The sequence below is a fragment of the Cajanus cajan genome, chromosome 3 (assembly GCF_000230855.2).
Source record: "Cajanus cajan strain Asha chromosome 3, NIPB_CcT2T_4, whole genome shotgun sequence".
Taxonomy (NCBI): Eukaryota; Viridiplantae; Streptophyta; class Magnoliopsida; order Fabales; family Fabaceae; genus Cajanus; species Cajanus cajan.
In genome coordinates, this window is record NC_138519.1 from 17257119 (window position 1) to 17329207 (window position 72089).

General features: G+C 38.2%; 2 protein-coding genes across 2 annotated transcripts; both read right to left on the minus strand.

Annotated features, from left to right (window-relative positions):
• Positions 1-15076: 15076 nt before the first annotated feature.
• On the minus strand, positions 15077-18242 carry LOC145956109 (uncharacterized). The gene is made up of 2 exons (XM_083071669.1): positions 17708-18242; positions 15077-15090 (listed from the first exon to the last, which is right to left on the minus strand). Exons 1-2 carry the CDS (start codon positions 18240-18242, stop codon positions 15077-15079), a joined length of 549 nt encoding a protein of 182 aa, XP_082927795.1.
• Positions 18243-33049: 14807 nt separating this feature from the next.
• LOC109794290 (uncharacterized) lies at positions 33050-34135 on the minus strand. The gene is made up of 2 exons (XM_020353747.2): positions 33693-34135; positions 33050-33521 (listed from the first exon to the last, which is right to left on the minus strand). Exons 1-2 carry the CDS (start codon positions 34133-34135, stop codon positions 33050-33052), a joined length of 915 nt encoding a protein of 304 aa, XP_020209336.2.
• Positions 34136-72089: the final 37954 nt, after the last annotated feature.

Below are 72089 nucleotides of genomic sequence, written 5' to 3' on the forward strand. Positions count from 1 at the left end.
TAAAATTGTCCGGGTCGGAAATAAAGCTTGAAGACTCTTGAGGACTGAAGGAAAGTCAGCCAGAAGGACTCATGGAAGGCCCTAGGAGGATTCTCTGTAGGTCTAGAGGTCTTGTAATAGCTCAAAATATGGAAGTGGAGGGAATGAAGCCCAATACGGCCTCCCAAAAGTTCAGTACGGCCGTATTGAACATTTTGAACTACAATACGGCCGCACTGAACTCAATACGGCCGGATTGAAGTTCACTACGGCCGCACTGAACTCAATACGGCCGTATTGAGGTTTTTTGAACTTCAATACGGCCGTACTGAATTCAATACGGCCGTATTGTAGTTCAAAACTTCAATACGGGCCGTATTGACTCCAGGGCCCGTATTGCGCCTGTTCCCTATAAATAAGACGTCATTTGGACGTCATTCTACACTTTTACACTGAGTTTTAACCCTCTTCTTGAGTATTCTGGGTTTTTTTGAGCAGTGCTCTGCCTAGAAATCACTCGGAGAGTTGATCCGACAAAGTTCTCGAGTTCTGAGCTTTTTGCTTGAGTCTCGAACTGAGTCGAAGGGAAATCCTCCGGATTTCCATAGTTAAAATTTTCTAGGAGGGAGCGAGCGGGCTTGTAGAGCGAGGGAACGCCAAAAAGCTTCCCAGTTTTACTTGAATATAAAAGCACGCTTCAAAGGTTTCTTCTTAAGACCTTCCTTTTACTGCTTTCTGTGTGTATATTTAACTGTCATCATGTAGATAGTTAAGTTATAATTGTTTAGAATAAATAGGGGTAATTTAGTAATTTCGCACTATTATTTTTAGAAATAATCTGTCATAGGGAACCCGAAAGGGGCGCTGTGGGGTGCTAACACCTTCCCCACGCGTAACCGACTCCCTTACCCGACTCTGGTTGTCATGGCCGAAGTCGATTTTTGAATCGATTGCCTTAAACTTCTTTTTCCAATGTTTTGAGTAAAACATTGGTGGCGACTCAATGAACCCTTCCTTTTTATGAAAACCGCTAATCCATGGAGGGTCCCGCTTGGGATTAACATGGATTGGTGAGCCTTTTAATAAAATTGCTCGTTTGACAAGGTCTCAGTTTGAGAATAAGTCATTCTAGCAATCCATATTTTTAAACAAATAAAAGAGTCCAACCATCCATCGCGAATGCCGAAAACCCGTTTCGGGCCGGTGGCGACAGATGGCGACTCCGCTGGGGAAGCTGATAGACCATGGGCCAAGGGCCCAGTGACCAGAGCTATGGCTAGGAGGATACAGGAAGAGCTGGATCTTGAGAAGACTAATGGGCTTGTTAGGCCCAAGATAATCTTCACTTGGAATGCTCTATCATGAAGAGAAGGCCTAGTTCTATTTGTTCATATTGTACAGTTTATACATAGTCTATTGTATAGGTTATTTTTGCCTTTGTATTTGAGAGGCACTTTATTTGCTTTTTCCTATTATGTGTATATTGTTTTTAAGGTAGGTTACTTGGAGAGTTTAGCTCCATTTAACCTCCCTAGATGATACATTCATTTTATATTTTTTCAGTAGGGAAAAGGGGGTGACATTTAGCAATGCTTGAGGGTGTGCTTAGAAATTGGGCCTGAATTGGGCCTAGGCAAAATTTTGCATATTGGACTCATTTTGCTCCTAATTTTTCATAGATTTGATTTAGCTAGGTCTCATCATCATATGATGAACCTAACTAAACCAAATCAAAGTTTTTCAAATTAAATCATGGAGCCATTTTTGTCCAAAGCCGCCTGGCTGATATGCTTCTCATTTGGCCGAATTTCTCAAGCTTCACCTCTTGGTTTTGAAGCTTGTCTTGCAAGCTTCTAAACCAAGGGAGGTTAAGCTTACCTTACCATGGTTCTTAAGTGAACCATGGTCAAGGTTAGCTTCTCCTAGAAGCTAGCTAAACTGTGGGAGTTTAAGTTAATCCTACCATGGTTCCTAGTGAACCATGGTTAAGGTTAGCTTCTCCTACAAGCTACCTCTCCCTATATATTTGATTTCTACACTTTGTAAGACACTTTTGAACATAAATGAGATTAAATCTTCAGATTTCTCTCAACTCAAGAGTCCTAAAAATCGTGAGGATTTTCTACTCTAAGAAATCCTCCAAAGTTCTTCAAACCTTAGCTTAGGTTCTTCAAGCTTCTCCATCCAAGAGAAGTAACCGAACCTTCTTCCGAGGCTTCACCTCCATTGAAGACTTCTTCATGGAGATTTCAAGATTCTTCTAAGGTCAACCTCAAGAGATTCGGTCCTAAGCATGGAGAAGTTGAAGTTCACCAATCTTCTTCAACTTAGCTCCATCATTTTTGGTATCAGAGCCTAGTGCTCTTGAGGTTTTTGTCTCTAATTTTTTCTAATAGAATCCGTGTTGTATCTTCCTCATATTACATGTCTTGTTGTGTTTTCTGTATGGATCTAGGTTTTCTAAAATTTTTGATGGATCCTATATGTCAAGTTTGAAGTAAATGATTCATGTTTGCTTGTTCCTATTCCTTTGAATCATTTTCGGTTTGTGCTATTAGGTTCATGTACTTGTGCTTTTAATTTTTGCTTGAGTCTTCTCCATTCCTATAACATGAGTCCGTGATTGGACATTGATAATGTTTAGTGTATATTTTGTTTTTGAATCATATGTTTTGTCTAGAGTCATGTGTAGTCCTTTGAATGTCATTGATTCCTAGACTAACTTGTTTTGACCTAGTTTTTGTGTTGTGTTGATTGAGTCCGAAATTTGTTGTTTATTTTCTTATTAAATCTGAACCTTCCTATATGTGCTTTTGCTTTACATGTTTGAGTTCTTAATTTGCTATTAGTTCTAGCAAATTTCCTAGAGTAGGTTTCTATTATGTCATATTAAAAGTTTTGTCAAATTAAATTGTTAAACACTCTCCTATTAGGTTTCCTTGTGTCTTGTGTTGTGGCCGAAACTTATTGAAACTTTTTGGACCTTAAAACAGAACCAAAACAGAGGTGTGAGTGTCCTAATTGCTTGAGAAAAACAAAGAAACAAAGTGCTTAAAATTTGACCTAAAAAAAAAATACTACAAAATAGTGAAGCACTAGTGAAAAACATACTTGTGAACACCTCTTGTTTTGTGTCATAATTTTTGCTGCAGTTTTTCTTCCTTGAAACCGAGATTCCTAAGTGTTCAAAAGGCATTAAAAACTCCTGAACATCAAAAGAAAAATAAGTGAAAAATATTTTGCTAAAAAGAAAAGAAAGAAAAAGCAAAAGAAAAAGCCAAATAGGAGTGAAAACTTGTTTGTATTGCTCTCGGTTTTGGTATAGTTTTTACATGTAATTCTTTGTGACCAGCCACATTATTGAGTCTTATTTTGTTTTCTAATCTTAGTTTTTGATTTGGTAATCCATTCTAGTGCCATTCATAGGTTATTCTTTTGTGTGCTAGCTTCCAAGTTTGCCTTAATTTTTGCTTGTCAATTTGTGGAACTCTTTCTAGTTTTGTCTCATTTTCTTCTACCACTTGGTGTAGCCATTCTAAATTGTTCATTTTCAGTTTTAGCACTAATATTCAGTCTTGAAGGTGGTTGAGTGCTTCTTGAAAGGTGTAGGAGGCCAAGGCAAAGGACATCCACTTGAAGGCTTTGGTGGTTGCTTAGGGAGTTTGTTCTCTCTTGGTGGCTAGGCTCTTGGAAACACCTAGAAGTGACTAACACCAAGGTTACTTCTAAGAAGAGTGAAACACCTTGTGAGGCTGCAGTTTGGAGGCTGAATTGGAGCAAGGAAGAACAAAGCAAATTGTGAAAATTTTTGTGAAAATTAGAGATTAATTTAGTGATGGAATTTTTTGGTCTCTAAAATAGTTTTTCCTTACAAATCCGTGACTAAATTTGTCTCTAAATTAGTGGCTGATTTGTTTTCTTGAAATTAATTGCAGCCACTAACTTCAATTGAATGTGAATTTACATTTCATTTGAAGTGTGAATTTGCATTTCATTTGAGGAAAATTTGAATTTCATTTGTCTTGTAATTTTTAATTTCCAACCTTTTGTACAAGGCCTTTATTAAGGAGTGTCTTGGAGTACCTTTGGTGTAACTCCATCTCTCCTTAAGAGTTTCCATAGTAAAATCACGTGTAGTGCTTGTGAGAGTGGTCCTTGAAGGTCTTTGGTACCTCTCAAGCTCTCACTTAGGTTTTATTGCTTTAAACGTCTAGTTTAAGTTTTCTTGTCTTTAAGTTTTCAAGCACTTTATGTTTTAAGCAATTTATGTTTTCAGTCATTTAAGTTTTCAAGCAATTTATGTTTTCATGCTCTTTATGTTTTCAAGCATCTTATAAATTGTACACATAGGCACTTGCTTGTTATTTTCTTTAGAAAAGTTCTTTGTGAAAATTGTTTTGTGCAAGACAAAAGTACAAGGGGGTTTAGAGATTTTTACTTGAAGAGGCTTGGTTATTAAGTGGCTCTTTAGTAGCTCACCTCCCTCCAAAGTTCAATTTGTACTCTTAGACCTCTAAGTGCCAAGTCTAAAGCACTCCAAAACCTTATTTTCATAAAAACTATTTTTGTGTGAAAAATATCTCTTGAATTAAAATGTCTCAAGATTCCTCCCATAGTGAAAGTGATGGCTCTCCAAAAAGTCTTTCTTACATTACTAAAGAGCTCAAATCACTTAAACTATGGAAAAAGCAAGAGTCCATTCAAAGAGAGAAGGAAAGAATTGAAAGAGAAGGACAACTTGCTTACCTTGAGGAAGAGTTGAGAATTTTAAGACAAGAGGAGGAAAAACTAAAAGAAGATATGAAGAAACATAAGAAAAAGAGTAGGAGCTCACATTCCCAATACACATCCCCTAATGAAAGCATGAATCAAGGGGATCACTACCAACATACTCCTAGGAGAACTACTAGGCCAAGGGAAGTCAAGGTTGACCTCCCACAATTCTTTGGCAAAGATGATGTGGAGTCTTATTTAGATTGGGAAATGAAGGTTGAGCAACTCTTTGCTTGCCATAGGGTAAGTGAAGAGAGGAAAGTACCTTTGGCTGCCCTTAGCTTCCAAGGGCATGCCATGTATTGGTGGACAGCCCTAGAGAGAGAGAGACGCCTCCACAATGATCCTCCAATTCAATATTGGAATGATCTTAAAAGTGCAATGAGGAGGAGGCACATTCCCACCTACTATGGGAGAGAGCTTATGAATAAGCTCCAAAGGCTCCAACAAAGAGACATGTCTGTAGAACAGTACAGGCAACAAATGGAGCTATTAATGATGAGGGCTTGTATTAGGGAAGAGGAAGCTACTACTGTAGCTAGATTTTTGAGTGGTCTTAATTTAGAAATAAGAGACCAAGTGGAGCTACTACCCTACAGGGACCTAAATGACTTGGTCCAACTTTGTGTAAGGGTAGAACAACAAAGAATGAGGAAATCTTACAAAAATAGCTCCAACTCTTCATTTCTAAAGAAATATTCCAAGAAGGAGGTAAAAACTTTTGAAAAGAAGAAAACTTTTGAATCCTCCAAAAATCTAGCCACAGAAAAAGATAAGGGAAAGGGAAAGGACACTACACACACTAGTTCTAGGACTAGTGATATTAAGTGCTTTAAATGTTTAGGGAGAGGCCACATTGCCTCCCAATGCCCCACAAAGAAGTTAATGATCATGAGGGGGCATGACATTTATAGTAGCCAAGATGAGGTTACTACTTCCTCTAGTAATAGTGAGGAAGAAGCAAGTGATCAAGAGAAAGGTGTAGAGTCTACTTTTCCTTATGAAGGGGAGCTCTTAATGATTAGGAGACTCCTCAACAACCAACCTAGTGATACTCTATCACAAAGAGAGAACATATTTCATACTCGATGCAAAGTTTCAAACAGTGCATGTTCTCTCATTGTTGATAGTGGCTCATGGTGTAATTGTTGTAGCACTAGGCTGGTTGAGAAGTTGGGTTTAACTACTAATTCCCATCCTAAACCTTATCAACTCCATTGGATTAATGAGGATGGTGATTTAGCAGTTGACCAACAAGTAAAGGTCAAAATTTCCATTGGGAACTATGAAGATGAGGTGCTATGTGATGTAGTACCAATGGAAGCTTGTCACATCTTATTAGGAAGGCCATGGCAATTTGATAAGAAAACCATGCACAATGGCCTTACTAACGAGATTACCTTTACTCATAAGGAAAGAAAGTTTGTGCTTCATCCTCTTTCTCCTCAACAGGTGGCTGAGGATCAAGCACAAATGAAACTCAAAAGAGATAGTGAAAAGAGATTTATAAAAAAAGAAGAAAAGAGAGAAAAAAAAAAGTCTGTGAAACTTAAGGATAGAGAGGAATCTAGGGAGAAAGGAGTTCCCTCCCTAGAGGTTGTTAATCAAGAGAATAAAATTTCCAAACAAACCCTCTTGATTCAACAACCCTCTTATTTCCTTCTCTGTAAAGGAACTCTTTCTTGCACTGCCACATCTAGTGGACATGAGACTTTACCTAAGGGGGTAAAAACACTTTTAAAAGAATTTGATGATCTATTTCCTCCCGAGGGTCCAATGGGCCTTCCTCCTTCTAGAGGAATAGAACATCAAATTGATTTGGTGCCTGGAGCTAGCCTACCTAATAGGCCTGCCTATAGGACCAACCCCCAAGAAACTAAAGAAATTGAGTCTCAGGTCCAAGATTTGTTGGAGAAGGGCTGGGTTCGAAAGAGCTTAAGTCCTTGTGCTGTTCCAGTGTTGTTGGTTCCAAAAAAAGATGGCAAGTGGAGAATGTGTTGTGATAGTAGAGCCATCAACAACATCACTGTGAAATATAGACACCCCATCCCTAGGCTTGATGACATGTTAGATGAGCTTCATGGAGCCATCATATTTTCTAAAGTTGATCTTAAAAGCGGATACAATCAAATTAGAATCAAAGAAGGAGATGAATGGAAAACCGCTTTCAAGACCAAGTTTGGATTATATGAATGGTTAGTGATGCCTTTTGGGCTCACCAATGCTCCTAGTACATTCATGCGTCTCATGAATCATGTCCTTAGGGATTGTATAGGTAGATTTGTAGTAGTTTATTTTGATGATATTCTCATATACAGTAGGAGTCTAAGTGATCATATAGGACACTTAAGGCAAGTTTTTGATATTCTTAGGAAAAATCAACTTTTTGGAAATTTAGAAAAATGTACCTTTTGTGTAGATAGTGTAGTTTTTCTAGGGTTTATAATTAGTAAAAAAGGGGTTCATGTGGACCCCGAGAAAATCAAGGCCATCCAAGAATGGCCCACTCCTAAAAGTGTTGGAGATATTAGGAGCTTCCATGGTTTGGCAAGCTTCTATAGGAGGTTTGTTCCTAATTTCTCCACACTTGCCTCCCCATTAAATGATTTAGTCAAGAAAAATGTGGAATTTATATGGGGAGAGAAACAAGAAAATGCCTTTATAACTTTAAAGCATAAGCTTACTCATGCACCACTTCTAGCTCTACCAGATTTTTCAAAAACTTTTGAGTTAGAATGTGATGCTTCTGGAGTTGGCATAGGTGCGGTTTTGTTACAGGGTGGGCACCCTATTGCATATTTCAGTGAAAAACTCAAAGGTGCCTCTCTTAACTACCCTACCTATGACAAGGAGCTTTATGCTTTAGTTAGGGCCCTTCAAACTTGGTAACACTACCTTATTCCCAAAGAATTTGTCATTCATAGTGACCATGAGTCACTTAAATATTTGAGGGGCCAAGGCAAGCTAAACAAAAGGCATGCTAAGTGGGTAGAGTTCTTAGAACAATTTCCATATGTGATTAAATACAAGAAAGGGAAAAATAATGTTGTGGCTGATGCCCTTTCTAGGAGACACACTTTGTTAATCTCCCTTGGATCTCAAATCTTGGGATTTAATCACATTAAGGAATTGTATACTAATGATCTCGAATTCAAAGAAAATTATACCCAATGCTTAGCAAAGCCTCAAGGAGGTTTCTATATTTCTGAGGGGTACTTATATAAAGAGGGAAGAATTTGTATACCCCAAGGATCTATAAGAAAACTCCTTGTTCAAGAAAGTCATGAGGGTGGTCTCATGGGGCACTTTGGAGTTGAAAAGACTCTAAGTTTTCTAAAAGAAAAATTCTTTTGGCCCCATATGAGAAGGGATGTTGAGAGGTTTTGCTCTAGATGTATAGCTTGTTTACAAGCAAAGTCTAAAGTAATGCCTCATGGCATCTATACACCCTTGCCTGTTGCTAACTCTCCATGGGTTGATATCAGTATGGATTTTATTTTGGGCTTGCCCAAGACCCAGAGAGGCATGGATTCTATTTTTGTGGTAGTGGACAGATTTAGTAAAATGGCCCACTTTATACCCTGCCACAAAATAGATGATGCAAGCAACATAGCAAGACTCTTCTTCAAGGAAGTGGTTAGACTTCATAGTCTACCCAAAACTATTGTCTCAGATAGGGATACTAAGTTCCTTAGTCATTTCTGGAAAACTCTTTGGAGTAGGCTAGGAACTAAATTACTTTTCTCTACTACTTGTCACCCACAAACTGATGGGCAAACGGAAGTAGTTAATAGATCCCTATCTACAATGTTAAGGGCAGTCCTTAAGGGTAACCATAAATCTTGGGATGAGTACTTGCCCCACATTGAATTTGCTTACAACAGGGTAGTCCATAAGACTACCAAAATCTCACCTTTTGAGGTTGTATATGGTTTTAACCCTCTTACTCCTTTAGACCTAATACCCCTACCAGATTCTTCTCATTATTTTCATAAAGAAGGGGTATCGAGGGCTGAATTTGTTAAGAAATTGCATGAGAAGGTTAAAACTCAAATACAACAACAAAATGAGAGAACTGCTTTAGATAGAAGCAAGGGAAAGAAAGCCCTCATTTTTGAGGAAGGGGATTGGGTTTGGCTTCACTTGAGAAAGGAAAGGTTTCCTTCTCAAAGAAAGTCAAAACTCAACCCAAGAGGAGATGGTCCCTTCCAAGTCCTCCAAAGAATTAATGATAATGCTTACAGGTTAGATCTTCCTAGTGATTATGGAGTAAGTAACACTTTTAATATAAGTGATCTTATTCCCTTTGCAGGTTATGATGAGGAAGAAGAACCTACAGATTTGAGGACAAATCCTTCTCAAGAAGGAGGGGATGATAGACCATGGGCCAAGGGCCCAGTGACCAGAGCTATGGCTAGGAGGATACAGGAAGAGCTGGATCTTGAGAAGACTAATGGGCTTGTTAGGCCCAAGATAATCTTCACTTGGAATGCTCTATCATGAAGAGAAGGCCTAGTTCTATTTGTTCATATTGTACAGTTTATACATAGTCTATTGTATAGGTTATTTTTGCCTTTGTATTTGAGAGGCACTTTATTTGCTTTTTCCTATTATGTGTATATTGTTTTTAAGGTAGGTTACTTGGAGAGTTTAGCTCCATTTAACCTCCCTAGATGATACATTCATTTTATATTTTTTCAGTAGGGAAAAGGGGGTGACATTTAGCAATGCTTGAGGGTGTGCTTAGAAATTGGGCCTGAATTGGGCCTAGGCAAAATTTTGCATATTGGACTCATTTTGCTCCTAATTTTTCATAGATTTGATTTAGCTAGGTCTCATCATCATATGATGAACCTAACTAAACCAAATCAAAGTTTTTCAAATTAAATCATGGAGCCATTTTTGTCCAAAGCCGCCTAGCTCATATGCTTCTCATTTGGCCGAATTTCTCAAGCTTCACCTCTTGGTTTTGAAGCTTGTCTTGCAAGCTTCTAAACCAAGGGAGGTTAAGCTTACCTTACCATGGTTCTTAAGTGAACCATGGTCAAGGTTAGCTTCTCCTAGAAGCTAGCTAAACTGTGGGAGTTTAAGTTAATCCTACCATGGTTCCTAGTGAACCATGGTTAAGGTTAGCTTCTCCTACAAGCTACCTCTCCCTATATATTTGATTTCTACACTTTGTAAGACACTTTTGAACATAAATGAGATTAAATCTTCAGATTTCTCTCAACTCAAGAGTCCTAAAAACCGTGAGGATTTTCTACTCTAAGAAATCCTCCAAAGTTCTTCAAACCTTAGCTTAGGTTCTTCAAGCTTCTCCATCCAAGAGAAGTAACCGAACCTTCTTCCAAGGCTTCACCTCCATTGAAGACTTCTTCATGGAGATTTCAAGATTCTTCTAAGGTCAACCTCAAGAGATTCGGTCCTAAGCATGGAGAAGTTGAAGTTCACCAATCTTCTTCAACTTAGCTCCATCAGAAGCCTCGAGAGTCAGTCCCATTTAGTGACAGATTATTTTTAACAAATAATAGTTAAAATTACTTCATTACCCCTTGTTTGTATGATAACATGCTCTATTTATATGGCTTTAATAACTGTTGTATGTTTAGTTTCTGCAATTGTTTGAAATATAAATTGCACACAAACCTTTGCACACAACAGTTCCCTCTATACCCGGGGGCATGAGTGGTAAGCCATAGGGAGTGGATGTTAGTACGGCCGGTTGTCGAATGGGTCTATAGGTGCCCGTAGACCGTTGTCGGAAAGCATCACTCAAGGTGATAACCATGAACTCGAGTCCGACAGTGCGTTGGAGCTTTCCATCGACTTACGACGAGAGGAATTGGGTCCCTATAATGGGGGCACCTTGGGGGCCTCAGACCGGTGAGAACAGTTAGAACCACCTTGAATATGCACCTTTCTGCAGGAAACCCCTCGTGATTCGCTCGTGACTGTTCGTGGATGAGTGAATTGTTTGTGTAAATGCTTATGTGCAATTGTTTGTGCATTAATAAATAACCTCGTGATAAGGTCTAAGAATAAATCCCCATGCATGAAAATGCCATGACATGAGAGAAAAGACCATGTGTGAAAATATAATAAAAAGCGAGGAGCATGTACATCATTGCCAATAAGACCTCATGCATCCTCACCAATTATTCATTTTAGGATCACCAATACCCTCTCGATGTGAGTAAAAGGGACCCATGACTATTGAGATTCTCCGTTAGGGAGAGATCATAGGCTAGGGAGGGTGATAAACCTTCATCTTAAAAAGGCAGCGCCTTAAAGATGGAGTCTTATCAAGCTCACATCGAGAGTGTATTCATACCATGAATAAACTAATTAGATTAAAACATTTTAGAAAGTGGCTGGTCATCTCTCTGTCCTCACGCGCGCGCAGAAAATCAAGAAGATGGACGCGTTGGAGGAACAATATAAGAAGCTTACAGCCGAGCTCTCACAGGTCAAGGAGCAAATGGCGCAAATGATGGAACTCATGCGTCACCACAACATACAAGGGGCTGAGCACAGTGACCATGAGTCCCATCATGTTGGAGGAAGAGTGGAACAAGAACTGAAAAGTGGGAAGCTAGTTAAACCTTCCCAATCATTTAAAGCTAAGAAGACCTTTGGGAAGAAGAAGGAGAGAGGAGTCAGTGCCATAACCATTTCCTCATCTTCCTCTACTTCGAAGTCAGGAAAGTCGCAATACAACTCTGTGAAGAAGTTTGATAAACTTCCGACCACATATAGCGACCTCCTGCCGAAGCTAGTGGAAGCACGTCTTCTAGCTTACGTTCCACCAAGGAAGATGGATCCACCTTATCCCGAGTGGTACAAACCACAAGATAAATGCCTATACCACTCGGGGGCACCAGGGCATTCAACAGAGAACTGCCTAGCTCTCAAACACAAGGTCCAAAGCCTTATTGATGCCGGGTGGATCACTTTTGATTCAACAGCGCCCGACGTGAGCAAGAATCCTCGGCCAAAGCAGGAATAGAGAGAAGAACAAGCCACGATAGGGCCCCTTCATATTTCTCTTTTAGGGACTCATGATCAGTACCCGAGATCATGAGAACCTTTTCATGTAAATAAGGGTTTTTGTACAGTTTTAATACATATCAATAAAGAGGCATTTTTCACACATTACTCTCTCTTTTGTTCTTTTCTCTCTTTCCTCATTAACATTAATAATTCTAAACCTAAACAGAACCAATAAAATAATTATGTCTGTAATTGTTCGCTCTGACCGGGATCCGAAAGTTGAGGATAAATGGGTTGAGTTGGACAGTGATGAGGAGACCATTTCTCCGGATCTGCAAAGATTGCTAGATCAAGAAGCTCGTCAAGAGAAATTGGAGACTGTGAATTTGGGGCATGGCCGAGAGATATAAGAGGTCAACATTGGGACCCATATCAGTGATGAAATAAGGACACATGTTTCCGCTATGATTATAATAAAATCATTCTTCATTGCTTCTTTTCTTGCTTATAATAAAATTCTAAACCACATTATTTTTAACCCTGTTTGAATAAACATGAATGAGGTTAAAATCATCTTAATAATAATAAACCCGCATCATTTTTTATGTGGAAGTGTGTGTGACAACTTGGAGCACCTTCCCTTGGCCTCGACAAGTGCCATCATGGATAAAAATAAATCCTTTAAAATAAAAGAAGCTCGGCAGAAAACCCAAAAAGGGGGATGCGCAAAAATAAGAGCAAAGAACCCGCTAGGAATCCCACGAAAGGGTGACCTAGGCAAAAATTAGGGTTACAAAATAATGAACAAAAACAAAAGTCCGCTAAAACACCACAAAAGGGTGTTTCATGCAAAAATAAGGACAATAAAAAAAAAACAAAAGAAATCCATGATGGTACCACGAGCCGAATTCAAGAAAGGTTCAAGGGAAGCTATCCAAGTTGTCGAATCACAACACGACTTTTTAACTTCATAAGTGTTTAATCAAACAAGCCTAAACACATAAGCCTACCTTGGCCATCCATTCTTACAAAAACCATTTTTGAAAAATAAATCCCCTCTAAAACACAAACTTCAGAATAAAAGTATCTTTCCCTTCTTTTCTCTCTTGTCCCAAATGATTTTAGAATAATCTAGTGGAAGCATGGAGAAATAAATCATCACTGATAATGGATCTAATCTGAACAACAAAATGGTGGAAGAACTGTGCCAAGAATTCAAGATCCAACACCATAACTCTTCCCCATATCGGCCAAAGATGAATGGGGCAGTCGAGGCAACCAATAAGAACATCAAGAAAATAGTGCAAAAGATGGTTGTCTCATTTAAAGACTGGCACGAGATGTTACCCTTCACTCCTCATGGCTATAGGACTTCAGTACGTACATCTACAGGAGCTACTCCATTCTCCCTCGTTTATGGGATGGAGGCAGTTCTACCCGTCGAAGTCGAGATACCTTCTCTAAGGATAATCATGGAAACAAAACTTTCCGAGGTAGAATGGGTTCAAAGCCGGTATGACCAGTTGAACCTCATTGAAGAAAAACGGCTGAACGCCATATGCCATGGTCAAGCCTATCAGAGGAAGATCAAAAAGGCTTTTGACAAGAAAGTCCACCCTCGAGTCTACCATGAGGGAGAGTTGGTAATGAAGAAATTGCTACCAACTCAAAAGGACAAAATCGGAAAGTGTGCCCCAAATCACGGAGGACCATACGTGGTAAAACGAGCCTTCTCAGGAGGAGCACTGATCCTCACAGACATGGATGGAAAAGAACTTCGATACCCAGTCAACGCTGACGTGGTAAAGAAGTACTATGCTTGAAGACGTTGCTTGCATAGGCCCGCTAGGATGAAAACCCAAAAAGGGCGTCCTAGGCAAAAGTTAGGGCAAAATAAAAAGCCCGCCAGTACAAGGGTACTAGGCAAAACAAAGGCGAATTTATCCCCGCTAGGATATGTCCTAGGCAAAAATTAGGGGTAAAAGAATAAGATACAAAAACAAAGCAAGCAACGATCACTTGAATCGAAAACCGAAAGGCGGCTCAAGTGATTATCTTCTAGAAGCAAGCGTCTTGCAGCATCTACACTCCTGGCTCAGGCATCTCACCCGAAGCAACTAGGGGAATGTAAAGAGCAACAATTACAGATATAATTGTTAAGCCCAATGTATATAGCCTACCCTGGCCAGCCATTCTTCAGAAATTCCTTCTGTATATCTTTCTATAAAAACACTTGTGAATATCAATAAAATATCTATTCATTTTCTCTTCTCTCTTGATCATGTGATTATGCCTCTAAAATTGGTATTTCATAAAAATTGTACGAAATTCCTTTAATAATCAGTCAATAAAGAAAATTGGAGGGGTTCCTATAAAATCCGTAATCTCCTGCATAAAAGGCTCACAAAAATCCTCCCTCGCGTCTATGACAGAAACTCCTCCAAAGAAGAAGAGGATAGGGAGAGCCATTCATTTTCTAAAAAAACATCAACAAAATTAACTTGCATTTTTGTGCATCACACACACATTAGTTGCACATTCAAAGACCTTATCATGAGGCAATTGCATAAAATAGAAAAAATAGAAAATTGCTTGTGTATGACAGCAGTCAACAAAGGCCAAAAAACGACAAAAAGGCAAAAATACAGAAAAAGCCAAAAAATCGACAAAAAAGGAAAAATACAGAAAAAGCCAAAAATCAACAAAAAAGGCAAAATACAGAAAACCCAACAAATTGAGCCTGGAGAGGCTTGCCGAAATAATACTCTCTCAGAAATAACTGAGCCTGGAGAGGCTTGCCGAAATAATACTCCTTCTTCATACAGAATAACTGAGCCTGGAGAGGCTTGCCGAAATAATACTCCTTCAGAATAACTGAGCCTGGAGAGGCTCGCCGAAACAATACTCTCTCAGAATAATTGAGCCTGGAGAGGCTTACTGAAATAATACTCCCCAACTGTACAGAATAAATGAGCCTGGAGAGGCTCGCAGAAATAATACTCCCCAGAGAAACCTCAGCTTAAGCTCATGGAACAAATCCCCAGCGAGAGCTATCAAAGCAAGATCGTCAAAATCCCCAATGGAAGCGCGATCATCCAAAGCAAAATATTCAGTCAAAGGACTTGAAACTTCCTCAGTGGAAGATAGCTCTCTGACTCAAGCGCTGAGTGAGGCTAAGCCTGCAGAGGCTTCCTAAATAATACTCTGGGATACATAAGATCCCCAAATCCCCAGTCGCCTACTCAAGAGGCACCCCTACAAAAGGAGCAAAATAAAAAATATATCAATAAATATTCCCCAAGCGGAATTTGGGCGTACAGCCAACCACTAAACATCAAGATGATTTGCCTAACAGAAGAGGTCAATCAAAAATCAACATCCAGAATCCCCAGCGGATAACAGCCTACACAGAGGCAGCAAAAATCAGAAAATCCAAAAGAGATACCCGAATAAGGATAACCGGGATACTCCACCAACGTCAAAGGACGTCAGCCAAACATAAGGCATCGCTCAATTCAAGAAGAGCATCTGTGTCTACACCCCAAGGAGTCAGAAATTCCCCATGGGTACCAACTATGCAAATGCAAGTTGGGGCACAAGAACCTATGAATGACTGCACATCCCCTAGACGGATCCCTGCGTTATCCAGCCCTCAGTGGCACAAAATCAGAAAAACCATCGAAGCAGCATAGTAGACTGTGGAGACAAAAAATCATCTCAGATCCCTGGAGAGGGTAAACTCGCATTGCCGAAGTGATCAGAAGACACGGACGCAGACCCTGGAGAGGGCAAACTCAGTTGCCTAGGTCGTCAGAGACAACCGAAGCAAACTCTGGAGAGACGGTACTCAAAGTCTGGAGAGACGGTACTCAAAGTCTGGAGAGACGGTACTCAGAGTCTGGAGAGACGGTACTCAGAGTCTGGAGAGACGGTACTCAGAGTCTGGAGAGACGGTACTCAGAGTCTGGAGAGACGGTACTCAGAGTCTGGAGAGACGGTACTCAGAGTCTGGAGAGACGGTACTCAGAGTCTGGAGAGACGGTACTCAGAGTCTGGAGAGACGGTACTCAGAGTCTGGAGAGACGGTACTCAGAGTCTGGAGAGACGGTACTCAGAGTCTGGAGAGACGGTACTCAGAGTCTGGAGAGACGGTACTCAGAGTCTGGAGAGACGGTACTCAGAGTCTGGAGAGACGGTACTCAGAGTCTGGAGAGACGGTACTCAGAGTCTGGAGAGACAGTACTCAGAGTCTGGAGAGACGGTACTCAGAGTCTGGAGAGACGGTACTCAGAGTCTGGAGAGACGGTACTCAGAGTCTGGAGAGACGGTACTCAGAGTCTGGAGAGATGGTACTCAAAGTCTGGAGAGACGGTACTCAGAGTCTGGAGAGACGGTACTCAAAGTCTGGAGAGACGGTACTCAGAGTCTGGAGAGACGGTACTCAAAGTCTGGAGAGACGGTAGTCAAAGTCTGGAGAGACGGTACTCAACCATCAGCGTCGTCAGAGGCACATTGGTGTTCAACTTCCGGCTCGGGCATCGAGTGAAGTTGACCCTGGAGAGGGTAAACTTAGCTACCGAGGTTGTCAGAAGCGCCGAGGTATGCAACAACCTGGAGAGGCTACTCAACAATTTTCCACCGGAAGACGCTACAAGTCAGAAGGTTGGCACATCACCCGGACAATTGGGTCAACTCCTTTACTTGTCAGCCGGTACACCAAAAGGCCGTCCGACTAAGTAAAGGGGGGGCAGCTGTAGACCCCTAAAATTGTCCGGGTCGGAAATAAAGCTTGAAGACCCTTGAGGACTGAAGGAAAGTCAGCCAGAAGGACTCATGGAAGGCCCTAGGAGGATTCTCTGTAGGTCTAGAGGTCTTGTAATAAGCTCAAAATAAGGAAGTGGAGGGAATGAAGCCCAATACGGCCTCCCAAAAGTTCAGTACGGCCGTATTGAACATTTTGAACTACAATACGGCCGCAGTGAACTCAATACGGCCGGATTGAAGTTCACTACGGCCGCACTGAACTCAATACGGCCGTATTGAGGTTTTTTGAACTTCAATACGGCCGTACTGAATTCAATACGGCCGTATTGTAGTTCAAAACTTCAATACGGGCCGTATTGACTCCAGGGCCGTACTGCGCCTGTTCCCTATAAATATGACGTCAATTGGACGTCATTTGACACTTTGACACTGAGTTTTAACCCTCTTCTTGAGTATTCTGGGTTTTTTTGAGCAGTGCTCTGCCTAGAAATCACTCGGAGAGTTGATCCGACAAAGTTCTCGAGTTCTGAGCTTTTTGCTTGAGTCTCAAACTGAGTCGAAGGGAAATCCTCCAGATTTCCATAGTTAAAATTTTCTAGGAGGGAGCGAGCGGGCTTGTAGAGCGAGGGAACGCCAAAAAGCTTCCCAGTTTTACTTGAATATAAAAGCACGCTTCAAAGATTTCTTCTTAAGACCTTCCTTTTACTGCTTTCTGTGTGTATATTTAACTGTCATCATGTAGATAGTTAAGTTATAATTGTTTAGAATAAATAGGGGTAATTTAGTAATTTCGCACTATTATTTTTAGAAATAATCTGTCATAGGGAACCCGAAAGGGGCGCTGTGGGGTGCTAACACCTTCCCCACACGTAACCGACTCCCTTACCCGACTCTGGTTGTCATGGCCGAAGTCGATTTTTGAATCGATTGCCTTAAACTTCTTTTTCCAATGTTTTGAGTAAAACATTGGTGGCGACTCCATGAACCCTTCCTTTTTATGAAAACCGCTAATCCATGGAGGGTCCCGCTTGGGATTAACATGGATTGGTGAGCCTTTTAATAAAATTGCTCGTTTGACAAGGTCTCAGTTTGAGAATAAGTCATTCTAGCAATCCATATTTTTTAAACAAATAAAAGAGTCCAACCATCCATCGCGAATGCTGAAAGCCCGTTTCGGGCCGGTGGCGACAATGCAAATCACAATCCATTTTGTTCATGTTAAAGTTAACAATGAATTGTGAGAACGTCCCAGGGAGTGACTGTAAGATCAAGTCTTGGGATAACTCTTTTCCATGTTTGCACCCCGACTTCTCAAGCTGTTCTATAAGACTAATCATCTTTAGAACATGGGGTCCTACTTCAGCATTAGCAGTCAATGTGGACCTAAACAAAGTTTTAGACAGTTGGAATCTAGCAGTTCTACTTTGTCCACCATACATCTTCTTAAGATGATTAATAATTTCAACTGGGTCCATGTCCTCATGTTGCCTCTGAATTTCAGAACTCATAGATGCCAAAAGGAGGCATTTGGTGCTCATGTAGTCTTCCAAGTACTTTTTATAAGCATTGGTTGCCTGTTCATCTCCATTAGCAGGTTGAGGTACAACAGGCTTATCAATCACATCAATAAGCTTTTCATGCATGAGAACGATTCTCAATGTACGGTACCAATCATCAAAGTTGGATCCAACCAACTTTCCATCAGCAAGTATAGAACGAAGTGATATAGTAGACATTTCAAGATATCTAAATAATAAATATGTCAGATCATATTCAAAAATTTCAAATAAAATAAAAATTCTCCCACTGACTATAAAAGCAATTTTAAGAAATTATTATTTCTTCTCAAGAAAAATAAATATCTTAAATTTATGAATAAATACTTGGTTGTCAAGTCATTTTTCCATACATCTTTTAAGTCATATAATTTTTATTTTATTTTATAATATACTAAATAGTCCCCTGGTTGTCAGGTCGCTCCTATTAGTATCCATAAATTAATTTTATACTCTCCTAGGTTGTCTAGGCACTTAGTATAAATTAATTTCAAATTCGCATCTTATGAAATAATTAATCACAAGTCCCCTGGTTGTCAGGTCGCTCCTATTAGTATCCTTAAATTAATTTTATACTCTCCTAGGTTGTCTAGGCACTCAGTATAAATTAATTCCAAATTCGCATCTTATGCAATAATTAATCACAAGTCCCCTGGTTTTCAGGTCGTACTTAATAATTAATATACACCTGTTTGTGGGGGATTTCGTTCGTAGGTTCTTTTTGTTCGAACTAGCACGAGTTCACGTTTCAATTTGTGGTGTTCGTGACATGATAGAATCGAAGACTTTCAGCGAAAGAAAATAAAATCGTACAAGCAGCGAATAGAGTTAATTTAGAGTGTTGTTTCAGCACGTCAGAAGATCTATGCTCAGTGTTTCGAGCACTTCAGAAGATCTATGCTGGTTTGGCACATCAGAAGATCTATGCTCACTATTTCGCGCACGTCAGAACATCTATGCCAATTTTAGCACTTCAGAAGATCTATGCTTGTTTCAGCACATCAGAAGATCTATGCTAATTGTACAATCAATTTCATGCATATAATAATTAACGTGAATCGAACAGATGACATGTATATTGACTGCCGAAATCATATCCTTCATTAAATGGTAACAGAATTACAATTCGTAAGGATAACGAAACATGTTCAGAGTGACTACACTACTCTAGGCTAGATTATGCTATGCTACACTACTCCTAAAAAAGGAAAAGAAAAGTGGTCGAGAAATCGTACCCAAAGTTGCCTCGTATGCACAGTATGCCTTACGCGCAAGCTGCGGAGTGCATGTGAGAATTGTGGGTTTACCGTCCAAAGCTACCTCGTATGCATAGTATGCCTTATGAGCAGGCTGCGAAGTGCATGTGAGAATTGTGGGTTTAGACCAAAGCTACCTCGTATGCACGGTGTGCCTTGTGCGCAGGCGAGGAGTGCGTGTGAGGTATTGTGGGAATTTGATTTCTGACCCCTTGCTACGAGCAATGCTCGTTTAATTTATAGACAATTATAGATAAAGATTCAGAAAAGTTAACTGTTTCTGACGTGCCCCGGAAGTACATAATCCTTCTAAACTTCCACATCGTGGCTTATTCCCGGGCACGTCTTTGGATAATTCATGGAACTGCTCATTAACTTCCCTAAACCGTTCTGCAACCTTTGACCCTTATCCCATGCTACTTCAACCACTCTTAGATCGTGTCTCCTTTAAGTTCTTCATTCTGAGAGGTTACGAAGTGTATTCATGTATGTCCGGATTCTTGGGATTTCGAGTAACCAACGAAAACTATACTTGAATGTTCCCTGATTTTTCCTATACTTTGAGAGGTTGCGGGGGCTGTGAGCCTTTCTCCCGAGCAGCGTCCTTCCTGGTTCCATGATTTCGAGAGCTTTACGAAAAGTGTCTTCGTGTGTCTCTTGATTCTCTTCAGGCTTTGTATATCTTCTTCAGAAAACTCCTTTGCCATTTTTTCGATCACTTAAGATTTCGACCACCCCTGTATTTCGAGTATCTCCGAATTCATTTTCCGGTACTAAAAAATTCACCCTGGAAAATATTTGCTTCGAAGTAACTGAGAACGAATGTTTTTCATGATAAGGACTTATAGCCACGTGCATCTCGTGAGAATTAAATGCCCCTGACAATATTAATTCCAAATCTCTCATTTTCGTACCTACTGCAATGATTTTGGCGGCACTGATTCCGCTTCTCTGGGATACGCTGACACAATTTTCAAATTTGTCCGTTAGCGAATATTTTCGGTTACCTAAAAATTTGAATTCCCCCTTTTTTGATTTTCACCGCGGGCTTTTACTGCACTTTCGGCCCATTTTGCTCTTTCATATAGCCTTTTACTTCGTCCATTTGAGTACGTTTTACTATTTTCTAACCCTTACTCATTCATCTCCCTTCGACCTTTTCACCTTCGTCCTACTTCCATGGCCACTTCTGCTGCGTCCGCGTCCACGGCTACACCCGCTACTTCGATGGTTTCCCCTACTTCCTCCGTTCCTTTGCTGACGGAGAATGCAACTATTTCCCATCTGAGTGAAGGGGCTGACCCATTCGTTCCTATTCCTGGCATGGAGGAAGCCAGTCTCAAAATCTTCCAATCAGAGGTACTTCTCCCTTTTTCACTTTCTAATAGATCAATGCATGCTTTTCTAGGCCCCTTTTCGAATCCGAGCAGGAAGAAACCTCATAATGATTTGCTTCCGGAAGATGATTCTACTCTCCCTTTCGTCTATTCTCCAACCATCGATCTATCCCTTTTTTCGGACGTCGCGCGAATGTTTTGGGCTTTTCCTCCTCCTAAGGACAAACACATTCAGTGGTTGGAACGTGTTGAGGCCTCGAAGCACTCTATTTGGAAAGAAGCTGGAATTTTTGATTTCGTTCAACTATCGAAGTACGATCTGAACGTTTTCGATCCTAAGATGTTGTTATCTGCCGTTTTCTTCTGGAACAGGGAAACCCGTGCTTTCGAATTTCCTTGTGGTTTTGTCTGCCCAACTCTCTTGGACATTGCTGCCATCATGGGATTGAAACCCTTAGGGGATCGCTACCTTCCTGATATTCTCGAAGAAGAGATTCCGATGACAGAAACTTCAATTGTTTGGGACAAAAAGACGTATTCTGCCTTCGTCAGTGCACATCACGGCGAAGAAGGTACCCCTGTTACTGATTCTGAACACATTGCCTTCTTTCTCTACTGGTTGTCTGCTTGTGTCTTTTATACCCCTTCTCTGCAAGTTCCCAAATATTACTACACACTCGCCCAGGCTTTGCATTTGAAGAAAAAGATTTGCTTGAGCAAGTTGTTACTTGCTTGAGCAAGTTGTTACTTGCTTCTTTTTATAACTGTCTCGACGAAGCGTCGAAAAGCTTGTTTCGAGAAACTGGCCCTCGGAACCTCACAGGGCCACTTTGGCTTTTGCAATTATGGCTTATTAATGCCATTTTCGAGAAGAAACTGAAACCTCTCCCTCTTCAAGCCTCCATTCGATATTCTCTCGAAGGTGCTCGCTTGACTACTTTGACTCCCAAGAAACGATCTGTTGATGGCTTTTCCCGTTATGTCCAAGAAATCCTTGAATTCGAGGAGTTCTCGAATGATTTAGCTCCTTTCATCCGTCCTGATTTGGCAGGGCCTTCCTGGTTGATTGGCAACAATTAGGTATGGTAGATTTCCCCGGAGATGATCGAGGTCTGGATGGGGTTTCTATCTTGGGATCTCATCTTTACTGGCATGAAACAACGGGACGTGAGGGTTTATCCCTATCAACCTCAAATCTTTTCTCGTCAATTCGAGCTTTGTCAACTTAGACCAACACCTCTTTTTCCCAAGGACAGAATTGACTCTGATGTTTGTGTTGAGGATGTTGATTATGAGGGGTTTCTGAAGTTCATCCTGACGCCTTCTACTCAATTGAAACTTACCCTTTGTTCTTTCCTTCCTACATTCTTGGTGTCCAAATGCTACCTTCGATGGTGATGTGATTATTACACCGACAAGATGTTTTCTTTCGAGGACTTTTCTCGGAGACTTACAAATTCTCCCTTTTCTCTGCAGGGCCCAAAGATTTCAGGTATTTATGATAATCGCAACATTATTTCCCAGTTCGAACTATATTACAGAGTTTGTTACCACCATGAAAATATGTTTCGAACTATTTTCGATGCTACTTTATCCTTGACTAGAATGGTACAATGAAATATCCGTCGAAATAAAGTCATTGATCCTCAGGGTCAAACTCTTTTTGCAAAGTTTTGTCCTAAGGACATACCTCCTCTTCCTAATGCCCTTTTTGGCCTTGCGAAACGTCTTGATTATCCTCCTTGGGTGAAAACCCTTGATCCCTCGTATGAGGATAATAAGAACATTCCTGTTAAGGATCGAGTGACAAGTACGAGATGTTCTGTGTATGATTTTCCCAGGGATAAACAATGGCCTTTATGTTGGGTTGACAATACTGTTGTCTATCCTGGTAATTAAGCTTTGCCTTTTCTCTTTATGTCAGCTTCGAATTTCACATCTCTACTCATTTTCCTTTTTCTTCTTGTTTAGCTGTTGTTGTCCAAAAAGTTCCTCACCATCCCGAGGATACTCAACAAAGAGAGACAGCTTCAGAGGATGACGAAGATGATACTTCGTTGAAACCTCTAAAACAAAAGACCCTCTCTGACCGCCTTCGGTCTCGCTCAAAGGTAATATGTTCCTTCTTCCAGAATTGTACTGAATTTATGGCCGCTCATAAATTTGCATTTTGTTCTTTGTAGGAGGTTTGTCGCAACCCGCCGAAACGGACGTTGGCATTCGCGACGATGGTTGGACTCTTTTTAAAGATTTTGAAAGATGTTGGATTATTAGAGCAACTTATTCTCAAACTGAGACCTCATCGAACTAATAATATTTATTAAATGATTCTCACCAATCCATGTTAATCCCAAGCGGGACCCTCCATGGATTAGTGGTTTTCGCAAAAAGGAGTTCTTGGAGTCGCCACCAATATTTTACTCAAAACATTGGAAAAAGATACAAGGCAATTGATTTTCATAAATCAACTTTGGCCACTACAACCAGAGTCGGGTAAGGGAGTCGGTTACGTGTGAGGAAGGTGTTAGCACCCCACAACACCCCTTTCGGGTTCCCTATGACGGATTATTTCATAAATAACAGTGTAAAGTTACTAAATTACCCCTATTTATTAGAAACGATTATAGATTAAATATTTACATGATGAAAGCTCTAAACATGCAATGCGACAATCAAAAATCAATAAAAGCGGTAAAAGAAAGGATTTAGAAAGAAACCTCCGAAGCGGGCTTTTATATATATCAGAACAACGTTAGGAGGCTTTTTGGCGCTCCTTCCCACTACACGTCCGCTCGCTCCTTTCCCCTAAAGACAAATTTTTACTATGGAAATCAAAGAGATTTCCCTTCGACTTGTTCGAATCTCAAGCTAATGGCTCATGACTCAAGAACTTCGTCGGATCGGCTCCCGGAGAGATATCTAGGGCAGAGAAAAGCTCAAAAACCCAAGAATACTCAGTAGGAGGGTTGAGGAATGTGTAAAAAGTGTGGAAGGACGTGCAAATGACGTCCTATTTATAGGATTGAGGCGCAATACGGCCCGTACTGAGTTTTTGAACTACAGTACGACCGTATTGAATTTGGTACGGCCGTACTGAAGTTTTTTGAACTACAGTACAGCCGTATTGAATTTGGTACGGCCGTACTAAAGTTCAAAAACTTCAGTACGACCGTATTGAGTTCACTACGGCCGTATTGCAGTTCAAATGGCTCAGTACGGCCGTACTGAACCTCTGGGAGGGCGTATTGAGCTCCAATCCTCGCACACCCTTATTCTAAGCTACTCTAAGACTCCTAGACTTACAAAGAATCATCCTAGGGTCTTCCAGGAGTCCTTCCGGCTGACTTTCCTTCGGTCTTCGAGAGTCTTTGAGTCTTATTTCCGACCCGGACAATTTTAGGGGTCTACAGCTGCCCCCCCTTTACTTAGTCAAATGGCTTTTTGGTGTACCGGTTGATAAGTAAAGGAGTTGACCCAATTGTCCAGGGAACAGGCCACCCTTCCGACTTGTAGTGTCTTCAGGTGGGAAAACTGTTGAGTAGCCTCTCCAGGTTGAGTATTAGTCGTCGCCTCTCCAGGCTCGTTGCATACCTCGGTGTTTCTGACAACCTCGGTAGCGTGAGTTTGCCCTCTCCAGGGTCTGCATGCCTCCATGTTTCTGACGAGTTGGCAGCTGCATACCTCCGTGTTTCTGACGACGGGGTAGCTGAGTATTAGTCGTCGCCTCTCCAGGCTCGTGCATACCTTGGTGTTTCTGACAACCTCGGCAGCTGCATACCTCCGTGTTTCTGACGACGGGGTAGCTGAGTATTAGTCGTCGCCTCTCCAGGCTCGTTGCGTACTTCGGTGTTTCTGACAACCTCAGTAGCGTGAGTTTTCCCTCTCCAGGGTCTGCATGCCTCCATGTTTCTGACGATGTTGGCAGCTGCATACCTCCGTGTTTCTGACGACGGGGTAGCTGAGTATTAGTCGTCGCCTCTCCAGGCTCGTGCATACCTTGGTGTTTCTGAAAACCTCGGTAGCGTGAGTTTGCCCTCTCCAGGGTGTGCATGCCTCCATGTTTCTGACGATGTTGGCAGCTGCGTACCTCCGTGTTTCTGACGACGGGGTAGCTGAGTATTAGTCGTCGCCTCTCCAGGCTCGTGCATACCTTGGTGTTTCTGACAACCTCGGTAGCTGCATACCTCCGTGTTTCTAACGATGGGGTAGCTGAGTATTAGTCGTCGCCTCTCCAGGCTCGTTGCATACCTTAGTGTTTCTGATCACTTTGGCAGCTTGAGTTTGCCCTCTCCAGGGTCGTGCATACCTCGGTGTTTCTGACAACCTCGGTAGCTGCATACCTCCGTGTTTCTGACAACGGGGTAGCTGAGTATTAGTCGTCGCCTCTCCAGGCTCGTGCATACCTCGGTGTTTCTGACAACCTCGGTAGCGTGAGTTTGCCCTCTCCAGGGTCTGCGGTTTGCCCTCCCCAGGGTTGCATGCCTCCGTGTTTCTGACGACGTTGGCAGCGTGAGTTTGCCCTCTCCAGGGTCTGCGGTTTGCCCTCCCCAGGGTTGCATACCTCCGTGCTTCTGGTCACTTTGGTAGCGTGAGTTTGCCCTCTCCAGGGATTTGAGATGATTTTGTCTCCACAGTCCACGATGCTGTTTCGACGGTTGTTTTCGATTTGGGTGCCGCTGAGGGCTGGATAACGCAGGGATCCGTCTAGGGGATGTGCAGTTACTCATGGGTTCTTGTGTCCCAACTTTCCATTGCGTAGTTGGTGCCCACTGGGGAAATTCTGATTCCTTGGGGATGTAGACACAAAGATGCTCTTTCTGATGTGAGCGATGCCTCGTCCTTTCGACGTTTGTGGAGTATCCCGGTTATCCTTATTCAGGTGACTCTTTTTTGATTTTCTGGTTTTGTTGCCTCTGCGTAGGCTGTTATCCGCTGGGGGATTCTGTCATTTTGATCTTTTCTGATTTTCCCTTTTTTTTGAAGGAGTGCCTCTAAGTAGGCGAATGGGGATTGAGGATCTTGTTTATCCCAGAGTATTATTTATAAAGCCTCTGCAGGCTTAGCTTCACTCGTCGCTTGAGTTGGAAAGCCATCTTCCACTGAGGAAGTCTGAGTCTTTTGACTCGGATGCTCTGTTTGGATGATCATGCTTCCGTTGAGGAATCTGGCTGATCTTGCTCTGATAGCTTTCATTGAGAATTCGGCCTAAGAGTGCAAGCTGAGATGTCTCTGGGGAGTATTATTTCGGCAAGCCTCTCCGGACTCAGTTATTCTGTATGATTGTTTGATTTTCTCAATTTTGCCTTCTTTTTTTTTTTGTCGATTTTTGGCTTTTTCTGTACAGAAATTGAAATGCTAAAGAGCTTTGAATTCAAAGTGGAGAATTTCATTAAATGAAATTGGATTTGTACAATGAAAAGTGGGGCACAGCCCGATCCATCAAATAAACAAAAAGTAAGAAAAAGAGGTCGGTCTTCACTCCTCTGCCGGCGGATCCTGTGGAGGGTCTGGGAAGCGACGATGCAGCCAAACTGACAGGCTGTCAAAATCCTGTCTAAGGGCGTCGATACTATGCTGCGCCATGTCGAATCGAGTGTCGATGCTCTGTTGCAATGCATCAAAACGAGCATCGAAGTAGGCCCTGTCCTGCTGTGAGGTGTCGGCCTCTGGCTGCGGGTCCACATCACCTGGGAGCTCGATGTTCTCGAAGAGCTCGCTGAAGGTGTCGTGTGTGGTCGCTTGTACAAATTGCCTCCCTACCCTGGCAATGATCTTCATGTTGATCAGGGTGGCAGCATTGATGGGCTTGGGCGCCAACTCCCCTGCATCTATGCCATCGGGGCACCCCCAAGTCTCGGCGAGTCGTGAAAGGAGCGTAGAGACCATGATGTATCCTCGCCGAGCGTCGCTACCCTCTCTTGTCCCCAGATTCTTTATGTGCTCGAGGAAAAAGAATCCGGGGTTGGCCCTCTGTCCGGTGACCATGCAATAAAGAGCCAGTAGATCCTGTCGCGTCACTGACTCGGGGCTCTTCAGTCTGGCATGGATGGAGCCGGTGATCAGCTTGTGGCAGATCCGTAGCGCCGTCGGGAGCCGAGTACCCTTCACTCCGGCGTGGTAGTCCATCTGACCCGTGAGCTCTCTCCACATCTCGTTCGTGGTCAGATTATCGGGGCATTCGCAGATGGCGTCCCGATACTCCAGCTGATCAGCTCGCTGAAAGAAGCCAGCCTGGACGTTGAATTCGTCCAGTGTCAGGGAGCGGTATCCTCCCCTCATCCAAAAATCCACTGAGTAGACTGTCGCGCCAAAGCTGTTCGTCGACTCAGTGACGCTGACGGTAGCCAGAAACTCCTTCGTCGCAGTCGGGAAGATCTGAGGGTGGGGATCAAAGAAGAATCCCCATCCTATGGCGTTGATGTAGCCTCGGACCTCATCCTCCCATTCCATCGCCCGGAGAATGGTGAAGTCGAGCACCCTTGACGGCTGGAATATGAATGACTCAAGGAGCTCCAGCCTCTCTTGATGTCGCGCGGTCATTTCGAGTTGCGCGGGGACCCTGTGCCTCTTTCTTGATGACTCGGCCATTTCTCGGAATTGGGGGGGAGCTCAGACTCACTCACAGACAAAGTATGCAGAGGGATGAGAATGCTGTGCAGAATGAGAGGGGGAAGGGGCGTATTTATAGGAAAAAGTAAGTCAGTACGGCCCGTATTGAATTCAATACGGCCGTACTGACTTTGTCGTTATTGTGCAAAATGGGGGGCCAATACGGGCCGTATTGGATTCAATACGCCCGTATTGGTGTGACCGTTAAGGCCATTACGGGCGTATTCAATTCGGTACGCCCGTATTGAACTGAAGAGTTGCCCATAACCCTAGTTTCAATACGGGCGTATTGAGTTTTTTTTTTTTTCTTTTTTTTTCATTTTTTTTTTCAGAATAAACAGAGAATAAATGATCTTCCATTAAACCTATCATATGTATGCATGTATGCGATATGATGCACCTAATTCTATTTGATTTATTTTTTCAAAAGAATTAACCGATGCGTTTCTCTGTTTGGATTTTTGCCATTCCTCTAGACGGGCTGTGCGCTGCCGATTTCTGTAACCGAGGAATGATGCGTGTTATATTGAGATTGGTGCCATCAACCCAGTGATCCTTCCCTTCCTTTAGAAGATGTATCAACCCTCCTATTGACCACTATATCTCCATGTTTTCGCTAGATTACTCTAAAATCATTTGGGACGAGAGAAAAGAAGGGAAAGATATTTTTTGTTCGGAAGTTTGTGTTTTAGAGGGGATTATTTTTTCGAAAATGGTTTTTGTAAGAATGGCTAGCCAAGGTAGGCTTATGTGTTTAGGCTTGTTTGATTAAACACTTATGAAGTTAAGGAAGTCTTGTTATTGATGTTGTGATTTGACAACTTAGATAGTTTCCTTGAACCTTTCTTTTTGAATTCAGCTCATGGTACCATCATGGATTTATTTTTGCTTTTTGACTGTCCTTATTTTTGCCTAAAACACCCTTTTTGTGGCGTCTTAGCGGACCTTTGTTTTTGTTTATTTTTGTAACCCTAACTTTTGCCTAGGTCACCCTTTCGTGGGATTCCTAGCGGGCCTTTTGCTCTTATTTTTGCGCAGCCCCCTTTTTGGGTTTCCTGCCGAGCTTCTTTTTTGTTTTTAGGATTTTTGTTTTTAAAGGATTTCTTTTTTATCCATGATGGCACTTGTCGAGGCCAAGGAATGGTGCTCCAAGTTGTCATACACACTTCCACATAAAAATGATGCGGGTTTATTGTTATTAAGACAATTTTAACTTCATTCATGCTTATTCAAACAGGGTTAAGAATAATGTGGTCTAGAAATTTATTGTAAGCAAGAAAAGAAGCAATAAGAAAGAATAGAGAACGATTTTATCATAATTATAGTGGAAACATGTGCCCTATCGAGGCTCGGGGGTCGGGCTGTCCCCGAGGAGTGATCTCTAACAGTCATCAGGTCTATACATCCCTATCGGAAGAAGAAGAGCACTTGATGACGATGACTGGCCTTGACGCTTGTGAACCGACCTTCCTAAAGATCTGGCTTAAAGAACGTCGAGAAGGATTTTGGTTCCTCTTCGTCCTTTGATCTTTATTAGGGTTGTATCCTAACCCTTGTTTCCCCGGTTTTCTCTTTTTCTTTTTCCTTTTCTTTAGTCTTGGGAGCTTTATCATGAAGATCTTCGGGAGTGTAGATCCTGCCACTCCTAGTCATGCCCCCAAGTCCAGCGATGTTTAGAGATATCGCTGTCAGCAGAAAAATGGATGTCGTATATCCATGGCACAGCCTTATTCGATTCGTAGGGAAAAGGTCTTGGAGCATGATCTTCAATGGTATCGGACCTTCCCCTTTATTCGTCTTGATTACCAACAACGGAGTTGATGTGCGTTCGCTTGGCGCGGTTGTTGGCTTACACTTAATAACAAACGGCGTGCGATCCATTTTTCGAACATACGCATCGATTAATCCTTTCTTTTTATTAATGTTATTAATAAATTACTAGGAGAGATGTATGAGATGAAAACCTAGATCCCTCCATGATCTTTGATAAGAATGCATGATATGAGATGATGGCGTTGAATATGCAGGCATTGTGTTTATTCAACTAAGCATTATCATGTTTTTAGGATGTTCCTAAGATGATGCATGATATCGCTTGGTTTGGATAAATAACCCTTTTTTCTTTTTCTTGGGTATTTTGTTTTTGTATTTATTTATTTTTTTTTTGGGTGAAAATGGAAACTACCTATATGAATGTGATGAAGGTAGATGTTAACACCATGTAAGGGAAGATTCTTATTCCTATTTATTCTTATTATTTATTATTTATTTATTTTTTTTCTAAAAAAAGGGAATGTTGTATGCTTAAAGAATGCAATGTATGCTCAAACAATGTCACATAAACAATGCACAAACAATTCACTCATCCACGAACAGTCACGAGCGAATCACGAGGTAGGGGTATCCTGCAGAAAAGTGCATATTCAAGGAGGTTCTAACTGTTCTCACCGGTCCAAGGCCCCCAAGGTGCCCCCATTATAGGGACCCAATTCCTCTCGTCGTAAGTCGATGGAAAGTTCCAACGCACTGTCGGACTTGAGTTCAAGGTTATCACCTTGAGTGATGCTTTCCGACAACGGTCTACGGGTACCTATAGACCCACTCGACAACCGGGCGTACTAACATCCACTCCCTATGGCTTTCCACTCATGCCCCCGGGTATAGAGGGAACTGTTGTGTGCAAAGGTTCGTGTGCAGTTTATATTTCAAACAATTGCAAAAATTTTAAACATCCAACAGTTATTGAAGCCAACTAGGTAAAACATGTTATCATACAAGCGAGGGGTAATGAAGTAATTTTAAACTATTATTTTAGAAACAATCCATCACTAAATGGGACTGACTCTCGAGGCTTCCCCAGTGGAGTCGCCATCTGTCGCCACCCGCCGAAACGGACGTTGGCATTCGCGACGATGGTTGGACTCTTTTTAAAGATTTTGAAAGATGTTGGATTATTAGAGCAACTTATTCTCAAACTGAGACCTCATCGAACTAATAATATTTAATAAATGATTTTCACCAATCCATGTTAATCTCAAGCGGGACCCTCCATGGATTAGTGGTTTTTGCAAAAAGGGGTTCTTGGAGTCGCCACCAATATTTTACTCAAAACATTGGAAAAAGATACAAGGCAATTGATTTTCATAAATCAACTTTGGCCACTACAACCAGAGTCGGGTAAGGGAGTCGGTTACGTGCGAGGAAGGTGTTAGCACCCCACAACGCCCCTTTCGGGTTCCCTATGACGGATTATTTCATAAATAACAGTGTAAAGTTACTAAATTACCCCTATTTATTAGAAACGATTATAGATTAAATATTTACATGATGAAAGCTCTAAACATGCAATGCGACAATCAAAAATCAATAAAAGCGGTAAAAGAAAGGATTTAGAAAGAAACCTCCGAAGCGGGCTTTTATATATATCAGAACAACGTTAGGAGGCTTTTTGGCGCTCCTTCCCACTACACGTCCGCTCGCTCCTTTCCCCTAAAGACAAATTTTTACTATGGAAATCAAAGAGATTTCCCTTCGACTTGTTCGAATCTCAAGCTAATGGCTCATGACTCAAGAACTTCGTCGGATCGGCTCCCGGAGAGATATCTAGGGCAGAGAAAAGCTCAAAAACCCAAGAATACTCAGTAGGAGGGTTGAGGAATGTGTAAAAAGTGTGGAAGGACGTGTAAATGACGTCCTATTTATAGGATTGAGGCGCAATACGGCCTGGGAGGTCAATACGGCCCGTACTGAGTTTTTGAACTACAGTACGGCCGTATTGAATTTGGTACGGCCGTACTGAAGTTTTTTGAACTACAGTACGGCCGTATTGAATTTGGTACGGCCGTACTGAAGTTCAAAAACTTCAGTACGGCCGTATTGAGTTCACTACGGCCGTATTGCAGTTCAAATGGCTCAGTACGGCCGTACTGAACCTCTGGGAGGGCGTATTGAGCTCCAATCCTCGCACACCCTTATTCTAAGCTACTCTAAGACTCCTAGACTTACAAAGAATCATCCTAGGGTCTTCCAGGAGTCCTTCCGGTTGACTTTCCTTCGGTCTTCGAGAGTCTTTGAGTCTTATTTCCGACCCTGACAATTTTAGGGGTCTACAAGGTTGAAGTTCCTAAGAAAAAACTTCGTTCGGATTCTCAAAGTGGGCAATCTGTAAGTTATCTTTCTGAGCGCACTCGAAATTTCCATTCGAATGTCATACTGACCCTTTCACTTTTTACATTTTTCAGGTTTCCACTACTCGAAGATCCTCTCGAGACAAAGGGAAACAAAAGGCAATTTCGACTAGGTCTATCCCTAGACCTAAAATTCCCACTGAGAAGCTTATGAAGGATGCAATGAAATCCCCTGTCCAGGTAATGCGCTAATTTTCTGGACCTTCCTTACTTTTCTTTTTGACTTGATTTTATCCTCTGTAATGTTTTTCCCTTTCTTTTCAGAAAAAGGTGAATTCAGAGGCATCCGAATCTTCCTCTGAGAGCCCTCGAAGTGCCCCCACTTCTCCTACTGCTGCTCCATCTTCTCGAGATGTTATCGAGATTCGCGAATCAGCGTCTCCTCCTGGACATCATGAGGTATGTTCTGTTGACTCTCGATTTCGCTTTTCTGGCCTTTCTCGAATTCGTGTACTGTTACAATGTTATTCATAATAGGTGGTTTCTTCCAATGTTCTTACGACTACTATTCCTGTCACCACGCCAACCATTGAACCTTCCCCTCCTGGTCCTGTGCAAGGTGATGCACCTTCCTTTAATTTTGACACAGGGGTGTCCTCTGGACAAGGTAGGTGATTCTCGGATGTTCTGGTATTCCACCAAAAAATATTTTCTCACTAACATATCCTTTTCGTGCAGGTCTAGAGGTAACCTTTGAGGACCAACAAATTCCTCCTTCTGGTCAACCTGCGAGTTCGACTGACGCTACCCCTTCCGATACTCTGTTAGCTTCCATACCTCCTGGCGACATAGACCTCATAAGCTTCTTTGATGACGAAGCTGCTCAAGATGACATTTTCGAGGTCTTGTAGAATTGGACTAGTGGGACTTCGGCTTTGGGGAAGAGCCAAGAAACCGTGGTGAGGTTCCAGCCTTTATTGTCCTCCTTTCGTTCGAAGGCTTACGTGGATCATCTTGACCAAGCTCTCATGGACCCTCAGTTCAAACTGGAGATCGAGCGGATGGTTGATGATCTCAATTCGTATCTGAATCTTCCTCTGGAGGTAACCGCCGAGCTGAATGAATATGTGCATACCTTTGCTGCGGCCTCCGAATTGCACATGAAGTGGTCTACTTTGAATCAGGAGATGGTCCAACTCGAGGCTGATACGGAAGAGGATCGAACCAAATTGGAAAAGCTCAAGACTGAACTTCTTTTGATCAAGGAATCCACTTCTCGGATAGTTCCCGAACTGATGAAGCTCAAGCAATCTGAGGAAGATACGGAGCGTACCCTAGCTGCCCTGCAACGAGAACTTGACTCGATCAAGTCCAAACATGCTGCTTTGAAGCTTCAAAGCCAAGAGATCATGATGAAGCAGAAAGGTTTGCGGGATGAAGGGAAAGGCATCTCTCTTCGACTTTCAAAGTCATTGGATCAAAAGAGAAGATTGGAGGCATTATGTGCTTCGCGGAAGCAAAGTCTCGATCAAGCCTACCAGGCATATGAAGCACTCAAATCCAAATTCTGCAAGTGATCGAGAACCTCCGAGATGCCTATTTATAATTTAATATTTATCCGCTTGTACCTTTATTGCTTATCTCTTTGAACACTCATCTCAGTACATGCTACTTTCATGAAATTTCTTCAAGTACTTTCCGTTCATCACTTTACTTTCATTTCTCGAATTTAACTCTTTGATCAAGTATGCATTGTTCGAGTAGATTCTTTCGATAATGAATGGTCCTTCCCAATTATAGGTCCATTTACCCCGATTTTGAGATTTCTGATCCATTGGTAGGATAACTTTTAGGACTAAGTCCCCACTCGAAAATTGTTTGCTCTTGACCTTTTTGTTATAAACTCGAGCTATTTTTTCTTTCTGGTGAATGACATTTTGCATGGCTGTCATTCTTTCGTCATCCAGTCGCATTAGTTCATCATACATTAAATTCCAGTAATCCTTGACTGGCAACTCGTTTTGCCTTTGCACTTGAACAGATTGTAAATTGATATCAATAGGCAAAACTGCTTCGTGACCATAAACCAACTTGTATGGCGTAGTTTGAGTGGCATTCCTGGGTGAATTTCTGTAAGCCCACAATACTTGCAGTAATGTTTAATGCCAATTTCGAGGTTTCCCCGAAATATGTTTTTTGATCAAAGCTATGATCACTTTGTTAGCAGTCTCGACTTGGCCGTTAGCTTGTGCATAGTAGGGTGTCGAAGTAATCATTTTGATTCCTCTCGACTGGGCATACTGAACCACTTTTCGACCTGTGAACACCGTTCCTTCATCGGTAGTTATTGTCTGGGGTATTCCAAATCGAAATATAATATGGTCTTCAATAAAATTTATCACTTCTTTCTGGTCAACCTCTTTTACAGGAATGGCTTCCACCCATTTCGTAAAATAATCGATGGCCACGATTATGTACTTGTGGTTTTTTGCTGACGGAGGATGGATCTGGCCAATTATGTCAATTGCCCAACCTCGAAAAGGCCACGGTTTAACAATCGTATGCAACTCGGTTGCTGGTACTCTATGTATTGGGCCATGTTTCTGGCACTCTTCATAACCCTTTGAAAACTCGATACAATCTTTGAATATGCTTGGCCAAAAATATCCTTTTCTGGACAAACTCCATTTCATTTTCTCCCCCGCTTGATGAGCACCACAAATCCCTTCATGTACCTCTGCCATGGCTATGTAGCTCTCATGATTTCCAAGGCACTTAAACAGAACTCCATCGAAGTCTCTCTTGAACAACTCATCGTTCAATATCACATAATTGAGAGCTCAATATTTAACTTTTCTGTCAGCTTGCAAATTTGGACTTTGCAGATATTCGATTAGCTCTTTCCTCCAATCCTGTATGGTTGAGGTGTTAATGATGAGGCATTCATGTTCGTCACTCAACTCATTCCTTATACAAATAAGAGATTCGAGACATTCCCTGCTTATCTTGTACCCGGATGCAATCTGAGCTAGTTCATTCGCAATTTCGTTCTCCTTACGAGGAATATGTTCTAATTGGACCTCATCGAATGAATTTAACAAAGCTGTAGCTCGAGAATTACATTCGAGTAACTTTTCATTCATGCATTTATATTCTCGAGTTAACTGTTTATTCACGAGTTGCGAGTCACCTCGAATGATTATGTTCCTTGCCCCCAAGTCCTTAAGCAATTTTAGCCCAGTAATCAATGCTTCGTATTCAGTTTCATTATTTGAGCATTCGAATTTTGTTCTCAATAAGAATTTGGTGGGAATCCCACCCGGTGAAATAATCAGTAATCCGATTCCTGCTCCTGACTCATGTTTCGATCCATCGAAAAATAGTTCCCATGATTTCGTGGTTAAATAATTAACTTTTTCAGTTAAATTCGAGTGATCCACGAGAAATTACTTGCCCTTTTGTGGCTTTGAGGGGAACAAACGTTAACGAATACTCGGTCAATGCAAGAGCCCATTTCCCAACTCGAGAGTGCAAGATAGGTTTAGATAACATATATTTAATCACATTATTTCGACAGAACACGAATACATCATAAGGTTTAATATAATGCTTCAGCTTTGTACAAGCATAATACAAACTCAGACACAACTTCTCCAAAGGAGTGTATCTGATTTCAGCCTCGACTAACATCCTACTGATGTAATAAATGGCTTTTTCGATACCATTTTCGTCATCTTGCGACAGCATGCCCGCAATAGTCGAATCATTGGCCGAGACATACAATTTTAGCTTTCCTCCTTCAGAGGGTGGCACCATCACTGGAGGGTTGATCAAATAATTCTTGATCTCCTCGAATGCCTTTTGATGACTTTCGTCCCATCGAAATTCTTCCTCCCTTTTCAATCGTAACAAAGGGGAAAACACCTTAGTCTTTCCTGATAGATTCAAAATAAATCTTCGAAGGAAATTTATCTTACCTAGCAAAGACTGTAACTCCTTCTTATTCGAAGGAGGCTTAGTTTCCATGATGGCTCGAGTCTTGTTCTTATCTATTTCAATGCCTTTTTGGTGTACGACGAACCCTAGGAAATCCCCCGCTGAAACACCGAAAGCACATTTCAATGGATTCATTTTCAGCCCATGTTTCCTCATTCTCTCGAAAGAAAATTTCAGGTGTTGTATGTGATCTACTTTTTGTTTCGATCCAATCACTATGTCATCAATATAAACCTGCATGCATTTTTCGATCAAGTCATGAAAAATTAAGTTCATTGCTCTTTGATATGTTGCCCCAACATTTTTCAAAGCAAAAGGCATTACTACCCATTCGTAAGTTCCCAAGGCACCTGGTCACCTAAAGGCAGTTTTCGACACATCATTTTTAGCAATATAAATCTGGTTGTACCCAAAATATCCATCTAATAAACTTAAAATTTCATTACCTGCGACGACATCAATCATTGTTTCCGCAATAGGCATGGGATATGCATCCTTAGGCGTGGCTGCATTCAAATCTCGAAAATCGATACATACCCTCATTTTTCCATTCTTTTTTTATAACAGGCACAATGTTTGATACCCAATCAGCGTACCTCGAAGTACGAATGAATTTGGCCTTTAGTAGCCTCTCGATCTCTTCTTTGATTTTTTCGATCACCTGCGGAGCAAACCTTCGTGGGTTTTGTTTCACTGATTTCTTTCCCAAAATCATAGGCAACCTATGTTCTACCAAATTTCGATCCAAACCAGGCATTTGTTCATAGTCCCAAGCGAAGCAATCCTTATATTCGTGCAGGACCTGCACAATTTGCTCTTTAACACTGCTCTCCGCTAGTTTGCGAACATAGGTGATTCTCCTCTTTTCGATTGTACCCAGATTGACTTCCTCGAGAGGATCCTGAGATTCCACTTTAAACCCATCACTTTCCATTTTCTTGAATCCTAGAGGAGCATCGTCAAAGACACAATCAAGTATTTCTTCGATTCCTTCCGAATCCCTTTTCTGCTCATCCTCGAGTCTTACTCCTGGCGACTCTTTCGCAGCTGTTTCGATTACCTCTTTTTGGTTTTTTGCTTTTTTGTCGGCCTGCAGAGCCGTTATAGTTTCGATATTCCTCGAATGCGTGCCCCCTTGGGCTCTTTCGACTTCACTACCTTCCTCGGCCTCCCTGGCCGTTCTCTCGGCCATGTAGGCCGAAATTCGAGCTAAGAAGCTCGAACAAGGATCTTATCTCATCATTCTCGCACTTGAGCTGATTCAATTTCGGCTCTGTGGATAACAAATCCTCTTCGAACATCCCAACAGAAAGTCTTCTTAACACCCTCCTCAGCCTCCAAGACATCTAGGTCGGTGGCATCGAAAGGCTTAGTTCTCGCGAATGTACACTACAAGAAAAATGCTGATTTCCGACGGAAATAGGTAAATTTCCGACGGATTTTGCTTTTTCCGACAGATTTCCGACGGATTTCAATCCGTCGGAAAAAGTGGCGTCGGAAAAAAAAATCCGTCGGAAATAATTTTCCGACGGAATTTTCTGACAGAAAATTCCGTCGGAAAATTCCATCAGAAATTTCCGACGGAAAAATCCGTCGAAAATTGCTGTCAAAATTTCCGACAGAAAAATCCGTCAGAAATTGCTGTCAAATTTTCCGACGAAAAATCCGTCGGAAATTATAATTTTTTTTTTAATTTTAATAAATTTATTAATGTAACAACTCTCATATTTGGCTTCTCAAGGGTTCTATTTCACAATATTTCACTGTTTAGCGTGTTTTATTCTTACTTGTGCAATTTCTGGGAGACTTCCCAGAAGGTCACCCATCCCAGTACTACTCCAAGTCAAGCACGCTTAACTGTGAAGTTCTGATGAGTAAGCTACCGAAATGTCTATGTGTGTTGTCAGTATAACTTGTACAAATTAATTCATTTAAGTCATCCTCAAATATACAATCTCATATTTGTACTATAATAATAATATATAATAATTTTATATTACGAATAATAATAATAATAATAATAATAATAATAATATATTTAATTATTCTTTATTTATATGTACTTACTTTTATAATTAACATCTACTTATTTTTATTTAAAATTATAATTTAAATTATTTAATTTTATAATTTATAATGATAATATAATTTATAAAATTATAAATATTTATTTATTACATACTTATAAATTAAATTTTAATATTTTAAATAAATTATTAATTAATTTAATATATTTATTTACCTTAAATCAAACATATAAAATTTAAAAAATGTATTTATCCTTATTTTTTTTTTCTAATTATCAACTATTAATAAAATACTAACTTAAAATCTTATCTAATTATATATAATATTTTCATATCAAATTTAAAACCAGATATTAGTTATACAAAAATATTAAGATCATATAGTAAATTGTCAATAAGATTTTAGTTAAATAATTTAAAATAATTAATATTTCAATTATATTGTTAATTAGCAAATAATTTATTCCAAAACTAATTAATTTTTTATATTAATTATTAGTAAAATTTAATAACTTTTAATTTAACAATTAATTGGATCGATGAAATTCAACACACCATGAGTTATTGAGCGGAATAACTTTACCAAGAGTTATTTTGTAAGTTATCTTAAATCAAACATATAAAATTCAAATAATGTATTTATCCATGTTTTATTTTTTAATTATCAACCATTAATAAAATACTAACTTAAAATCTTATCTAATTATATCATAATATTTTCATATCAAATTTAAAACCAGTTCTTACATTTTCGACAAATATAAATTTGTCTGAAATATTCTATCAATAATATAACTTTTCTTACAAAAATTTTCTCATCAAAAATATAAATTTTTCGACAGATTTAATTTTATTTTATAAAAAATCATCTTCGATTAATATAACATTTTGTATATATGATTTAAGAGTAAAAGATTTTCAATTTAACGGTTGAATTTACAAAATTCACATTTAATATAAAGTTATTGAGCGGTGTAACACTTAGTAAAATTAATACCATTGTAATTATAGCTCCCCTCATGTATATATATATATATATATATGTGTGTGTGTGTGTGTCTATATATATATATATGATTTAAGAGTAAAAAAATTTCAATTTAACGGTTGAATTTACAAAATTTACATTTAATATAAAGTTATTGAGCGGTGTAACACTTAGTAAAATTTATACCATTGTAATTATAACCCCCCTCATATATATATATTAAATGCGACTTTTACAATGTATTACACCGCTCAATAACTTTATATTAAATGTGAATTTGGTAAATCCAACTGTTAGATTGAAAGTTCATATCTCTTATAGATTATATATACAAAACTTTATATTAATCCAAGATGATTTGATACTTCATTTTTATAAAACAAAATTGATGTAATATATTCATTTCAAAATACACTAAAATATGAACACTTGGATTATCTTCCAGTTGTTGTTCAATTTTAACAAAACTTGATATACACGTATAAAGTGATATGAACTTTCAATTTAACGGTTGGATTTACAAAATTCACATTTAATATAAAGTTATAGAGCGGCATAATACTTAGTAAAAGTTACACCGATATAATTATAACCCCTTATATTATATATATATATATATATATACACACATACATATATATACAGCGACAGCTGCACGTTTGGAATAGTGAGGCACTTGCCCTCACTACTATTTGACATATACATAATTTTTTATCTAAAAAAATAATATATTTTAAAAAATAAAAATTATATTCTAATAAAATAAATATATAGATTCAGAAAAAATGTTTATTTATTTGATATCTGTCAAATTTTTTAAGGAAATTAATTCTCATGTGATAAAAAAAATTTCTTAATAATGAATTAATTTTTAAAAAAAGTTTAATTATAATATATATATGTATATATATATATATATGTCTTAATATTCACATATATAATCTAATATATTAAAACAAATAATTTTTTAATAAAATAAAATTATGCATGTTTTTCTTTTGTGTTTTTTATTTATTGTATACGTTGATTGAAAAAATCAAAATAGTAAAATTGTATACATTGATTAAAAAAATCAAAATAAGAAAAATCATAAGATTTATATTCTATTTAGAATTGTTATTATAAGATATATTTTAAAATAAATTATCATCTAAAAATATATATTAGATATTAAAAACAGATTTATATCATAAATAAATTAAACTTTATTTTTATAAATTTAACATATAGATTTTTATATTTTTAATAGTGTTAAATTATTATAAAATAAGTCTATATGATTGTAGTTCTACCCAAATATTTAAAAATTATCTATGATAGATAAATAAGTCACACTTAAAATATATATTTTTAAAGAAAGTTAGGTTCAAATCAAGTAAATTATAATAAAATATAGTATAACCTAATTTATTTTCATCTTTAATACTAATCGTAGATATAAAAAACTTGTAATAAATAATTATAATATATATTTATACCTTTAAAAGATATATAAAATTTTTAATACTACAAATATATATAAGAAATTAAAAATAATAAATTAAAAATAAGAAATTAAAAAAAGAAATTTAAAATAAATTAAAAATAAGATTTCCGACGGAAAATTCCGTCAGAAATTTCCGACAGAATATTTTTAATACTACATTTTTCTTGTAGTGGTAGTAATTTGTTGATCCGCGAAATACATTCCCGTCTCATACTCTTTCTGATTTGCATCCAATACTTCCAACTGTTCGTCATCATTCCAGAAAAATATTTTCTGGTGTACTGTCGAAGGTACTGCCCCCATTCCGTGGATCCATTATCTTCCTAACAACACATTAAAGTTAGCTTTCGAGGGAGTGACAATAAACATGGTGGTCCTTCTCACACTACCAATTTGCACATTTAACAATATCATCCCTTCTGGTTGGGAAGATTTTCCAGCATAATCAGAAATAAGGATATTGTGAGGTTTCAGATCTGCCAAAGTCTTTCCAAAACGTTTCAGCAACGTCTGTGGGAGTATATTTATAGCAACACCTCCATCCACTAGGACTTTGTTGACTTCAACTCCTTCGATCATGAGGGTCAACAATAAAGGTTTCAGATGGTCCTTCATTTCTGGGGTAGGTGAATCGAACACTGCTGAATTAAACTTTGGAATGACTCGAGATATTTGATTTACCCATACTATTTTTGACTCATAGTTGGGGTCACCGAAGAAATCTTCACGGTGTATGTCTTCCTGTTCATTCACAGATTCCATTGCTTCAGCATATTCGGAAGATAAGATCGATACCACTCCGCAAATATCTTCGAGAGAGTCCTCGAAACCACTTTCAAAACAATCCGTGATCAAATCTTCCTCATCCTCTGCGAATTTCTTAGATACCCCACTTTCGTAAGGTACAGGAATCGAAAATTGATTACCTTTGTGTCCCTCGAAAGTTGCCTTTCTCATTCTCTGTTGCCTTCTCCATTGAGTCTTGGTAAGGCCATTAAAAGGATATTTAATTGCTCTTCCAGAACCTCCTTGCATGTTTGACCCGAATCGGGGGCCTCTAGAAAATGGGTTTTTCGAGTAGTTCACAATTTTTTTTCCTCGACCCATTCCAACATTGGGCCTTTGTGGAGAAGTCCACTTCCCAATGGGAACATGCGCATTTGGCAGGTATGTATTACCAACTCGGGAGGACTTGTACATCTCCATCTTTCCGATGGGAGCCATAGGAGCATTGCCTTGTGGCATGTGAACTTGACGCATCACTATGCCAGTGTTCACTTTCGACTTTCCTCGAGCCTTCTCAGCTTTATAATTTTTCATAAGTTCAGATTCCTCGAAAGCCTTAGCCGCTGATCTATCGAACACAGCGCTACATCTCGGGCAAAGCAAAACTTCCCGATCATCATCTTTCTTCTTCGAAAGGAAATCAAGAAAACTATCCCCCTCTTTCGGATAACTGGGTTCCTGTTCTTTCGCGAACTCCTCTAAGAGCTCCTCCAGATTTTCATCCGTAATAGGTTCGACAACTTCCTCTTCGTTCACAACCAGGTCCACCATATTAATTTCAAGCACATTAATCCCCATAGGGAGAGGTTCCACATATCCTACTTGTGCAGTGAATGGATCAGTATCAACTTTCATTTCTTTCTCCTCGAAAGCCAAGCGACCCTCAGTAATCGCTTTCTCGATCATGTCCCTGAAACGTACACAAATGTTAGTCCAGTGACCATACATGTTGATATACTTACAAAATGTTTTCCCTTTTCTTTTTTCAAAAGGAGGGATTTTATGATTTTCCAGAAGTATAATTTGCTTATCTTTCAGTAAAATATCGAATATTTTATCAGCTTTCGTAATATCGAAACTATATTTTCTATTCGATCCGGGCGCTATATTATTTTCCCCAGGTTTTAATAATTGGCATTGATAGGTTGGCCCGAGTTGTAATTCAGCTAAGTTCACTTCCATTTCTTCATTTAGACATTCGAAATTATCATCGTTAACATCTATATTGTCTAAATATGCCACTTTTTCTTTTCGAACGAACTTGTCAAATTTTCTCAACCTTTCTTTCTCTGCTCGAATTTGTTCAATTCGTCTCACTTTCTCTGCTAGTTGAGCCATATCTCTCAATTGTTCATTTACAAGATTCTTTCGAATCGAAAAATCCAACCCAGTGGCTGCGATTTTTACCAACTCATGCTCTGGAATATTCGTGTAACATCGATTTTTACCCAGTGTCTCATGATGTTGCCTCTTTATATTCATCAAATCAACTATGCTCACCTTGGTTTCCTCTCGAAAAAAGTTTTCGTGGAAACTCCTTTCTAGTTGTGCCCAAGTAATAATCGAATTAGGTGGCAAAGTCGTAAACCACGTAAAAGCATGTTTGGTTAGTGAACTTGGAAAATATTTCATTTTCAAATATTCATTACCCACTAGGTCTCCACACTCGACTAGATATCTCGCTATGTGTTCTACGGTGGATTCACCTAACTCTCCTGAAAATTTCAATAATTTTGGGACTTTCATCCCCCTTGGTAGCTCGGATTGGGTAATATAATCAGGAAAGGAAGATACAAAGTATGGGTGCTCATTTCGCCCCGTTTCAAATCCGTGCCTATTCAGTACCCTCTCGACTATATGATCTAAATTTTCCTCGACATTTCTCAGAGGTCCCCCTTGATTGAGATTGATACGATTTCTAATCTCTCGAATATTCGTCTCATTGACGGTTGGATTTTCGAGGCCGTTCAAATTTACACTCGTATCTCTCGAGAGCCGATTATCATTAATTTTATCTCCTATTTTGCCCATCAGCTCGTATAGGGGTGTGAGTATGTTGTGCATTTGTGTAGACAACAAATTCACCATATCGTGGTTACTATGATCCATTTGTTGTCGAAGGGCTATCATGGCTTCATTTCTTATACCCGTGGGTATATAATTACTTTTGTCGAACCAATGATCCTTCTTGGCTTGTGCCAACATGCTGGTGACGATCGTTCATGATAAAGCCCATCCCATTTGGGGCTGCATTATACCCATATGATGATATTTGCATTTGAGGATTGTTCCCAGAATATGGTATTGGCATTTCTACGCTCATGGGCTGGGTACTTCTCCAATTCGGAGGCATCCCCCATGGGTATTCGTGGGTAGCGTTCACCATTTCTTGTGACGCATTCAGAAATCCCGCGGAGTTCGGAATATTTACAGGAGGTGGAGACATTGCCCCCCTGGTCTCATTTGGCACATTTTCTTGATTTGTATTCCGATTTTCTCCATTACCCTGTTCTTCATTAAGCGCATCCCTTCTGCTGGATGTAGACATGGTTCTCCCACTTCTAAGTCTCATAAAAATTAAACACACACAAAACTAGTTCAATTAGTTTGATTAAGCTCACCAAACGGGTCCCACCGGGCGTGCCAATTTGTTTGTGGGGGATTTCGTTCGTAGGTTCTTTTTGTTCGAACTAGCACGAGTTCACGTTTCAATTTGTGGTGTTCGTGACATGACAGAATCGAAGACTTTCAGCGAAAGAAAATAAAATCGTACAAGCAGCGAATAGAGTTAATTTAGGGTGTTGTTTCAGCAAGTCAGAAGATCTATGCTCAGTGTTTCGAGCACTTCAGAAGATCTATGCTGGTTTGGCACATCAGAAGATCTATGCTCACTATTTCGAGCACGTTAGAAGATCTATGCCAGTTTTAGCACTTCAGAAGATCTATGCTTGTTTCAGCACATCATAAGATCTATGCTAATTGTACAATAAATTTCATGCATATAATAACAGATGACATGTATATTGACTGCCAAAATCATATCCTTCATTAAATGGTAACAGAATTACAATTCGTAAGGATAACGAAACATGTTCAGAGTGACTACACTACACTAGGATAGATTATGCTATGCTACGCTACTCCTAAAAAAGGAAAAGAAAAGTGGTCGAGAAATCGTACCCAAAGCTGCCTCGTATGCACAATATGCCTTACGCGCAAGCTGCGGAGTGCATGTGAGAATTGTGGGTTTACTGACCAAAGCTACCTCGTATGCATAATATGCCTTATGAGCAGGCTGCGAAGTGCATGTGAGAATTGTGGGTTTAAGGACCAAAGCTGCCTCGTATGCACGGTGTGCCTTGTGCGCAGGCGAGGAGTGCGTGTGAGGTATTGTGGGAATTTGATTTCTGACCCCTTGCTACGAGCAATGCTCGTTTAATTTATAGACAATTATAGATAAAGATTCAGGAAAGTTAACTGTTTCTGATGTGCCCCGGAAGTACATAACCGTTCTAAACTTCCACATCGTGGCTTATTCCCGGGCACGTCTTTGGATAATTCATGGAACTACTCATTAACTTCCCTAAACTGTTCTGCAGCCTTTGACCCTTATCCCATGCTACTTCGACCACTCTTAGATCGTGTCTCCTTTAAGTTCTTCATTCTGAGAGGTTACGAAGTGTATTCTTGTATGTCCGGATTCTTGGGATTTCGAGTAACCAACGAAAACTATACATGAATGTTCCCTGATTTTGCCTGTACTTTGAGAGGTTGCGGGGGCTGTGAGCCTTTCTCCCGAGTAGCGTCCTTCCTGGTTCCATGATTTCGAGAGCTTTACGAAAAGTGTCTTCGTGTGTCTCTTGATTCTCTTCAGGCTTTGTATATCTTCTTCAGAAAACTCCTTTGTCATTTTTTCGATCACTTAAGATTTCGAGCACCCCTGTATTTCGAGTATCTCCGAATTCATTTTCTGGTACTAACAACACCTAATATACTTTATAAAAGGTTTAAAAAAAATAGAGAACCGAAACTATTCCAAATAATTAATTTGAACTATCAAATTTCTCATAATAAAATATTAACTAATTAATATTTTACGATTCTGAATATCTCATTGAATTGGAAACCCATGAATTTAAAATATGTTAACAAACTGTTTGTTAATAAAATCCTAATCTGTGGAAAGCAATTTTTTAACTCGCAAACAGAAAACATGATATAACAAACATCTTATATGTCCCATCTCATATCAATCATACGTTATGTCATTAAATTAATGCCTAATCCATGGAAAGAAAATTTTTAATTTTTAAATTCGTAAACAGGGAACATAATATAACAAACATTTTATTATTATTCAATTCGAGAATTCAGTGCAGGCATTATGCGAATTGTGTGACATTCACTTCCAGTATTCAATCATAAATAGAAACTATTCGCAAACACAGAAAAATGAAATTGTTGTATATGCAAATCGTAAAAACAACAATATCACATAAGGTTTCAGAAATTTATTAACTACTAACAGTGTAATATATAGCATATAAACAAGCTCTGATACCAATTGAAAGTTCAATCATGTTCTAAACATGTGTAGAGGAAATAAAAAGATCTACTTTATGCTAAAACCACACATGATAATTAATAGGATATTTATGAAAGCCAATAAAGTTTACCCGGTTGAAGTCTAAAATTTAAAAAATTTCCTTCAAAACTATGAAGGTCACACGTGTATCCACACCGAGACTAATCTTTGCTTGTCAACCTCTCGACTGAGCAATTTTCCAGTACAGGATATAAGAGAGAAAAGAACTAATTTTCTTATGGTTTCTCTGTGTGTCTTTCTCCACAGTGGAGTTGTATATTTATAAATATGTAAACATATCTATTCACTTAGCAACAACTTCCATATCCTATTTTCTAAAAAATAGGAATTATCAAATATCCAAAAGAAATTAGTTTTTATCTTTTCTTATCAAAACCACTTTTGACTAGGTCAAAATTCAAATTGAATCTTTCAATTTGAAATTGAAAAACTGACGTGCTTTTCTATCTTAATAGAAACAAATACTATTTATATTTTGATGCTAGTCAAAATTAAATAAATAATATTTTATTTATAAGAAAAATAATTATTTGGTAAAATCAAATTCTTTAATTTAATTATCAAATAATAAATTTTCTTGAGCGAAGATTAGAACACTCGTTAGTGTGTGACCCTGTAGGTTCAAAACTAAACCGGTAGTAAATTAACTACATTAATTTACTAATCAAGGTTGGCGTCTAGCAACACTCCTTAACGTCCGGATAGTATGAAATAATATTTTCAAGAACCTTTTAGAAGATTAACATAAAATTTCCTTTATAGAGTCTGTTCAATAGTCATATCCCTATATGCACTATTTATATGAGTAATTTAATAAATGAGATTTATTAATCTCTATCCAATAAAGACTATTACACATATATTGATCTATGTGGATTAATGATGTCCTATCCTCAATAATCCTACGATCAAGAACAATTTAGATTAAAATTAAAAAGGACTTGTTTTTCTCATTATTATAATCTCTCTATTATAAAAAAAGAAGTCTTTAATTTTAATCAAGGCTTTATCATATTAATTATTTCTCATATTCAATAAACATGAAAATAAAGTATAATCTTATTAATGCATATAAGATAGATTGGATCTTGGGCATACATCTTATTCTCAACATATACTCCTGTCAGGTTGTTTTTTATACATTTATGTCATGGTTCGCGTGGTGTGATAAATGCAATGTTATTAAATTCCATGTGAATATGTACGTTCCTAATCCGCTTTATTGTCAATGATATATTAACAGTAAAGGAGGCGCTGTAGCAGTGGACTTGGTTAAGTTATTTAGTCCAAAATCTAGTGTGGTCCGGTAAGTCTGTTTTATAAAATTTGAACACTCCTTTTTGCTCAATAATTTAGTTCTGAACATTTATATCATTGTCCAATCATCTTAGAGTACTGCTTAGTCATCGTGCCTTCGTAGCCAATGAAATTAAGTAATTCATAAATATTAGAATTCAGCTAGGAAAAGTGGATAAACGGTGACATAATATGACATTTTTTACCAGTTATTCACAAATTGAATCCTACTATTCAATTTGATTCGGCTACCTATCAATTTGTATCATAAGATGAATTTCAAATGACTTCGAATTTTATGGTACATGAATGAATAAGTGCAATTTCATATTATCGATATTAGTCACATGATTCAATGATTTGCAATTTTTTTTTTTACAAATTTAAATGCTCAATTCCCAAATTTCAGATGTCAATTTCCCAACTGCTAACAAATTTAAATGTTTTTCCTCAATCCTTAATAACTATCACCCAACTAATTCTGTGACTTCCTCGATCCTATAGAACAAGGTTTCTTTGGGCCAGGAACTAATTTGCAAGTTTTGTATTAACATCCCTGTTTAGATTATGTCACAGGCTTGGCTTATTTTTCTTGAATATAACAGGAAAAGAAAGGAGTGGGACGTATATGAACCTATTGTGAACCTACTATCCAACGAGGAAGTGGATGCCCTTGAAGCAAAAGAAGAGAGAAATTTCATATGAATTCTCACCATGGTCAGCCCCGCCTTATTGGAAAGGTATAGTTCAATGGCAGCATGTATCCGAGGGTTAGAGTTCGAAATTCTTTATTACATACAAGCTGTTTTGTAGGACTAGGACACTACAAGAAAATTACGAATTAGAGAGGGAAAGATCCCTCGCAAATCCCTCGCTAAACAGAATGGCGAGCGAATAGCGAGGGATTTGTGAGGGATCATTCTCTCGCTAAATTCAAGTCGCTAATTAGCAACGGATGCATATCCCTCGCAATTCCCTCGCTAAATTCCTTCGCTTTTCCCTCGCAAGCAGCTTCGCTAGTCCATCGCAAATTTGTGCCGCTAATTCTTCGCTACCGCCTCGCAAATGTAGAACCTAAATTCCCTCGCTAATTGTATTTAATATTTTCGTCGCAATTATCCCTCGCGATATTGTCGCTAATTCCTCGCAACGCTGTAGCAATATATCAATTGAGGTCCTTCGCAAATAACTATCAATTGAGGTCCTTCGCAAGCTATGTCCCATGCCATTCACTCTTTTCCCCATGGTAAAAAAAAACTTATTGTAAAATAATGGTTTATAGAACTAAATTTATCATTTGATTTTAAAACATTATTTTTAAGTATTAAAATGTATTATTATTTTTTAATTATATTTGTAGAAATAAATATTTAAATTATGTTTGTGTATTGGAAAAAGAAAAGAAAATATATAAATTTTTACTATAAATTAAAAAAATTAGCACATACGCAGGTTAAATAAGTTTTTTTTTTTTTTTGGAAAAACTACTATTTTAACCTATGCGTTAACTATTTTTTAATTTGTGAGAGAAACTTATTTCATCTATTATTTTTATTATTTTATAAATATTTCAAGAGAAATTTATTTAAGACTATAATACAATAGTTTTATTCCATTACAATAGTTTTAAAGATAGGATTGTTTTTTCCCTAGGGAACAAAGGCTCTTTGGAAGATTGGGTCATTACATTACTGGCACTACTAACCTGTCCTAAGATCTACAGAATTGTTATAGAAGCATATAAAAAGTTTCCAAATTTCATAGTTACATTCTTATGTAAGAATCAACATGTAAAGGCAAAGTTCCAACTTCATAAATCATACAACAGTGAATGAAGAAACTCACCTGCAATTTATGGCTATCACCAACAATAAGAGGTTTCTGGTTCTACTTTCACAACCTGTCAAAGAAAAAAAGTATGGTGAGCATCCTTTCCCTTAAATTTCATAAAACACATGCTTTGAAGCACGTGAAAATCTTATTGTTCACAAAACACATGCTTTGAAGCACCTGAAAGAGCACGGTTAATAAATATTAGTTTATTGGCACAGAAAAAAAACACCCATAAAGCATAGCTGCAATGAATTTCATCCAGTTAGATTGAAAAGCAAGCAAATACAAACTCAAGCTGAGTACCCCTATTTTAATTGATTTTGTTAAATAAAAAGAAACTTGAAAAAGAAATATAGATGGATAAAGTATCCAACGAATTTGAATAATAATAAGTAAAACAGAGAAATGAGAAGAAAACCAAGAATGTAGAACATCCAAGAAGTCTTTTATATATAGGACATGACAACTCCCTCAAAACAGCTTCCGGCAAAACATCATTATTATAAGGCAGCAATACATGCCAATCAAGATAGACGGCTAGAGACTTGAGAATTTATGCTTCTAAAACCAGAATCATCTAGAAATATGTTATTTCTATATATATTATTAGGAGTTTAGAGTATTAGGAATAGAAAAAGAGAGATGCTTGGGTCATTCTTGCAAGCCATTGAAATAAATAATAAAATATTAATTATAAAAAAAACATGGAAAAAAAGAAGAGGTAGATAAGGAAACCTGAATGGAGGGAATCAGAAAAAGTTGGAAAGAAATCCTTGGCGAGAGAGCATGGAATCTAATCTCCTACTGTCATCACAACAAAGTTTAAAACCATCCTCCATCCAAAATAAATAAATAATTAATTAAAAAAAAGGCACCGCACAACACAAAACAAACCTCACCTCAACTCTCAACACTACCTCTATCAACGGGCACAGTGCGTGTGAGAGAAGATGAGAAGATGACGACACCGTTTCAGCAACCACCGCAAACCGTACGGAGACTGGTCGTGGAAGTAATCAACGCGCGCAACCTGCGCCCACTAGGGTTCGAATCAAATGATCAAAGTCCCCAGCAGGCGTAAACATTGTTCAGAGAAAAAGCTTTGATGTTCTTAGATTTCACAAGCAAAATTAAGAAAATAAAAAAGAAGTAGGAAAGGGGGTCGTGGTAATGTACCTTAATAATAGGAGGTCAGTCCTATTAGAGGGTTTTTATGTGATTGAGGAAGGTGGTCGGCCTTTCACCTTTCGCAGCTCTTGTTCGGCCTGGCTGAGGGAGGAAGAGTGGAGAAGTAGGGATGGGGAAGAGAAGTAGGAAAGGGGGTCGTGGTAATGCACCTTTCACCTTTCTAGTTTCACCTTTGAAAAAGTAATTTCACTCTTAGAGTTCAGGAGGAAAACTAAAAAAATAAGGCACTAACAACAATTTTTTCCTTTATTTTATATAAGTACAAAATTATATTTAAAATTTATGATGATATATATATATATATATCATATATATATATATATATATATATATATGTGTGTGTGTGTGTGTGTGTGTGTTTTAAAAAACATATATGAGTGAAAATTCAGTTACATCAAAAATAACTGTTAAAAGAGTTATTTAATGAATGTAATTATGTTATATATTGAATTTCTTATTCAATAAATTAAGTCTAAAAATTTGTATACTTTATTTTTTAATCAATAATTTTATTTAATAGATAATGTTAGATAATATTTAATAATTTTAAAAATATTTTCAAATATTCAATAATTAAAAAAAATGAAGAGATAACAAATAAGATAAAATATATATAAGTAAAATAAAAAGTAAAAAATTTGAAGAATTTCAAATTCTTACTTTTTTGGGAGAATTTGAAATTATACTTTCAAAAAAATTTACAAATACTTGAATTTCAAATTCTCCTAGCAACGAAATCTCTTATTTGCGAGGGATTAGCGAAAAACCTTTTCCCTCACTAATTTGCAACAGATTTGCGAGGAATTTGCGAGGGCTATACTTATAACTCATTAGCGAGAGATTTGCGACAAGAAAACTCCCTCGCTAGATGAAAAATTCGTTTTTATATTTTGGCTCATAATTTGGCGAGGGCGTAAGTTTCTCGCTAAATAAGCACTAGCTTTAGCGACGGATTTGCGAGGAGATGAAGGTTGGTAGCAAAATGATCCTATTTAGCGAGGGAATTTAGCGAGGAAATAACTTGGTGTTGGGAATATCAAAATTTTGCTACCAAAATAACAACAAATAATAAATAACATATTTAAGTTATATAATATTGAAGGGATGTGCAAGTATATATCTGAATATCCTGCCACATGAGATTCTTGTCAGCCTCCTCAACGTCATCTCATGATGTAATGATAATAGAAACATGACGTCGAGCTAGGACTCCCAAATAGCTCCTAAACTTTGCAGCATTTGGGCTTGACGCCTTGCTAGAACGAGGATCCACCTCAACCAGTGTCCTCTCCTTCGCAATGCGTCCAACTGTCAACCCAGACAATTGAGTGGCAGATCTCCCTTCCCTCTTTCCACTACCAGACCCCGAATCTACCATAATCCTAAAAAAATTAAACTAAATTAAATTCTCCTTCTTTAATGCATCTGGAACGGCCCATTCTGCAACCAGAATGGGCCGTTCCAGATTAACAATTAACAAACATTAAATTCAAGTAGAATGGCCCGTTCTGGTTGTAGAACGGGTCGTTCCAGATGAACAATTAACGCAAAAGCTAAATGTAAGTCACGATTATTGAAACCAACCTCAAACGTCCAACCCTTGTAAACACCCAATTTCGTCCGGGGGCACACAAACAAAGGAAATTTTTTCATAGATAACGTTTAATTATCTACGGAATGATAATGTTCAGTTATCTATGGAAATTTCCGTAGATAAATTCTGTATAATTAGAATATTTAATTTAACATCATTAAAAAAATAATCATTATAAAATTTATTCTTTTTTAGTATAATTATTTATTATAATACTTTTTAGTTACCGTATTGACCAAAAAATTATTTTTAATTAAAAATGTATTTTAGAATTTGTTAATTCATTATCATTCACTCACTTTATTAAAAAGTGATAAAATATAATTAATTTTTAATAAATTTAATAAAATAAAAACTTTAAAATATATATCTAAAATCTGTAACAATTTCTTAAATACAAATATTTAATTAATTAATTTTAATATATACTAAATTTAATATTAGAAAATTTATAAATATTTTAGTTATAATTTTTATTATCTTTTGATTTAATATTGGATTTCTTTTGATTATGAAAGATAGTAAATAAAATCTAAAATGTGTATGAGTTTGTTTGATAAAAATGTTTAATTAATTTTAATATATAATAAATTTAATATCAAAATATTTACCTGGATTTGAGTTATGATTTTTATAATCTTTTGATTTAATATTGGATTTTATTTATTATAAAACATAATAAATAAAATCTAAAATCTGTAGCAATTTCTTTGATATAAATATGTAATTAATTTTAACATATAATAAATTTAATATCAGAATATTTATTATAATTTTAATTATGATTTATATAATCTTTTGATTAAATATTAAATTTCTTTTGATTATAATATTTTCATTTTAATTTATTATAAAAATAATTAGAATATTTAATTTAGCATTATGAAAAAAAATAACCATTATAAGATTTAATTTATTTAATTTCATTATTTATTATGATACTTTTTAGTCACTATATTGACCAAAAAATTATTTTTAATAAAAATATATTTTAAAATTTTAATTAATTCATTATCATTCACTCACTTTATTAAAAAGTGATAAAATACAATTAATTTTCAATTAATTTAATAAAATAAAAACTTTAAAATATATGTCTAAAATCTGTAATAATTTCTTAAATACAAATATTTAATTAATTTTAATATATACTAAATTTAATATTAGAAAATTTATTATGATTTAATATCAATAATAACATGTTTTATTCAAATTAAATTTTAAAATAAATGTTTATTTATTTATTTATTTTAAATAAACTGAGCAGAAACTAAAATTAAAAATAATGCTCATAAAGAATTAATTTATTTTTATTTTTATAACTTAGTCTTGTGATACACGAAATTTGTTTTGAACCTTCCTCTTGCCCTAGCAGACCTCCTTCTCTTCTCTATTAAATGGTTCCAACACTCCCTCGCCGGCCACAGCTCCTTCTCCATTAAACGTTCCAACAGTCCCTTGCCGGCCACCACACCTCCTTTTGTGTTAAACCATTCCAACAGTCCCTCGCTGGCCACCACACCTCCAGCTGTGTTAAATCATTTCAACAGTCCCTCGCCGGCCACCAACCTCCTTCTATTAGGTATTTTATGGCTTCTCTACTCTGTTTCTCGCTTTCATTCTTCCAATTCCTCAGTTTTTATACTTTTATTTATTTAAGCTTTCATTCTGCTCTGTAAAAATAAGCTTCGTTCAGCATTTGTAAAAATACCAGTTGCAGTGACCTTGCTATTCTCTCGTAGATCACTGATTATTTTGACATTTATTACTTTAGGGGGTGCTGAAAATGAAACAAGCATCATAGCCGAACATTTCTTGGTTACGGGAAAACAGGGATTCCGGGTCTGTATTCTCTTTTTTGCACTTTACTAAAGGGCATGGAAGCATCAAGTTAAAATATAAATTCCTTTATTCTAGACTTTTGATTTGCGCTTTTGCAAATTAGAATTGCATTTTTTACAGTGCTTTGGGGATGCTTCCTGCTTTTGTTTTGTTTAAAAATTTAACTTTTTTCCATCCCTCATTGCACTTACTAAGCTCTTTACTCTTGTTTCATTGTGGAAAATCTATGCAGAAGCTTTTTGTTAGTGTCAGCAGGTACATCTGAGTATACCTTGACCAAAGAGGACGTTGGTTGTTGTTTGGCTTTTGTGTACATTCCCATTAATTTTGAAGGTTTAGCATCCATACATCCATCAGTGTATCTTTTCCAAATACTTGTGACTTGTTTCTATAATATATTCATTTGTATCTTTCAGGTCAGGAAGAAAAATCTATGTCAGTAATGTCTCCTGTTGTGAAACAAGGTACCTTGATGAGTATTAGCAATATCTTCTGTTCTTTGGTTCTGTTTTCTGTCAGTTCCATTATATAATATTTTACTAGTATCTAGTGCCATTTTTTTGTATGTGGCACCGACATATTTTTATCATTATAATCTTTGAATGGTATTTGTTTTTGTCACATACCAATTTCTCATTCTTAGAGGTATAAGCCCATTCATAGGCCTCCACCAAACAACCAAAGCTTTAAAGATAATTGACCTTTGACATTGTATGAAAGCTTGTCTACAGTTGTCAGGAGTTTGATCCTTGTTGATATTTAAGATTGAGTCAACATTATCATATCAAGCACAAATAACTTTCACATGAAGGTGCATGTGTATTGAATTTATAAAACCATCCTGAGACTCTACATAATATTTTCAAGCCACTGGAAGAGTTTGAGTTATTCATCTTGCTTTGATCTCAGAGGATTGATACGCTTAATCATTCTATTATAAGGGATTTGTCTGTATTTTTCTCTTCCCTGCTCTTTGTGATTTATATTGTCTGTTCTCAGTTCCATATCTCCCTTTCTGGAATTCTCTAATTTCATCCTACAAAAGAAGACTTCCATCTTTCACACTTTAAATTCTGAAAATAGTTTTTTATATATTTGATGCATCAGCATTCATTCTTCTAAGAATTTATATATACTTGCCTCACCTCTGCCTCATCTATTTATATATACTTGCAATAATTTATATACATTGTTCCTACAATTTATTAAGTTTTACTTTCAGGTGTAATGTGTTGATGAAGTTATAATGTGCATTCATGTTGATAAGTAACATAGGAGGGAGCCAATATTCAACAAAAATATATTGCTGAGAAGGTTTCTGATTTACTCAAGGTATTTATAGGCTTTTTATCATTGAGTTTTTATAATTATTACTGTTAGAGTTTTACTATATGAGAACATATGAATATAATATGTTGGACAATAGTAATGAGTTATTATAATTGAGTTTTTATAATTGTTATTGAATATGAGTTATAGGATTGAGCTGCCTTCACCTTGAATCATGGCTACTGGAAGAAAATTATTGTGATGCTTTGCTAGAGTTTACTGACTTGTTGAAGGAAAAAAATGTGAACCAAATTTTACGTTATTTCTTGATGAATATTTTGTTAATAATTTCTTTTTCACTGCTCGGAACTTCCTTACACTGTCTTCCAAAAGCAAGCCTTGGAGCTGTGTGCTAGGGTGAGTCTTTTTATCATTGCTCACATAAGTTTAATTTTGAAAAATAATGCTAGGCTGTGCTACTTTTTTTCATTCTCAGGTAAAATGCATTAAGTTCCATTTTGCTGTTTTATGTTTTAAATAAATAAAATAATGACAGTAGGAGCATAAGAAAGTGCTATTTTGCAACCCATCTTGAAATAATATACATGTAAAGGCTAATTGGCATTCCACCTTGCAGAAAGTTGCTGCAGCTTCTGGAGACATGAGGAATGCTCTATGTATATGCAGGTCAGTCATTTATTATTGTTATTATGATTATTATTATTATTATCATCATCATAATAATAATAATAATTATTATTATTATTACTTATTGCACTTTATGCTCATGATAAAATAGTGCATTCAAGCTTAGTTGTCTTACGTGTTCATTTTATCTTATTTCATTCTATTGATAGAAAGGGTTGAAATGAAACTTTACTACAAGTACAGAACCCTTGTTTTTGTTGAATGTAAAATTTAAGAGAGAATATTTAAACTTCAATTCGAAACCTATTAAGCCTCTTGCAGGGGGTTAGAACCTAGTGAGTTAGTCAAAATAATAACTACCCAATACAATTAAATGTATTTGATGAGAGGAAATGAATTAGGAAAAGATAAGTTAGTTAAGGGGTGTGATTGGATCAAGGTTTTGATTAGAGGAGAGTTCCCATGTATCGTGAATACTGGGTTACACTTTCTTTACATTCTTCATCGTTATCATTGTTCTTGCATTTTTTTGCTACTTAGCTAGGGATTGAGAAAGTGCCAGTAGTAAGCTTCCTATTTCATTTCCTTAAATTGTATCATTCGTATTAGATTGTTGTCACAATTTGCTTTGTCAATTTAGCCAGCGCAAAATCCAGCAAAAAAACAAGTTTAATAGTCTATTTCCTTTGCAGGAGTGCAATAGAGATGCTTGAAGCAGAAATTAGAGAATCTGCGTGCAATTTGAATACTTCATTGGAAGAGAAATCTCCTAATCTTGCTGCAGCTCCTGATTTTATCAAGAAACGAGAATTTGATGTTGTAAGTGTTCAAAAATCTGTTGCCCTGAAGATGATTATAATTTTTTGTGCGCACCTGCAGATAATTATAAAGTATTGCCCTGAAGTAAAATTGTGAACAATTTAAGGAAATTTCCGTAGATAAGTTATCTACGGAAATTTCTGTAGGTAAGTTATCTATAGAAATTTCTGTAGATAACTTAACTACGAAAATTTCCGTAGATAGCTTAAATTTCCGTAGATAACTTATTTACAGAAATTTCCGTGGGTAAGTTATCTACGGAAATTTCCGTAGATGTTATCTATGGAAATTTCCGTAGATAAACTCATCCGTAGATAATTTCTGTATCCGTAGATAAAATTCATAAGTAATGTTACCTACGGAAAAATTTCTGTAGATAATGTTATCTATGACTTGATTATCTACGAATTTTTTTCCGTAGACAATCTGTAGATGATTATCAGTTATCTACGGAATTTCATCATTATCTACGAATTTTTTCCGTAGATAATGCTAATTTTTCTTGTAGTGTCTGTTATGAAGGGAAGGAGCTTCCGAAGCAGGAAAACAACAAGACAGGACATCAGAAGGGCTAAAGGCCAAATAAGGTGGTTTTAGTAGCCTGGAACAGGCTGTTCCAAAATCGAAACGGGCCATTCCGAACCTGGAACGGGCCGTTCCAATATCAGAACAGGTCATTCCAACGTGACTAAAACACCTAAAGAATCCTAGGCTGGAACGGGTCGTTCCAATACCAGAACTGGTATTTATTATTCTCAACTTTCTCTTCATTCTGCATTGCATTCATTTAGAACATATCCTTCTTGAAAAAAAGAATAAACGAGAATAAAAAGAGAAATCAACCTATATGCATTAGCCAGAAGTAATGGAAAATGAGCCATGTATAAAGAGTTTAGGAAAAAGAAATCCACAATCATCAAGATGCTAACTCTTGCCATAAAAGGATAAAGTCGTGTCGTACAACCGTGAAATCCAAGCGGAATAGAACTTGAGGAGGACGAATCCCTCAAACACTTAGTCAAAATGAATAGAGCTTTCTTGAAAGTTGATTTTAACAAGAGAGAAGCATTGCTTGTTAAGAAGCTGTTAGAATGAAAACTCACAAAGGGAATTCTAGGCAAAAAAAAAATCGAGAAGCAATGTTTGTTCGAGCTGAAAATCGAGAGACCGCTTGAATGTTCCTCTTGAGAAGCAAGACTCCATGGAAAGCTCTATCATCGCTTCTACCCATTCTTACTTCTTGGGAAAGGCTCAGGATATGGGTTGAAAATACCTTTACGAGAGAAGAAGCCAAAGGACCTCCCTCTACACTAGATCTTCTGAAGTGCCCTCCCTCTACACGAGATCTTTTGAAGCGCCCTCCCTCTACACGAGATCTTCTAATGCGCCACATCCATGCAAGTGGAGGACTAGCTCTACGGTTAGATGACTTATGCCTCTCTAAGGGGCAACCTCCTTCTTTTTCTTTGTATACGAATCACGAACTTGGGGCATGCCCAGGCCCTCAAGCTACATTAAATGGGCATGTGTAAATTGAAAATTTTATTTTAATACCATACACTTTTCTACTTGATTTCTCTTCTCCCTTTTATCAACTCTAAGCCTCGTCAACAAACCTTAAATGAACAAGTACATTTGAAATAAGGACGTCATTAGAAACAATGGCTTAATACGCAATAAAAAACACATAAAGATCAATCAAATTGGGTATGACTTGTGGATAAAAGTTCAAATAAAATCAGTGCAAGGGACATCCCCCTTTAATAAAGGAATGAAAGATGATCACAAATGCTGTAAAGACAAAAGCCTGGCAGGAACCCACTAAGGGGACTGCGCAAAAATTAGGGCAAGGTCCGCTAGGAGACCCACAAACAAAAAGGGTAGCCTAGGCAAAAGTGAGGATCAAAGAGAAAAGAAAATGTCCGCTAGGGAACACATCTGAAGTAACCTAGGCAAAAGTTAGGACAAAGCAGCATCCCGAGTTGAAAATCGAAAGGCGGCTCGAGAAGATCATTTAATCAATATGCAATCCCAAGTCATCGCTTAACTTTGAAGGAAATAATAAGCTAACGCGGAAAATGATTTACTCACTTTGAATGTGCTTGTTCATCAGCCTAAACCACTAGCCTACCTTGGCCAGCCATTCTTCTATAAACCATTTTTGAAAAAATCCTTTCTAACAAAACTTTTACAAAAAAATATATGTATATATCCCCTTCCTCTCATCCCTCTTGACCTACATGGCATTAAGATAAATTTGAGAGATACACAAAATATGTACAGTGAACACTCACAAGGAAAAGATGAAGGTGTCATAGAACAAAGTCTAGGTACACCTGATCTAAGGGCTAACATATCATATTCGGTACAAGCTAGAGGGCCGAACTACACAAACCTCAGGTTCAAAAAACACACTAAATTCGACACGGCTAAAAGGCTAACAATCCATGTGATTGATCAATGCGCATAGATTAATTTCTTGAAAGTAAAATCAATATGCATTTAAGCATTAACATAAAGGCATCATTGCATAGCATGCATAGGGCACAAGTGTGCACAAAAAGGTATAACTTCACTTTATAAAAAATAATAATAATAATAATAAAATAAATATAATAAAAAAATATAATCCATTCCTGTCTTGCATTTTCATGTGCATCCATGCATCTATACTCAGCATGGGGCATCCACAACCATCCATCAACAATCAAACAATCAATCATCAACGAATCAAAAGGACTCCGCAACAAGCGCCTGGAAAGGCATCACAATACTCACGTTGTAGGGGCAACACTGGAATCCATGCTAGCCATCCACTTCTCTACCCACCAACACAGGGGCACATCAAACATCTCCTGCCTATCCATCTAGGGCCAGTCTTTCATCCCACAACACCAACAAGAAAAGCCAAAAAGGAAATTAGAGGCATCACGACACACCTCCTGCCCAACATCCTTAGGGCAATAAATACCATAAGTCAAGCAAACCAATGAGGGCACTGACAGTTTTCTCAAAATACAACAAAGGTCTGGAGAGACTATACTCACATCCCAATCCGGTATACGACAAAGCCGTTAGGGAAAGGTCTGGAGAGAATGTACTCGCATCCCAATCTGGTATATGACAAAGTCATGGGGGAAAGGTCTGGAGAGACTGTACTCGCATCCCAATCTGGTATACGATAAAAGCGTGAGGGAAAGGCCTGGAGAGACTGTACTCGCATCCCAATCTGGTATACGACAAAGTCGTGAGGGAAAGGTCTGGAGAGACTGTACTCGCATCCCAATCTAGTATACGACAAAGCCGTGTGGGAAAGGTCTGGAGAGACTGTAGTCATCTCCCAATCTAGTATATGACAAAGCCATGAGGGAAGCTGAGCTACGAAAATACTCTTTCTTCAACAAGCTACAAATAAAAGAACGCATTATCACAAGAGAAACAATGGAGCATCTACTTGAAGATCGAAGATCAGGTGTACAGTTCGTCAGCCTTGTTACCCAATAGAGTATGTAACCAACACTCAACTAGGGCAAGGACACGAGCAAATACATTTATCCAAGAGAAGGAACGTAGAAGCGCCAACACCAAAGAGACGAGGAGGAGACCCGAACGAAATGTCTACGTCTTTACATGCCTTTGGAAAAGAAACACATAGCTACTCCAAAGGACAAGTAAAGAGGGGCAGCTATAGACACCCAATTTCGTCCGGGGGCACACAAACAAGGAAATGGACCTTCGTTATGAAGGGAAGAAGCTTCTAAAGCAGGAAAACAACAAGACAGAACATTAGAAGGCTTCAAGGCCAAATAAGGTGATTTTAGTAGCCCGGAATGAGCTGTTCCAAAATTAGAATGGGTCATTTCGAACCCGGAACGGGCCGTTCCAATATCAGAACAAGCCATTCCAACGTGACTAAAACACCTAAAGAATCCTAGGCTGGAACCGGTCATTCCAACACTAGAACGGGTCGTTCCAAACAAGTCAAATTTGGAACGGGTCGTTCTGGAAAGGGTAACTTTGTGTTAATTTCCACTCTGGAACGGGCCATTCCATTTTCAGAACGGGTCGTTCCAGGGTGCATAATTTGCACATAACGATTGGCCCAGAATGGGCCGTTTCAAATCTGGAACGGGCCGTTCTGGCCCCCTTCTGATTCCTATAAATAAAAGCCCTGGGCACAGTTCTTAGGGCGGCTAGAGAAATTTTGAATAAGACTCCTTTGAGCACGAAAATTCTCTATTTCTCTCCCTTCTATTGTATTTCTTGAGATATGTGTCGCATCTCTATCTTCTCTCTCCCTCTTGTTGTATTTCTTGAGATCTGTGAGGCATAATGTAGTGTGAAAGGTCGCCCCAAAGCACCTTCTCCATATTTGAAGATTCAATAAAGCTCGTTGGAGAGGTATTTCAGTCAATCTTCTTCTCTTTCTTTTATTTCTCATCTTTATCTCTTTTTTTATATAATAAACGTCATAATGTAGATATTTTAGGGTTAATCGCTTAATTTATATTTTAAGCATGTAAATAAACATTAATAAAGGGGATTCAATTTTTAATTTATTAATTCTTATCGTGTTAATTTCATCATAGGGTACCGATTTAGGGCGTTGTAGGGGTATTTAATACCTTCTCTACTCGTAATCGACCCCCTAATCTAATTCTAGTTATCAAGGCCATTACTGGACTTTAAAAAAACCTTTTCTTTTTCCAATGTTTTGAGTAAAATATTGGTGGCGACTCCATGAACCTATTTTCAAAACCATTGATTAAGGATTAGTCTGGTGTCCGGGTATTCTTTAGTTGATGAGATCTTTAAAAGGATGTCTAAACCATAGGTCGCGAGGTTAAAAATTTTAGGGTCGCGACAACCCCAATGCAAAACTGAGGTGCAGAAGACAACTAAGGTATGCAGAAGACTCAGATTACTCTTTGTACGTAGAAGAGAATCTGAAATGGTGAAGATATAAACACTAATTTACGTTGGATATGTAAGGTCGAACGTAAATTTGGGATTCCACGTCGGACACTATAGAGGTGCGACGTAGAATCCCTAATTTACGTTGGACCATACATATCTGACGTAAAAAGTGCCACCGTTTAATTACAAAAGTGCCACCGCTTATTTTTAACGTCGCATTTGGGTGTGTCTGACGTAAAAAAGGTGACGTAATAGCCTTATTTTCCACTAATGTGCACGGTGAGAAATGAAAACATCTATACGTAAAGCACACAATGAAAAATACAACATAATCTTATCATAACTCATCAATTAATGAAGTCTTTACAAGCATATCCATACATTCTAATTCTATCAATCATGCATCATATTCACATCACAATTTCACAATCACACCAGTCTATCACAAATCTTGCAATTAACACTATGCCAATGGTCACGCCACCTCAAGGTCATGCCACTCTAGACATAAGTGATACGTATTAATTGCCTCACTCATCCCACACTATGCTAGGGGAACGTCATCCCTATCGCATCACTTACCCAGGGTCGTCTCATCCCTGGTCATATGGGTGAGGAACCACAATCGCATCACAATCACAATCATCACAAATCTTACTATGTCAAGGTCACACTACCCTTCAGCCTAGGGTCGTGCTCATCCCTGACATAACACTATGCCAAGGTTACGCTACCCTTTTAGCAGCCTAGGGTCGTGCTCATCCCTGACATAACACTGTGCCAAGGTCACGCTACCCTTTTAACAGCTTAGGGCCATGCTCACCCCTGGTCATCAGTATATATGAGGATCCACAATCACATCTCATTCACATTCCACACATCTCATTTCATAACTCAAATTCCATATTACATACAGATAAGTCCACACAATACAATGATTCACATACCCATCAAGTAATTCACCATGAATACACATCTATAACAATAATATAACAATAATATTTATAAATTAATATAAAACCCAATTAATTCACCAATTTAATACAATATTAAATCAAATAGTAAAACCCCCAATTTTTCCAAAACCTAACTCACAGGCACTTTTCTACAATTTCGTTCTCTCTCCCAGATCATCATTTTCACAAATTAAATATATATTTCTAATCCTCAATACATACAGAATCTAATGGAATCATCAATTCCTGAAACAGAAATAATTATAAAATTACCTATAAACCTAAGGGATTCTTCCTCTACCCAATTCCCTCATGTAAATCTACATACAAATAATCCCCTTTTCCCCCATACCTCGATAAGTAGTAAATGAAAATAAAACAGAGATCACCTTGGTTTCCTCCTCTGAGTGCCCCTCGGTCTTCAGAGAGTGAAGAAGGAAAAGAAGAGAATGTAGAAGAAAGAAGTCAGAACTGAAAAGTGTGATTTTGGGAGTGTCAGAACACTCTATTTATAGGCATCAAGAGTGGCTAGAAGGGCCCGTTTCATATCCGGAAAGGCCCGTTCTGGACTCTGACGGCATGTGTAAAATTTCACATCTAGAACGACCCATTCTCAAACCAGAACGGCCCGTTCTGGGGTTGCCCATAACGACCATATTTGGAACGGCCCGTTCCCAACTAGGGTTATAAGCATTTTTGGTGGTTTGGAACGTCCCGTTTCAATTTTGGAACGCCACATTCCCATCTAAGATTTGTAGGCAATTTTAGTATTTTGGAACGACTCATTCTAAGATACTAAATCACCCTGATTTTAGTAGTTTGGAACGACCCGTTCCAATATGAGAACGGCCTGTTCTAGGCTACTAAATCACCCCTATTGGGCTTTGGGCCTTCGTATAATTTTTGAAAATTAGGTTGTTACAATTCTCCCCTCCTTTTAGAAATTTCGTCCCCAAAATTCACCTAAAAACAGAATTGGGTAGACTCCTCGCATCTTGCTTTCTAATTCCCATGCAACCTTACTACCTTATTGATGTATAACTCTAACAATCTCACCAAGGAATGTCTATTATCAACGAGGGTAAGGCAAGAAAACTTGGTGAGTCTATCCACTATAACCCAAAAAGAATCAAATTTCGTAATCATCTTAGTCAAGCCTACAACCAAGGTTTATCTACATACCATCTCACTTCCAAAATGGGACGTCTAAAAGTTGCAAAAGTCCTAAAGAATTCTAGAATACTAAACACGAGTGCACAAATTCCTCTACTCCTCTCTTCACCTTAGACCACTACGCTTCCGCTGCGCCACTCTGATACATCTTAGAAGCTCCTAAATGAATGCTAAGAGTATTCTTATGTCCCTCTTCTAAGATCATCTTCCTTAATTTGAGATCACTAGGCACCCACATTTTGTTCTTGCACCTCAAAACAACGTCGATTCCTACTCATAAAAGGTTATCTATACTCCTACCAATATTCTCCACTTGGTTCACTAAGAAAGGCTCTAACTCCTGGGCTTCTCTAATCTCGTCCATTAATTCACTAGTCACTTTCGACATACCCAATCCAATGCTTTAAAGGGCGAGCTCACACATCACACTTAAGTATCTAAATTCTTCTATCAGATCCAACTTTTAAATCATAAAAAATGATAGATCAATAATCATCATAATCAAGGCATTTGCGACAATCTTAGTTTTACTTCTATGACTCTCTCCAAAGATCAAGTGCTTAAGCATAAGTTCACTAGTTACACATACTCGGTCTTAGAGTCTTACTACTCCATCTATACCTAAGGCAAACTCTTATCCATTACCTTGTCTTATAGCCTCATATCTTGTCACCAAAATGAATCAACTAATTATGCTTCTCTAATTTCCTTTAACAATCCACTCGTTACTCAAGTCATACCTAGTCTCACACTACTAAGGGTAACCTTATAAGCCAAACTTAAATCTCTAATTTGAGCCAAAAAGATCCATCTATCTAATCATAAGGGAAGATAAATGTAGAGGTTTCTTACTCAAAGAATCTACCACCATATTGGCTTTACCTAGATAACAACTAAGATTAAAATCCTAGTCTATAAAAATTCCAACTATCTCTTTTGTTTCATATTCAACTCCTTCGGGTCAAACAATATTTAAGGCTCTTACGATTACTAATTACCTCAAGCTTAGAATCATATAGGTAGTGTCTCCAAATTTTCGTATAAATATTACAACTGCTAACTTAAAGTCATGGTTAAGGTAATTCCTCTCATGAATTTTCAATTACCTAGAATCATAAGCTACTACTATTTCTTCTTGCATCAACACTCTGTCCAAACCTATCTTAGAAGCATAACTATATACCACAAAAGACTTACTAAAATCTAGTAGTATTAACACTAGTCAATCTTTCGTTAAGAATTTGGAAACTACTCTCGTACTTACTATTCCCCACAAGGACAACACTCTTCCTAGATGACCTAGTCAAAAGTAATGCTATCTTAGAAATTTACTCAATAATTATCTAACAGTAATGAGCTAACCCAAGAAACTCTTAACCTCACTAACTGACTTAGGTATCTCCCACTTAAGCACAACTTCTACCTTAAATAGATCTGTATTATACCTTCGCTAGAAATTACAAGACCTATAAAATTCACTTCATACAATCAAAAATCATACTTAGATAACTTAGCCTAAAGTTGTCTTGGATATATCTTCACCCTTAACTCTAATATGATGATATCACATCCTAAGGTCAATCTCACTAAACACACAAACATTCACTAATTAATCCATAAGGTCATCTATCCTCATATCAACATACATGCATATCAAATCATATTAGAATACCTACTTTAAACCTTCATATATACCATCCCTAAGCATGTACGAATCAATCACTGTTTACTCCATATAGAATGTACATGAACCAACTTTACCACATAGGATCTTACAACCTTAACAACCTTTCAATCCATATGACAACGCCTCAGAACATCATAACCAAATCAGTTTTTTATTCTTGCATTGCCTAACAACTCAAAACATCATGACATCGTACATATCCCTTCAACAACTGTCAAAGAACATGATACCTAGAGAGTTATACTCATCCAAATGATCTCAAACCTACCTCAAAAGAAAGATAAGAGAATAAGTTACCACTCTTATGAAAACATAAGATTCTAAAACGATCATCGTCTTAGTTAAAAATTCAAAAAACACAACAAATATATTTAACGCTTACAACTAGACTTCTGATCACCAAAGCAGTTATAACTGAAGTTCTAGACCTCCGTTTTACCTTATTCCAGTTCAACTGAAAAGATAACATCCAAGGCTTCAACTTTCCTAAAGACTAAATCTAATTATGTTCATACGGTACTCATACTGGCACAACAAAACTACAGCGAAAACATCTCCTACACTAGACAACAATAGTGTATCAACATCTAAGGCCACAAAAATACCTCAACCCTTCCAAACTCACTCCTTTCACTTCAAATTCATATCCAAGCTTCCTACTACAATCCTAAACCAAAATAACTCACATATTCAGCACACAAGACTTAGAAACCGAAATAAAATCCACATGCAACCTAAACCATAAAAAGTCAACATGCAAGCATCAAACTCTAGAAATCATCATCACTTCAATCTCTCCTTAAGAATACCAAAACTCCAATTCTCAACATACTACCTCATTGGATTCAATCGCTACAACCATAGATTTCAGAAACTCCACCAATCGTAAACTATTAATACACTCGACAAATCAACGTTTCACCCACATCCAAGGTTCTAATAGTTCTAGTAGGTTAGCACAAGGCTTCGTCCACTACTACTGGTACATATGCTCGTAACACGAGCGATACCACTCAACCACTACTTCTTACATAAGCAAGAAGTATAAAAAAAATGAGAAATCATGAATAGCATCAACTAAGCTATATCATGTCTTTCAACCAAATTCTGAGAAAACAATGTACAAGTAAGCACAACATGTGACACCCTTACTACCTCAACATATATATTGTAATAATAAAAACTTATAAATAAATTTTTCAATTTCGGTAAAAGGGTTCACATGAGAATCTTAAAAATTATCCTTCAATAACCACAATAACAAAAAATGAAACGCAAGAGTTTTCAAATTATTTTCAAAATAACATTTACAATAAAAACCTATGTTCTAAAAATCCTTTTTGCCCCGATGTCACAATATCAGAGCATCCCGATAATTCAACCGTTGGCATTCTAGATACCACTCGTAGCCAGATCTTCCTCACCTAAAATATCCACAAATCGCACGGTGAGAAAAGAAAACATCTATATATATAGCACATAAGAAAACACAATATATTATTTAATATTCGTAAATATTTCAACATATCGTATTTCAATCAATCATGCATTGTCATCACGTCATAATTCTCAATCAAACCAATCATCACAAATCTTGCACTTCACACTATGCCAAGGTCACGCTACCCATTTAACAATCCCGGGCCGTGCTCACCCCTGATATAACACTGTGCCAAGGTCACGTTATCCCTATCCTAGGGCCGTGCTCACCCCTGACACGTTAACCACGGTCACGATACCCACGTAACAATCTAGAGCCGTGCTCATCCCTGATATAACACTGTGCCAAGGTCACGTTACCCCTAATCTAGGGCCGTGCTCACCCCTGACATGTTAACCAAGGTCACGATACTCATGTAACAATCTCGGGTCGTGCTCACCCCTGGTCATAGGTGTGAAGAACCACAACCACATCTCATTCACATTACACACAACATCTCAGGATTTAATTTCATACATATATCAGATATGTCCAAAATAATGGGTTTCACGCGTATCAAGTAATTCACATTTAAATCATCAATTTTTATCAAATAATATAACAATGATATTCATAAATTAATATAATAAACAACGGAATTACCAATTTAATATAATTTTAACATAAACAGTAAAACCCTTAATTGTTCCAAAACCTAGCTCACATGCACTTTTCTACAATTTCGTTCTCTCTCCCAGATCATCATTCTTACGATTTAAATATATATTTCTAATCCTCAACACATACGGAATCTAATGGTATAATTAATTCCTCAAACAGAAATAATCCAATTTTTCCAAAACCTAACCTACAGGCACTTTTCTATAATTTCGTTCTCCCTCCTAGAGCATCATTTTTACAAACAAATATTTATTGTCCTAAATATATACAGAATCAAATAATGCCAATAATTCTTCAAACAGAAATATTTCTAAAATTGCTCATAATTCTAAGGGGTTCTTCCTCTACCCAATTCCTTCATGTAACTCTATATATAAATAATTCCCTTTTCCCCCGTACCTGGATATGAAGAAGCTGAATCTAGACTAGATCTGGTTGATCTCCCTCGCTGGGTTCCCCTTGGTCTGAAGCAGAAAGTAGAGGAAAGAAGAGAGAGCAGAAGAAAAGAAGTCAGAAATGAGAGGTGTGCTTTTTGGGAGTGGCAAACAGCTCTATTTATAGGCTTTTTACGCCAGAACGGCCCGTTCCAAATCCGGAACGGCCCGTTCCGGACCCTTAAAACGTGGCTAAAAAATACATCCAGAACGGCCCGTTCCAAAACCAGAACGGCCCGTTCCAAAACCAGAACGGCCCGTTCTGGTGTGCATTAATTACCCCCAACGGCAATAATTTTGGGAACGCCCCGTTCCAGGCCCGTTCTCATTTAGGGTTAAAGGCATATTTAATCGTCTGGAACGGCCCGTTCTACCTTGAGAACAGCCCGTTCTGGGCTATTAACTCACACACAACCTAGTAGTTTGGAACGGCCCGTTCCAATTCCGGAACGGCCCGTTCCGAGCTATTAAATCACATGTTTTTTGGTAGTTTGGAACGGCCCGTTCCAATTCCGGAACAGCCCGTTCCAAGCTACTAAATCACCCTTATTACCTTTGTAAAATTACCAAAATACCCTTAATTAAAAATAAATAAATAAAAAGTGAAATAAAAATTGGGATGTTACAATTCTCCCCTCCTTTAAGAAATTTCGTCCTCGAAATTACCTGAAGCAAATAAAAATGGATATGAAGCTTTCATCTTCTCCTCTAACTCCCAAGTAGCACTTTCAAGTGTAGCTCCTCCCCAAATAACTTTCACCAAAGGAATTTCCTTACCCCTAAGTTGCTTCACCATTCGATCCTCGACTCTCACCGGGGCAGCTTCCACAGTTAGGTTCTCCCTAACCTCAAGATGATCCGACTCAATCACATGCGAAGGATCATGGATGTATTTCCGAAGTTGGGAAATGTGGAAGACATCATGGAGATTTGACAGATTAGGAGGCAAAGCAATTTGGTAGGCAACACTACCGACTCTTTTTAGAATTTGGAAAGGACCAATAAATCGAGGAGTAAGTTTTCTGGATTTCAATGCCCTACCAACCCCAGTCCACGGAGTGACTTTCAAAAACACATGGTCACCTTCTTGAAATTCTAAGTCCTTCCTTCTCTTGTCAGCATAACTTTTCTGTCTACTCTGAGTTGTCCTCATCCTCTCTTGTATCAATCTAACCTTATCAGTGGTTTGTTGCACAATCTCAGGTCCTAAGATAACATTATCACCAGGCTCGCACCAACACAAAGGGGTCCTACACCTCCTACCATACAAGGCTTCATAAGGTGCCATACCTATACTAGAGTGGTAACTATTATTATAGGTAAACTCTATCAAAGGTAAAAGACTATCCCAACTACCCCCTTGGTCCAACACACAGGCTCTAAGCAAATCCTCTAAAGATTGAATAGTCCTCTCAGTCTGACCATCAGTTTGAGGGTGGTAAGCTGAACTAAGTCTAAGTTGGGTCCCCAAAGCTCGTTGTAGGCTCTCCCAAAACCTAGAGGTGAATCTAGGGTCTCTATCTGAAACTATGCTAGATGGTATCCCATGCAATCTCACAATCTCATCAATATACAGTCCAACCAATCTCTCTAGAGAATACCTAATGTTAATAGGTAAGAAATGAGCACTCTTAGTCAACCTATCAACTATAACCCAAATGGAATCATGCCCTCTCCTAGTCCTAGGCAAAACAACTACAAAATCCATAGAAATGCTATCCCACTTCCACTCGGGTATACTCAAAGGCTGAAGTAGTCCTGAAGGTTTCTAATGTTCTATCTTAGCCTTCTGACACACTAAACAGGCACTCACAAATTCAGCTATATCTTTCTTCATCCTAGGCCACCAAAATATCTTCCTAAGGTCTTGATACATCTTAGTTGCCCCTGGGTGAAAACTAAGCTTGCTCCTATGACCTTCCTCTAGGATCAAACGTCTAAGTGTAGGGTCATTAGGCACGCACACTCGGTCTTTAAATCTTAACACTCCATCTACACCCAAGGTAAATTCTCCTCCAACACCTTGTCCTATAGCATCACGTCTAGCCACTAGAAATGAATCCATCAACTGTGCTTCTCCAATTTCCCTCAACAACTCACTAGTCACCCGAGTCATACCTAGTCTCACACTTCTAGGGGTCACCTCATAAGTCAAAATCAAGTCTCTAAATTGAGCCAAAAGGTCCATCTCCCTAATCATAAGAGAAGACAAATGCAAAGATTTCCTACTCAATGCATCAGCCACCACATTAGCTTTACCCGGATGATAACTAAGATCAAAATCATAGTCCTTAAGGAACTCTAACCATCTCCTTTGTCTCATATTTAATTCCTTTTTGTCAAATAAATACCTAAGACTCTTATGATCACTAAATACCTCAAATTTTGAACCATACAAATAATGTCTCCAAATCTTAAGTGTGAATACCACAGCTACTAATTCAAGATCATGGGTGGGGTAATTCTTCTCATGTATTTTCAATTGCCTAGATGCATAAGATACGACCTTTCCTTCTTGCATTAACACTCCACCCAAACCCATCTTAGAAGCGTCACAATAAACCACAAAAGTCTTACTAAGGTCAGGCAACACTAAAACAGGTGCACTAGTCAACTTCTCCGTAAGGGTTCGGAAACTATTCTCACATTTACTATCCCATACAAACACAACTCCTTTCCTAGTTAAACTTGTCAAGGGTAATGCTAACTTAGAGAATCCCTCTATGAATCTTCTATAATATCCAGCCAATCCAAGAAAACTCCTAATCTCACTAACTGACTTAGGTGTCTCCCATTTAAGCACCGCCTCAACTTTAGATGGATCTACTGCTATACCTCCACTTGAAATCACATGTCCTAAGAAACTCACCTCCTCTAGCCAAAAGTCACACTTAGACAACTTGGCATAAAGTTGTCTCTCCCTGAGAGTTTGAAGTACTACCTTTAAGTGTTCCTTATGCTCCTCTTTAGTCTTGGAATAAACTAGTATGTCATCTATGAAGACAACTACAAATTTATCCGAATACGGATGAAAAATTCGGTTTATGTAATCCATAAAAATTGCAGGAGCATTTGTCACACCAAAAGGCATTACTAGATACTCATAGTGTCCATAACGAGTCCTAAATGCTGTCTTAGGTACATCCTCACCCTTAACTCTAATCTGATGGTACCCCGATCTAAGGTCAATTTTACTAAATACACAAGCACCCACCAACTGGTCCATAAGATCATCTATCCTAGGCAATGGATATTTATTCTTAATGGTCACCTTGTTCAACTGGCGATAATCTACACACAATCTCATACTACCATCCTTCTTCTTAACTAATAGTACGGGTTCTCCCCAAGGTGATACACTAGGCCTCACAAACCCCTTCTCCAACAAGTCTTCTATTTGTTTCTTAAGCTCCACTAACTCTACGGGTGACATCCTATAAGGTGAAATAGAAATAGGTCCTGTACCTGGTACTAAGTCTATGGAAAATTCTACTTCTCTTCTAGGTGGTAAGCTAGTCATATCATCAGAGAAGACATCCGAAAAGTCACACACAACAGGCAGTTCATTCACCAAAACATTACTCTCAGAATTCAAAGAAGCTAACAACATGTACACTTGGGCATCCTCTTGTAAAGATACCTTAACTTGGTTGGCAGTCAAATAATCCTTACTCACTTTTTCAACAGGCTCACCAAAGACAATAGATTTATCAGTACAATTCAAAAGGACATGATTGGAAGATAACCAGTCCATACCCAGAATAACATCTAGCTGACTTAGAGGCAAACAAATTAAGTCAACCATGAAATCTCTACCCTCAATAATCAAAGGACATTTTAAACAGACCTCAGAAGTAGACACTGAACCACTAGTTGGTGTCTCTACTATTAACTCAAAAGACAAGGAAGAAATAGGAAATTTTAATTTGGACACACACGCATGTGATATAAAAGAGTGAGTCGCACCAGAGTCATATAAAACAATTAGAGGAGTTCCATTAATGAAACACATACCCTGGATTAAGTCTTTGGATTGCGAAGCTTCAGCACCACTCAAGGCAAACACCCTTCCTGTCGCTCGAGGTTTGCTAGCACTCCCTCCAACCTCTGTTGTCTTGCTCTTGGGGAAATCACGAGCTCTGTGTCCCTTCTCTTGACATTTGAAGCACGTTATTTCTCTAGGTAACGGACATTCATATGCCCTATGACCTGGCTTCCCACAATTGTAGCAATTGTTGTGTGAAACAAAACCCACACTTCCTCCTCTAGAAGTTTGGCTAGCCGTGGGAACTTGGCTTCTTTGTTGCACAAAACCTTGATTATTCACCTTAGAACTCGAATTCCCGGCAAACTTGATGTAAGGTTTACCCTTACTAGATGACCCGAACTTATTATTCCTCATGGGTCCTCCACTCTTATAATGAGTTACCCTAGCACGGTTATCCTCATCATATACTCGGCACTTGTTTACCAATTCGTGATAGTGAGTAATCCCTTGATAATTGAAAACTTGTTTAATCTCAGGGCGAAGCCCACTCACAAACTTCACACATTTTTCCTCCTCATTGCCCACACCATCATACATAGGGCAAAATCTAACCAAGTCTTCAAACTTAGTCACATAATCAGCCACAGAATCTTCTCCTTGCTTCAATTCAAGGAATTCCACCTGTTTCTTATGTCTTACATCTCGGGGAAAGTATTTCTCCAAGAATAGCTGCTTGAAATTCTCCCAGTTCACATGGGTACCTGCAGCTATCATTCTTTGCAGAGCACCTTGCCACCAGATGCCAGCCTCTCCAGAAAGCATGAAGGCAGCCAAAGTCACCTTCTGCATCAAAGGACATCCCATAGCTTGGAATATCTTTTCCACTTCAAAAATCCAGTCAGCAGCTCCATCAGGATTATAACCCCCACGGAAGCTTGGCGGATTATTTCGTTGGAATCTCTCCAACCAATCTATCTCTAGTTGTTGGTTCATATTACCAAGAGCCTGAGCCATCGCTTGTAGGGCATCAGCGATTGCACGATCGTTCCTACCTCCTGCCATTA

What these genes read in the sequence shown, in the direction of transcription:
- LOC109794290 (XM_020353747.2), bottom strand. Translation starts at nt 34,135, where the DNA reads ATGGCAGAGGTACATGAAGGGATTTGTGGTGCTCATCAAGCGGGGGAG. An exon ending in ACAGGTCGAAAAGTGGTTCA is followed by an intron (nt 33,522 to 33,692) that starts GTATGCCCAGTC and finishes GTGGGCTTACAG; the next exon opens with AAATTCACCCAGGAATGCCA.
- LOC145956109 (XM_083071669.1), bottom strand. Translation starts at nt 18,242, where the DNA reads ATGTCTACTATATCACTTCGTTCTATACTTGCTGATGGAAAGTTGGTT.